We start from the raw sequence: 72,089 nt of genomic DNA, 5'->3' as shown, positions 1-72,089 counted from the left end.
ATCGACCGCTGAATAGCCAATCATCGAAATAAGGGAAGATTATTATTGATAGTTGACATAGGTGGGTGGCTATGAGTGCCATGATCTCTGAGAACACCCTTGGGGCAGAGGAGAGGCTCAAAGGGAACGCACAGTACTAGAAGTGATCATGGTCAACTGTAAAACAAAGAAATGTCTTGTGAGAGGTGAATCACAACATGAAAATATGCATCTTGAAGATTGAGAGTTTACAAACCAATCCCCATAAGTTAGGGAGGAAATTATAGCTGCAAGGGTCAATATCCTGAATTTCTGCTGTTTCACATAATTGTTTAGATGTTTGAGATTTATATTGCTCTCCATCCCCCATTCTTTAGGGGCCCAGAAAGTACTTGAAATAGAACCCCTTTCTTCTGTGCTAGACTGGAACTACTTCTATGTCCCCTTAAGCGTACAAGAGAGGCACCTTCCTGCCTCAGCAACTGATCGAGATGAGTGAGATGAGTCCCTGAAAAAGGATGGGGAAAGAGAGATTAAGTGGACTGAATAACCAGATGTTATGACCTCCAAAGCCCATTTGTCAAACATTATTTTCTCCCATTCAGGCTGAAATTGGGAGAGGCAGTATCCAAAGTGGGGAAGGAGGATGGGATAGTGCAGCTATACATTCTTGTGCAATGGTTGGTCTAGATTCTTGACTAAGCCATCAGAACGGATATTTGAATGAAATGGATGGCTTGGATAAGGTAGCTTTTTTGAGTACCTCGGGCTCTTGGCAGGAGGCTCAGGGGATCTTTTTACACTAGAGAAATGAATGGGGTGAGATCTCTGAGCTACATTGTCTTTGCAGGTATATAAAACCTGAGAGATCTAAGTGTGGCCCTTGAATCTTTTAAAGTATGAAGTAAGTCATTGGTAGACTAACCAAACAACTTGAGACCATCCAAAGGGAGGTCCTCAACAGTACTCTGCACCTCCGTGGGGAATCTGAACAACTGAAACCAAGATGGTCATCACATTACAATTGTGGTGGAAATGGATCAGGCTGCAGTATTGGCCAATTTAAGGAGGCTTGTAATTATGTTTTTGCTAAGAGTTGTCCTTCCTTTATGATGGCCTTAAACTGCTTGTGGTGCTCCTCTGGCAAATGCTCAATAAAGATGTTGAATTCATTATAAATCAGATAGGCATATTTTGACATGAGTGCTTGATGGTTAGCTATTCTGAATTGCAATGCTACAGAAGATTAATACTTATGACTGAAGAGGTTGAATCACTTCTGGTCAAAGTTGCAAGGGGTAGCCATTGTATTGTGCTGTCTCCTGCATTCATTAACTGCACAAATCAGGGAATTTGGTGTTGGGTGTGAAAATAAAAATTCTGAGTTCTTGGTTGGAACACTATAATTTTGTTGGCACGTTGACAGGAAGGAGGTACTGTAGCTAGAGTCTGCCATATGGTCTTAGCAGTCTCTAGCAAAGCTTCATTCACAGGAAGGACCACACATGCAGAAGCTGAAGTATGTAAAATGTCCAGGAGTTTTTGATAAGAGTCTTGGACTGCTTCTATAGGGATTTGAAGAGTATCAGCAATGCGCTTCATCAGCTCCTATCCGAATTGTCTGAAGTCATCTGGCAGGGAAAGTGGTAGAGGATTACAGCCTCATCTGGCAATGATGACAAAATATATGTGTGAGGTGTTACCTCTTTGTCAGCCCTTGCCTCCTGCTCCTCAAAGGTCTCCTCTAATGGTTCACGTTGACAAGGTGGAACTGAAGGCTGGGGAGAATGGGTCTGCCTATGCTCCTTATAAAAGTGACTTATGAACTGATGATATAGAACCCAGGAGTACACTGGGGGGGGGGGAAGGAGGAGGCATCCTCCATTGATCATATTAGGTAGATGGGGTCCAAGGTCATCTTTCCTCCATCCTTTTAGAATGGGGAGGAGAATGCTGTCTCACCGAATAAACAGGAGAACCCTGTACCAAAATCTACAAGTCAGAAGAGTCATTGTCAACATATTCCAGGAGAGGTGATAGTTGTTAACCCTGGATAGTTGAATTTGGTGTTTAAGGAGATCCTAATGAAAAATGTGGAGTTGGTGACCCAGAAAATCTTGGTGCAGACAGTTGCCCAGTACTGGTAAGTACTGGGGACTCTGGCTCATTAGACACAAGAAGGTCCTTTGAGTATCTAAACTCCTGCGGTACCAGTGGTACATAGGCTAGAATTAAACAAGCTTCTGGGGAGGCCAACTTTGGTGCCAATATGTGTACATCTGTGCTATAGACCCCAATGATTAGTATGAGAGTGTTCAAAGTCAAACTCCAGTGGTACCAATGTAGAGGTACGGGATGACAGTATAGGTACTGGGGATACAGAAGAGTCCAATGGCTTAGACTTTTCTGTCATAGAACTTTTACCAGTATGGATATGACCACCCAAAGCTGAAGAGGTTTTCAATACTGATTCTGTTTAGTAGTAGAATGGGTATTAGGGGAAGCCTTACCATCCTCACAACACCGGAACCACTCAGAGCCTGAGTAGAAATCACTCAGGCACCTGAGGTCTCTGGAACATTTTTCTCAGTCGATGACGGAGACTTCTTAGAAGGATATTTAGCATGTCTACTGTTCTGGTTGGTACCCAGAGACTTAGAACATGAAGCTTTCTGTACCACAGGCTCAGATGCAGGCACTGTCTCCCCTAAGGTTTTCAGAGACCTGGAGATGGATGCAGTAGCAGCGGTTGTATCCCTTGGGGCTCTAAGTGACCAGGATTCTGAAATAGATGGAGCACTAAGTGTGCTTGGAGCCCAATGTACAAGTGTTTGTCACAGCCCAGGACAGAGGCTGGTCTTAGAGCTTGCTCCATCATCAATAATTTGAATTTGATCTCCCTCTTTTTCTGAGATCTGCTTTTGAAGGAGGAACAGATCTTACACTTATGCAGTATATCAGTGCCTCCAGTGATGAGCTGCCAAAATCTTAACAACGGGTTCCCACCGCACCCCACGAGGGGGTCGTTGCCCACCCCCGCCCCCCGGGACTCCTGCCCCATCCAACCTCTCCCGTGTTCCTTGACGCCCCCCCCCCCCAGGACCCCTGCCCCATCCACCCCCCTCCCCTGTCCCCTGACTGCCCCCAGAACTGGGCAGGAGGGTCTCGTGGGCCACCATAGTGGGTGCCCACCCCACCCATAAGAGCCAGAGGCACCTGCCGGGGGGTGAGGTGGGAAGTCCCGGCAGTGCTTACCTGGGGCAGCTCCCAAGAAGCATCCGGTAGGTCCCTCTGGCTCCTAGGGGCGGGGGAGCATAGCTGGGGGGGAGCAGGGGGAGCGGCCGCTCCTCCACTGATCACATCAAAAGTGGTGCCTTAGGCGCTGACTCCCTTGGTGCTCCAGGGCTGGAGCACCCACGGGGAAAATTTGGTGGGTGCAGAGGACCCACAAGCAGCTGCCCTCCACTCTGCCTCTGCCTCCTCCCCTGAACGCACCGCCCCGCTCTGCTTCTCCACGCCCCCCTCCGGCGTCCCACGAATCAGCTGTTCGGCAGGAAGCCGGGGAAGACTGAGAAGCAGGCCGTGGCTTCCTGCCCGGGGGAAGGTGGCGGAGGTGAGCTGGGGCGGGGAGCAGTTCCCCTGCGCACCCCTCCCCCGGGTTACCTGCTGCAGCGCTGGTGGCCCTCCTCACACACCCCTCCCCGGCCCGAGCTCACCTCCGCTCTGCCTCCCTGGGTGTGAGCGGGAAGCCGCTGCTTGCTTTTCAGCCTGCCCCGGCTTCCTGCGTGAACAGCTGATTTGCGGGAAGCCTGGGGGGGGGCAGAGAGGCAGAGTGGGGCGGTGCGTTCAGGAGAGGAGGCGGAGGCGGAGCGGAGGTGATCTGGGGCCGGGGGAGGGGTGGGGAGCTGCCGGTGGGTGGTCTGCACCCACCAAATTTTCCCCTTGGGTGCTCCAGGGTTGGAGCACCCATGGAGTCGGCACCTAAGGCGCCACTTTTGGCCGGTTAAATTTAGAAGCCCTTTTAGAACCAGTTGTCCCTCGCGGAACAACCGGTTCTAAAAGGGCTTCTAAATTTAACAACCGGTTCTAGCGAACTGGTGCGAACCGGCTCCAGCTCACCACTGGGTGCCTCCCAAACAGTGGAGGCACCAAGAATGGCTGTCACTTACCAGGATAGCTTCCTGGCAGGAAAAACACCCTTAAAACCTGGGGATCCCAGCATACCCCAGAACAAGAAATCCAGAGCAACTGCTCAATTAGGGGGAAACTAACAAAAGGGGAATAACAGCAACCCCAAACTAACAACTAGCTAAACTAAACTAACAAACTATACTAAAACCTAAGCCTCAGTAAAGTGGACATACTCAATTTACCATCTCAAGCTTCAGGCAATTGACAAGGAACTGAGAGTGGTTTGCCTGAACAGCCCTATATAGCCTTGGTACAATGGATGTGTCAGGCGCACGCATGGGTCAAACAGGCACTGCTACCAAAAGTCTCCATCACACCTGCATTCACACCTGAAGTGAAGCATACATAGGGACAATACTCAAAGAAGAGCCTTTAGATCAGGAGTGGGCAAACTTTTTGGCCCGAGGGCCACATCTGGATATAGAAATTGTATGGTGGGCCATGAATGCTCATGAAATTGGGGTTGGGTGTGGGACAGGGCGAGGGCTCTGGCTGGGGGTGCGGGCTCTGGGGTCGGGTCAGAAATGAGGAGTTCAGGATGAGGGAGGGGGCTCCAGGCTGAGGCAGGGGGAGTTTATGGGGAGGTGAGGGTTCCAGCTGGGGGTGCAGGCTCTGGGATGGGGCTGAGGATGAGGAGTTTGGGATGCAGGAGCGTCCTCTGGGCTAGGACCAAGGGGTTTGGAGGGCGGGAGGAGGATCAGGGCTGGGGCAGGGGGTTGGGGCATGGGATGGTGGTTCAGGGGTGCAGGCTCCGGGCAGCACTTACTTCAATCAGCTCCCGGAAGCAGCGGTATGTCCCCACTCCAGCTCTTACATGGAGGAGCGGCCAGGCGGCTCTGCTGCATGATGCCCCATCTGCAGACACCACCCCTGCAGATCCCATGCTCCCTGCTCTCAGTTCCAGTGCCCAGCCCCACCCTGGCTTGAAGCAGTCATCACAGAGAAAGCTGGCTTCAACCTTACACCCTTTCAGGAGAATGCTCAGTCACTCTGTGGGGATAGTGCAGTGCATTAGCAGTCTGGTCAGAACTAGGAGCTATAAGAGACTTGACTATGCTCAGTGAGGACTGATTCTTTGGAGGTTTTGGTTACTAAAACCAAAGTCTACTGTGTATGTGAAACCTCTATAATTTTTCAAAGGCTTCTAACTTAGCCAAACTGGGTGGATTTTCTTGTGGATGGCAAAAGACACATCCCTGAAACAAAGGCCAACCCTTACCAAATTTCAAGTTCCTGTTTCAAATTGTGGGGGCACTAGAGCTGTTCAAAGAGAAGGTCGTTAGAAATCTTTAACATGGGCATAGTGTGTCCTGGCCTTGTTGTTGGAAATGGCAGAACTGTTTTGGCTGAAATTTTCCAAATACATTAAGCCTGCAGCAAACATCCAACCTGGAAAATGTCATCCCCAAAACAGTTAAAGTTTGACAAAGTTATAAGCAACTTGAAACAGGGTCTTGGAGTGGGACAACCTTAATAATAAGCAGAACTACAAGCCCCACCTATAGTCATCTGATAATAGAATTTTTTGAAACTATAGTTGCAATTTCCCTGAAGAATAATGCATTTGTAGTTTAACAAAAGCTTTACAAGAAAGTTTAATTTATGGTAAAGGTATGTATATATGTAGACTTCCATTTGAGGTTGCTCTATATTTGCCATTAGTGTTTCTTTTTCAGAGCGGGTTTTGTATTATGTGTTTATTTTGAGGTTACCAGTGAAAGAATACTATTTATTTTGTGTCAGAGTTAGGGTTATTGCGTTGAGATGAAATGTGCATTTTTCTCCACTTAATGTGTTTACTTTATGTCAGCAGTTTAAGATTTTTATATATTTCATATATATGATGAGTGGGTGTGATGGATAGTCTGCCCTTTTCAGGGAGTACTGTTTACTGTTCAATCCTTCCCATTACCTGGCAAGGCCCTTTTAAGAGTTTGGGGTGGTCTGATACACAAAGCCTGAGGAGATATGGGGAGATAGGAAAGGGGTGTGTGACATGCCCAGAGTACAATCTGGACCAATTAACAGCTGTGTCACTCAGCTCTCTAAGCTGGGGTGCCTTTTACACTGCTTTGCTGTGAGACCTACCACTCCGGTCTGCTCAGACACAGCCTCCAGCACGTAAATTACTCGCAGCTATAATGTGAGAGTGTTGCAGCCAGCCACTTTTGGATTACACTGCACAGTGACACCAGCACACTCCCAGTCCCAGACTTTCCCCAGAAATGTACCTCTTGTACTGGCCAGCTCTCTCCTGGATAATACAAGGTCATATTAAGTCCATCATTTTATTAATATAAAATGATAGGCACAAATACTTTTCCCAAATGGAGTTTCTCAAACACTTCCGTTCAAACATACTAGTTTAGATAAAACAATAAAACAAGTTTATTAACTACAAAGAGATAGATTTTAAGTGAATGCAAATAATGAGACATAAGTCAGAACTGGTTACAATAAAAATAAAATGCAACTAATGCCTAACTTAACCAACTAGAATGAATTCACAGGAAGGTCTCTCTCACCACGTTTCAAGCAGTATCTAGTGGCTGAACTTTTTCCAGGTAGGATCCCTCCCTCAGTCCAATGCTGCTTCCTTTGTTCTTCAGGTGTCATGAATGCCATGGGCAGACAGAAAGGGAGGAATGATTTGGAGTGTCAGCCCTTCCTTCTTATAGTCCTTTGCCTTCTTCAAGATGCATCTCCAGCTTAGGTTCAGGAGACAAAAAGTCTGTTGTGTATGGGAACCCCATGCTGTTTCTTTTTAAGATGTAGATGTTTCACCCATGTCTCTTTTCCTGCCAATTAATAGTCATTTAGCAAGCGATAGTCCATTTAACCTTATTTACACCTGGCTGAGGTGTCAGCCTGCCCTTTGTTTCTGAAAAAAGAAAAGGAGTACTTGTGGCACCTTAAAGACTAACCAATTTATTTGAGCATAAGCTTTCGTGAGCTACAGCTCAAAGCTTATGCTCAAATAAATTGGTTAGTCTCTAAGGTGCCACAAGTACTCCTTTTCTTTTTGCGAATACAGACTAACACGGCTGTTACTCTGAAACCTTTGTTTATGAGGAACTGGTCTGGCCACTCCCCAGACTTGGAAAATGTCTTAGTAACACCATATGGTGGAATCTTATAACTTTACATACAATGTTGCTACACATATTTTACCAGGACAATAATGACCAGCAAATTATGAGTTTTCAAATGATAATTCACAAGGCGTATTTCATACAAAGATGATTACAATAATGTGCAAAGGGTAAATACAGAAGTACAGACCAGGAAGAAGTAGCATTTAAAAGGGATCCTGTTACTGTATCTTTAAGAGCCTGGGACCTGAAGTCTTGCAGAGAGAGTGAGTCAAGGCTTTCTTCTCACTCAGTCAATAAGGAATGAGCTGAGGGTATGTCTACACTACGGAATTAGGTCGAATTTATAGAAGTCGTTTTTTTAGAAATCAGTTTTATATATTCGAGTGTGTGTGCCCCACAGAAAATGCTCTACGTGCATTAAGTGCATTAACTCGGCGGAGTGCTTCCACAGTACCGAGGCTAGAGTCGACTTCCGGAGTGTTGCACTGTGGGTAGCTATCCCACAGTTCCCACAGTCTCTGCTGCCCATCGGAATTCTGGGTTGAGATCCCAATGCCTGATGGGGCTAAAACATTGTCACGGGTGGTTCTGGGTACATATCGTCAGGCCCCCATTCCCTCCCTCCCTCCGTGAAAGCAAGGGCAGACAATCGTTTTGCACCTTTTTTCCTGAGTTACCTGTGCAGACGCCATACCACTGCAAGCATGGAGCCCACTCAGGTAACCGTCACCATATGTCTCCTGGGTGCTGGCAGACGCGGTACTACATTGCTACACAGTAGCAGCAACCCATTGCCTTCTGGCAGCAGACGGTGAAATACGACTGGTAGCCGTCATCGTCATGTCCGAGGTGCTCCTGGCCACGTCGGCTGGGAGCGCCTTGGCAGACATGGGCGCAGGGACTAAATGTGGAGTGACTTGACCAGGTCATTCTCTTTAGTCCTGCAGTCAGTCCTATTGAACCGTCTTATGGTGTGCAAGCAGGCGATACGGATTGCTAGCAGTCGTACTGTACCATCTTCTGCCGGGCAGGCAAGAGATGAGGATGGCCAGCAGTCATATTGTACCATCTTCTACCGGGCAGGCAAGAAATGAGGCTGGCTAGCAGTCGTACTGTACCATCTTCTGCCGAGCAGCCATGAGATGTGGATGGCCTGCAGTCCTTCTGCACCGTCTGCTGCCAGCCAAAGATGTAAAAGATAGATGGAGTGGATCAAAACAAGAAATAGACCAGATTTGTTTTGTACTCATTTGCTTCCCCCCCTCCCCTGTCAAGGGGACTCATTCCTCTAGGTCACACTGCAGTCACTCACAGAGAAGGTGCAGCGAGGTAAATCTAGCCATGTATCAATCAGAGGCCAGACTAACCTCCTTGTTCCAATAAGAACAATAACTTAGGTGCACCATTTCTTATTGGAACCCTCCGTGAAGTCCTGCCTGAAATACTCCTTGATGTAAAGCCACCCCCTTTGTTGATTTTAGCTCCCTGAAGCCAACCCTGTAAGCCGTGTCATCAGTCGCCCCTCCCTCCATCAGAGCAACGGCAGACAATCGTTCCGCGCCTTTTTTCTGTGCGGACGCCATACCAAGGCAAGCATGGAGGCCGCTCAGCTCACTTTGGCAATTAGGAGCACATTAAACACCACATGCATTATCCAGCAGCATATGCAGCACCGGAACCTGGCAGAGCAATACCGGGCGAGGAGGCGACGTCAGCGCGGTCACGTGAGTGATCAGGACATGGACACAGATTTCTCTGAAAGCATTGCCCTGCCAATGCATGCATCATGGGGCTAATGCGGTGGAACGCCGATTCTGGGCTCGGGAAACAAGCACAGACTGGTGGGACCGCATAGTGTTGCAGGTCTGGGACAATTCCCAGTGACTGCAAAACTTTCGCATGCGTAAGGGCACTTTCATGGAACTTCGTGACTTGCTTTCCCCTGCCCTGAAGCGCTTGAATACCAAGATGAGAGCAGCCCTCACAGCTGAGAAGCGAGTGGCAATAGCCCTGTGGAAGCTTGCAACGCCAGACAGCTACCGGTCAGTTGGGAATCAATTTGGAGTGGGCAAATCTACTGTGGGGACTGCTGTGATGCAAGTAGCCCACGCAATCAAAGATCTGCTGATATCAAGGGTAGTGACCCTGGGAAATGTGCAGGTCATAGTGGATGGCTTTGCTGCAATGGGATTCCCTAACTGTGGTGGGGCTATAGACGGAACCCATATCCCTATCTTGGCACTGGAGCACCAAGCCGCCGAGTACATAAACCGCAAGGGGTACTTTTCAATAGTGCTGCAAGCTCTGGTGGATCACAAGGGACGTTTCACCAACATCAACGTGGGATGGCCGGGAAAGGTACATGACGCTTGCATCTTCAGGAACTCTGGTCTGTTTCAAAAGCTGCAGGAAGGGACTTTATTCCCAGACCAGAAAATAACTGTTGGGGACGTTGAAATGCCTATATGTATCCTTGGGGACCCAGCCTACCCCTTAATGCCATGGCTCATGAAGCCGTACACAGGCAGCCCGGACAGTAGTCAGGAGCTGTTCAACTACAGGCTGAGCAAGTGCAGAATGGTGGTAGAATGTGCATTTGGATGTTTAAAGGTGCGCTGGCGCAGTTTACTGACTCGCTTAGACCTCAGCAAAACCAAAATTCCCACTGTTATTACTGCTTGCTGTGTGCTCCACAATATCTGTGAAAGTAAGGGGGAGACGTTTATGGCAGGGTGGGAGGTTGAGACAAATCGCCTGGCTGCTGGTTACGTGCAGCCAGACACCAGGGCAGTTAGAAGAGCACAGGAGGGCGCGGTACGCAACAGAGAAGCTTTGAAAACCAGTTTCATGACTGGCCAGGCTACGGTGTGAAAGTTCTCTTTGTTTCTTCTTGATGAAACCCCCCGCCCATTGGTTCACTCTACTGCCCTTTAAGCTAACCACCCTTCCCTCCTCCTTTCAATCATTGCTTTCAGAGGCAATAAAGTCATTGTTGCTTCACATTCATGCATTCTTTATTCATTCATCACACAAATAGGGGGATGACTACCAAGGTAGCCCAGGAGGGGTGGTGGAGGAAGGAAGGAAAATGCCACACAGCACTTTAAAAGTTTACAACTTTAAAATTTACTGAATGCCAGCCTTCTCTTTTTTGGGCAATCCTCTGTGGCAGTGTGGCTGGTTGGCCAGTGGCGTTCTTGGGCGTATGGGTGAGGAGGCTATGGAACTTGGGGAGGAGGGCGGTTGGTTACACAGGGGCTGTAGTGGCAGTCTGTGCTCCAGCTGCCTTTGCTGCAGCTCAACCATACACTGGAGCATATTGGTTTGGTCCTCCAGCAGCCTCAGCATTGAATCCTGCCTCCTCTCATCACGCTGCCGCCACATTTGAGCTTCAGCCCTGTCTTCAGCCTGCCACTTACTCTCTTCAGCCCGCCACTTACTCTCTTCAGCCCGCCACCTCTCCTCCCGGTCATTTTGTGCTTTCTTGCACTCTGACATTATTTGCCTCCACTCATTCGTCTGTGCTCTCTCAGTGTGGAAGGACAGCATGAGCTCAGAGAACATTTCATCACAAGTGCATTTTTTTTCTTTCTAATCTTCACTAGCCTCTGGGAAGGAGAAGATCCTGTGATCATTGAAACACATGCAGCTGGTGGAGAAAAAAAAAGGGACAGCGGTATTTAAAAAGACACATTTTATAAAACAGTGGCTACACTCTTTCAGGGTAAACCTTGCTGTTAACATTACATACATAGCACATGTGCTTTCGTTACAAGGTCGCATTTTGCCTCCCCCCACCGCGTGGCTACCCCCTCAACCCTCCCCCCACCCCGTGGCTAACAGCGGGGAACATTTCTGTTCAGTCACAGGCAAACAGCCCAGCAGAAACGGGCTCCTCTGAGTGTCCCCTGAAGAAAAGCACCCTATTTCAACCAGGTGACCATGAATGATATCTCACTCTCCTGAGGATAACACAGAGAGATAAAGAATGGATGTTGTTTGAACGCCAGCAAACATACACTGCAATGCTTTGTTGTACAATGATTCCCGAGTACGTGTTACTGGCCTGGAGTGGTAAAGTGTCCTACCATGAAGGACGCAATAAGTCTGCCCTCCCCAGAAACCTTTTGCAAAGGCTTTGGGAGTACATCCAGGAGAGCCGCGAATGCCAGGGCAAAGTAATCCTTTCACATGCGTGCTTTTAAACCATGTATAGTATTTTAAAAGGTACACTCACCGGAGGTCCCTTCTCCACCTGCCGGGTCCAGGAAGCAGCCTTGGGTGGTTTCGGGGGGTAATAGCTCCAGGTCCAGGGTGAGAAACAGTTCCTGGCTGTCGGGAAAACCGGTTTCTCCGCTTGCTTGCTGTGAGCTATCTACAACCTCCTCATCATCATCATCATCTTCTTCGTCCCCAAAACCTGCTTCCGTGTTGCCTCCATCTCCATTGAAGGAGTCAAACAACACGGCTGGGGTAGTGGTGGCTGAACCCCCTAAAATGGCATGCAGCTCATCATAGAAGCGGCATGTTTGGGGCTCTGACCCGGAGCGGCCGTTCGCCTCTCTGGTTTTCTGGTAGGCTTGCCTCAGCTCCTTAAGTTTCACGCAGCACTGCTTCAGGTCCCTGTTATGGCCTCTGTCCTTCATGCCCTGGGAGATTTTGACAAAGGTTTTGGCATTTCGAAAACTGGAACGGAGTTCTGATAGCACGGATTCCTCTCCCCATACAGCGATCAGATCCCGTACCTCCCGTTCAGTCCATGCTGGAGCTCTTTTGCGATTCTGGGACTCCATCATGGTTACCTCTGCTGATGAGCTCTGCATGGTCACCTGCAGCTTGCCACGCTGGCCAAACAGGAAATGAGATTCAAAAGTTCACGGTTCTTTTCCTGTCTACCTGGCCAGTGCATCTGAGTTGAGAGTGCTGTCCAGAGCGGTCACAATGGAGCACTCTGGGATAGCTCCCGGAGGCCAATACCGTCGAATTGTGTCCACAGTACCCCAAATTCGACCCGACAAGGCCGATTTAAGCACTAATCCACTTGTCGGGGTGGCATAAGGAAATCGATTTTAAGAGCCCTATAAGTCGAAATAAAGGGCTTCATTGTGTGGACGGGTGCAGGTTTACATCGATTTAACGCTGCTAAATTCGACCTCAAGTCCTAGTATAGACCAGGGCTGAGAGAAGGGAGCCTCCTCCTTCATAGCAGGGCAGATGCCTTCAGACACCGAAGGGAGTAAAAAGACACCTGCAGCACCCTGAATTAACAGAGAGCAGACACCAGCAGCAGAAAGCTGCCAAACCCTCTGAGCCTGAGGATGAAGTGGGATCAGCTTTGGGAGATAAAAATTGCAACCAGGAGAAGAGCTGGGGCTCCTGCCATAAGAAAAAGATACAAAGTGAGAGAGAATCCTGAGGGGAACAGAGCCGAGAGGGAAGGCTTCAGGGAAACCCAGAAAGCCAGTTTATTTGGGACTTTTTGTTGCGGTTTTTGTAATAAACAAGCTCTAAGAAGGGTGTTATTGAATCAAAGTTAAGAGTGCCTGAAGTGGAATTAGTGGCTTCCTGAGAACTGATGCAGGGAGAACATGCAGCTCATACTAATTCATCTGAGGGTGCAATAGGACAGGCACACCCCACAACAGTGGATCACAAGATTATTAAATGAATACACTGAATGGTGCTAGCCAAACTGATATTGACTGCTGCAGCTTGTTGCCTCTTTCAACAAGACAAATTATACTTATAGCATAGATCAGTGGTTCCCAAACTTGTTCTGCTGCTTGTGCAGGGAAAGCCCTTGGCCTGGTGCAGCGAACCACGGCCACTGGGAGCCGCGATCGGCTGAACCTGCGGATGCAGCAGGTAAACAAACCGGCATGGGGCTTTCCCTGCACAAGCGGCAGAACAAGTTTGGGAACCACTGACATCGATAATGAAGTTAGAAACACACACCTGTAGCGCACAGCTTTCCGTTCATAGATACCTGGTGTTTAAGGCCAGAAGGGACCATTAGATCACCTCTGACTTTCTGCATATCAGAAGCCATTAAATTTCACTCAGTTACCCCTGTATTGAGCCCAATAACTTGTATTTGACTAAAGCATATTTTCCAGAAAGGCATCTTGTGTTGATTGGTAGAGAGCAAGAGATGGAGAATACCACTTCCCTTAGTAGTTTGTTCCAATGGTTAATCACCCACACTCATAAAATATTGTGCCTAATTTCTAACTTCAATTTGTCTGGCTTCAGCTACCAGTTATTGGTTCATATTATGCCTTTCTCTGCTAGATTAAAAAGGCTTTGTTATTTTCGGCCTGTGAAGGTACTAGCACACTGTACTCAAGTCATCTCTCACTCTCCTTTTTTTTTTTTTTTTTGTAAATTAAACAGATTGAGCTTTTGAAGTCTCTCACTGGAAATTTTCAGCCCTTGAATAATTGGTGTAGCTCTTTTCTACACCTTCTCCAGCTTTTCAACAACCTTTTTACATGTGGACAATAGAACTGCATGCAATATTCCAGTATCAATCTCACTGATGCCATATACAGAAGCAAAATCACATCCCACTCATTATTCTTTTTGTACTACAGATGTAAATATCATTTTAAAAGTTAACTGTTTAAACGATTAAAATTATATTGTTTAACCAGTTAACCACTTAAAGATAGAGGGGCTGGGGCTCCTCTGCATGGCTTGGGGTTGCGGCTGCTCCGACTGGCTGGCCCAGGGCTGGGGTCGCTCTGGCCAGCCTGTGGCTGGGGTCAGCTGGCCAGCACGGCTGGGGATGCTCTGGCCAGCTCAGGGCTGGGGGTTAATGGTTAGGGTGGTTTAATAGTAAGACTAAGGCTTATTTGTAAACCATTTAACAGTTTAATATTTTACATCCCTAGTTTATACATCCAAGGACCATATTAGCCCTTTTTGCCACAGCATCCCACTAGGAGCTCAAGTTGAGTTGCCTGTCCACTATGACCCCTAAATCTTTTTCAGAGTCACTGATTTCCAGGTTTCAGAGTAGCAGCCTTGTTAGTCTGTATCCGCAAAAAGAAAAGGAGTACTTGTGGCACCTTAGAGACTAACAAATTTATTTGAGCATAAGCTTTCGTGAGCTACAGCTCACTTCATCGGATGCTCACAAAGCTTATGCTCAAATAAATTTGTTAGTCTCTAAGGTGCCACAAGTACTCCTTTTCTTTTTACTGATTTCCGGGATACAGTCCCTCATATTGTTGGTGTAGCCTGTATTCCTTGTACCTAGAAGTACAAACTTTTGTATTTGGCTATATTAAAAACATATCTTGTCTGAATGGGCAGAGCTTATCAAGTGATCCAGATCGCTCCTCTGATTGCCCTGTCTTCATTATTTACCTTTTTGCCAATCTTTGTATCTTCCACAAAGTCTGTCAGAAGTGATTCTATATTTACTTCCAAATCATTCATGGAAAATGGTGAATAGTGTCAGGCCTACTGGCGATCTCTGTAGAATCCCATTAGAACCACCCTCATTTGATGATGATTCCTCACTGATGATTACTTTTTGAGATCTGTCAGGTAGCCAGTTCTGAATCTATTTAACATGTACTCTCTTTGTATTGTATAGTGCTATTTTTTAAATCAGAATGTTGTGCAGTATTACATCAAATGCTTTCAATCCAAGTGTCGGTAAACATGCTAAAAAATCATATCAGATGCTAAATTAGAAAACAGGTCTTTTGGTTGGATAGCCATTGTCTAATTCACCAGGGCACAGTGTTCCCTAGCCATGTCACTGAGCCTCTGTAAGCTTTGGTTACTTCATCTGAAAAATTTGCATTATTGTTTTCAGGATCAGGACCCATGGCACTGGATGCCTAATCCCAGATCTAACCAGTAGACAGCACTCTGATTCTCATTCTTGTTTTATAGTATCTAAATCAGTGGTTCTCAAACTTTTGTTCTGGTGACCCCTTTCACATAGGAAGCCCCTGTGTGATCCCCCCCCCTTTTAAATTAAAAACACTTCTTTACATATTTAACATCATTATAAATGCTGGAGGCAAAGTTAGGTTTGGGGTGGAAGCTGACAGCTCGCGACCCCCCAGGTAATAACCTTGTGACCCCCTGAGAGGTCCCAAACCCCAGTTTGAGAACCCCTGATCTAAATAAAAATTAAATTATAATAACCTGCAGCGTCTCATACCTCCAAATAACTTTCAAGCACTGGTTCATTTAACTGAAAAAAACACAGTATTTTAATCATAGTTTCTCAGCATAATTCTTTTACCTAATTGCTGCATATGATGCATATATAATCTTCATGATACTGCACTTTAATGGCTGCATGGATTTAATTTTTGAATAATATGAAAAAGAAACCTGTGTCAAAATGCTCTGAATAGCTGATAATTTTATCTTGAAGAGCTATTGTCAAGGTGAGAAGGCACAGACACTGACACATCTTCCCATACTTATCTTTTGCAAAGTCCAGTAATTCAGTAAAGGCCAAATTGAGAAGATTTCATCTTTATTTAGGTAAACCTTCCATTGAAATGAAGGACATCAGGCTTTGGCCATAAATGTCTTAATGCTCTATTTAAAAAGAGTATTATTTGTATTTCACTAGCCTCTGGAAGCCCCACTGTGCTAGGCACCATACAAAAACAGAACAGAAAAATGTTCCATGCTTGAAGGGCTCTAAAAGAGTGACACATAACCCAACACTAGTGAATAACCCTACAACAACAAACCAGTGGATACATGCTATGGGGGAGGAGAGGGAGGTGTAATTAGCTCCCAAGGTGATAGAAAAAAATAATATCAATTATGTTAAGAATTAAAAGTAAAGACTGTCTTGGAATAATACATTAATGAAAATTTAGTTTGCAGCACATAATGTAAAGCCACGGTAACCTTGCGAGAAAAATTATTGTTTCTGAAGCACCTGCTCAAACCCCGACTGCATTTATATATAAAAATTGGTTTCACAAAACATTAGGATTTAGGATTAACTTTCTACTGGGAAATCTATTTCAAGTTAATTGAATTCTGTTATGACAAAGAGGAAATGCATGCAAATAATTAATTAGAAACAAATTCAGGATAGAAAATTAATACTTGATACTCAGTAACAAAGCACAAAGTAATATATGTAAAGAAGCATTATTCTGAGTCATGAATTTTTGTTAAAGAATTCTTTTCATTCCAATGAGAAAAATCACTGATAGCAAAGCCACATACTAAGGCCCTGATCCTGGAAACATTTATGCATGTGCTTAACTTTACAACAGCAAAGAGTTCTAAAGTTAAATATGCTCATACATGTTTGAAGGATTTGGGTCTTAACAGACAACTATTTTGTATATAGAAGAAATCCTGCCTAAGTACTAATAATTTTTGCTCCTAAAAAACTGAACTTTCATGAAAACAGAAGAAATAGGTATAACAATCTGAAAATAGTCTAAATGTTCTGTCTGCACAATTGTAGCCTGTGTTGTGAATGACCGTATCAAAAGGTCTTTTATGAACAGAAATTTCTCCTTGTCCCTTGTTGTGTAGATTGCCTCTACTAACAAGTGAGGAGTGCTACTGGGAGCAGAGTATGGCTTTTTAAAATCTATTTGCCTAGAATGAGTGTTTTACTTTTGCAGTTTTATGGCCCTTAGTCTTTTCCCAGCACTAATCATGCAAGTGATGTCATAAAAAGTAACTTTTGTAAGTTTTAATCACATATATTTCAAATCTCAAATAGGCTGTTCAGACAATACACTGTTTAGAAGACCCTATTATGCTATGCAGTAGTGTGTGATGAGGAAATGCTACATTTATTTTAAGAGAGAAAGAAATCTGTATTTCATTTGTTACACTGCTAACTTCACTTTAGGTAATTGCATTCAGCTTTATTATTGCCCAGAGCAATAACTGATTGTTAGTTATTGAAGTTTGAAATGATTTTCTCATTTCCCAGGGGAATCCGGAGATTTACATGGTGCACAGCAGTAACTAATAGATATAATCTGGTCATAATGTAGCTATATAATGTGTTATTTACTTGTTGAGAACATGGATGTTGAACATTTTAACATTTCCTCAAGAAGTGTTGCAGATTTTACTCATGATATGTGAGTATTAAGTGCATTACTCTTACGTTCAGGGTTATTAAAATACCAGCAGCCATCAAAAGGTATATATCAGTGGAGATAACACACTTGTACATACAAAAATTAATGTAAAATTGGTTATATTTTTCATTTAATTTGTGTACACATTAACAAAATAACCCATGATAAGTAAAATCTAATTTAAAATAAATACATATGGCTCTGCTTATTATACAAACAACGTGAAATTCACATCAGGACTTCAAAGCAGGTTTTAGGTAATGCAGAAGTTCTTGTTCAGGAGTGAATTTCACCCGCAGTGATTTTGAGAGATTTTGATTGCTTGTTTGAATGGTGTCTGGGTTCCAAACTTTCCCTAAAATAATCTGAGGAGGGGGAAATCAGTAACTGATCATATTTATTAACATGTTCAAATTATCTGCTGCTCAGTTCAATCAGATCAAGTAGAATCCTCGTAATTGGGATATACCAGTGGACAGCCTATAAACACAGTTAAGAAAAAGGGTCTTTTCTTAAAAGAAATTATATAGCTAGATAAATATAGACTTAAACTAAAATTAAGAACATGAGAAAAAATTTAAAACATTTACTTCATTTCTTTTTTATATTTACGTATTACTTCTCTTAAAAGGTTACAAAATAGATTTTCACACCTAGGTCTTGATCCTGTAAACAGTTACACATGTGCTTAATTTTACTACCCAATGGAACTCCTCATGGTAGTGGAGTTAAGGACATGTGTAAGTATTTTCAGGATCAAGGGCCTATTTAGCACCTGGTTAAATATCACTTAATAATAATGAATGAATTCCATCTAAGCAGGGGTTTTGCTAATTCTGTCCCCATTAAGCAGCAATAATTGCAATCAACTATCAGAGGGCTAAATTTATTTTTTTGACTTTTTTAAATATCCATTTTGTTCACTAGATACCTTCCAATAAGTTCTCTTGGAGCTGTCCCAATAAAGTGTCCATCCCAATTAAATTTCTTCTGATTAAATGGAGTATAGAGTCTAAGCACATCTTCCATTTATTTTTCTTTCTGATGCATTCTTTCATCTCTCCATCTCTACCCCTCACAAGCTCACTTTTTGAGGTTTTTGCCCTACTGCTGAAAATCTTTCTCCTGATACAACACCTTGATTCATGAGGTCAAGCAAACAAATTCTTCTACCATATATGCTTGTCTATTAGATGACAAATTTAAGAGGCATTCAGTGCAATTTTTCGGTGGCCATTAATTATACACAAGGTCAAGCCATTTCTGCAGAGAGGATTTAAAGATCACCCTTTAGCTGATACCAGGAATTTATTGTATCAGCCTCAAGGAAGATGCAGTCTGTGAGGATGATGAAGCTAGAAAAAGATTATGATTATAAAAAGGACAGTGATATTTATCACATACTAATGGAAAGGGATTTAGCATTGTTTGATGATTCTAACTTATCGATTGTATGAGCACACAAATGCTAGCATTTTGTATTATCAAAATTAAATTATACATAATAATATCTTGTTCAGTCAGCTTTTGTGGGCATCATCTTGTTTATACATGGATCAGTAATAGTTGTTGTTTCTAGAACATTAAATATTGGCTTATATTCAAGTATATAGAATCCTAGAATCATAAGACTGGAAGGGACCTCAAGAGGTCATCTAGTCCAGTCCCCTGCACTCATGGCAGGACTAAGTATTATTTAGACCAGTGGTCACCAACCCGTAGATTGTGATCGACTGGTCGAACCTGGAGATATTTGATTGCGATCTCCAGCTGCTAAAAGTCCAGTGGTGTAGCGGGGCAGCCGCTAAGGCAGGCTCCCTACCTGCCCTGATCCCATGCCACTCCCAAAAGCGGCCAGTACGCCTCTGTGGCCCCAGGGGGCAGGGGGCCAGGGGTCTCCACGTGCTGCTCCTGCCTGCAAGCACTGCCCCCACAGCTCCCATTGGCTGGGAATGGGGAACTGCAGCCAATGGGACCTGCAGGGATGGTGCCTGCAGAGAGGGGCTGCGCATGGAGCCATGTGCCCCCCAACCCAGGGGCCACAGGGAAGTGCTGGCCCCTTCCAGGAGTGGCGTGGGGCGGGGGCAGGCAAGGAGCCTGCCTTAGCCCCGCTGCGCTGCTGACCGGGAGCTGCCTGAGGTAAGTGCTGCCTGGCAGGAGTCTGTACCCCAGCCCCAAACCTTGAGCACCGAAGCCAGCACCCCGTACTCCCTCCTGCACCCCAACACTCTGCCCCAGCCTGGAGCCCCATCCTGCACCCAAACTCCCTCCCTGAGCTTGCACCCCTCACTCCCTCCTGCCCCCGAACCCTCTGCCCCAGGCTCAGCCTGGAGCCCCCTTCCACACGCTGAACCCCTCAGCCCCAGCCCGGAGCCCACACCCCCTCCTGAACCCTAGCCAGGTGAAAGTGAGTGAGGGTGGGGGACAGCAAGCGATGGAGGGAGGGGAGATGGAGTGAGTGGGGCAGGGCTTCAGGGAAGGGGCAGGATAGATCTTGGGTTGCACTTAAATTCAAAAAGTGATCTTGTGAGTAAAAAGGTTGGAGACCACTGATCTAGACCATTCCTGACAGATGTTTGTCTAACCTGCTCTTAAAAATCTCCAATGATAGAGATTCCACAACCTCCCTAGGGAATTTATTCCAGTGCTTACCCACCCACCAGGCAGTTGGGAAGTTTTTCCTAATGTACAACCTAAACCTCCTTTGCTGCAATTTAAGCCCATTGCTTCTTGTCCTATCCTCAGAGGTTAAGAAAAACAATTCTTCTCCTTCTTCCTTGTAACAATCTTTTATGTACTTGAAAATGGTTATCATGGCCCCCTTCAGTTTTCTCTTTTCCAGACTAAACAAACCCAATTTTTTCAATCTTCCTTCATAGGTCATGTTTTCTAGACATCTAATCATTTTTGTTGCTCTTCTCTGGACTTTCTCCAAGTTGTCTACATCTTTCCTGAAATGCGGCACCCATAACTGGACACAATAATGCAGTTGAGGCCTAATCAGCACAGAGTAAAGTGAAGGAATTACTTCTTGTGTTTTGCTTACAACACTCCTGCTAATACATCCCAGAATGATGTTCACTTTTTCTGCAATAGTGTTACACTGTTGACTCATATTAAGTTTGTGGTCCACAATGATCCCCAGATCTCTTTCGGCAGTGCTTCTTCCTAGGCAGTCATTTCCCATTTTGTATGCGTGCAACTGATTGTTCCTTCCTAAATTATGTATTTTGCATTTGTCCTTACTGAATTACATCCTATTTACTTCAGACCATTTCTCCAGTCTGTCCAGATCATTTTGAATTACAATCCTAGCCTCCAAAGCACTTGCAACCCCTCCCAGCTTGGTATCGTCCACAAACTTTATAAGTGTACTCTCTTTTCCCTTATCTAAATCATTGATGAAGATATTGAACAGAACTGGACCCAGAACTGATCCCTGCGGGACCCCATTCATTATGCCCTTCCAGCATGACTGTGAACCACTGATAACTACACTCTGGGATCGGTTTTCCAACCAGTTATGCACCCATCTTATAGTAGCTCCATCTAGGTTGCATTTCCCTAGTTTGTTTATGAGAAGGTCATGCGAGACAGTGTCAAAAGCCTTACTAAAATCAAGATATACCACGTCTACCACTTCCCCCCATCCACAAGGCTTGTTATGTGGAAGTTCCTCTTAAGGTTTTTTTCCAATAAAATTAGGTAACTTTATGGATGTGGCACTGGAAACTTATGAAAGAGAAATTTTATTTCAGTTACTCCGAATACTAACTTTACATTTTAAATAATAATAGTTTTACAAACAATTCTGTGAAAGATGGATTGGATTGTTATTTTGCCATTTACTACTAAAATGTTTATAACTGTAGTTTTGAAGTAGAGCCCTGCATAGGACTATTATTTTAAGCCCATTCCTGTTCCACCCCACAATACCCACTCCCATTCCCACCTGCTCCTGCATTGTTTCTTGCATTTTCATCCTGCTCATATCCACAAAAACCTTAGATCCCACAAATCCCACAAGAGAGACACATTCCCCCATGCTACTTTAAAAAAAAACAACCCCAACAACAGTCAGTTAATATATTAAATATATAAATGGAATTCAGACACCATTTTTATGTGGTAAATTGATGAGAGTTTTAGTGTTTTCCCGCAAATTATCTCTGTCTGGTTTTTTTGTCCACCCACCCACCACAAAGTACATTTTACCCACTCCCGCCATGATGTCAGTGTGTCCTGCGGGACCTGCAGGATCCCAGTCCCGCTGCAGGGCTCTATTTTGAAGCTCTCTGGGATAGAGACTATCATTTCTTATATGTTTGTACATTGCCTAGCACAATAGGGTCCAACTTACTTGTGGTCTTTAAGTGCTCCTGTGATATAAATGTTAAATAATAATCGTTTTGAAGTCAGAAGCATTGGTACAAATATCTGTTATCTGAAGCCAGGTTAAGAAGAATAATCCTTGAATAAGAAAGTACAAATAGTTCTTTTAACATGAGGAAAAGCTGAATCCCCAGCTTTCTTAGATAAAATATTTCTCTTCAAGTATACTGAAAAATGGGAGTTTTTTTGTTAGATAAAAAAACTAGCTATCCTGTGTAAAGTGATTGCAGTCTTACAACATGCACCAGTAATGCAAATACAGTGTACATGATACTTGAACAGACAAAATACCTACTGCTGCGTAGCATAATAGTGGGAAACATGTTTTATTACAGCAGGTTTTCCTCTCCATCTAATATGAATGTTTTATTAAGGTTTCAAAGTATTCCTCATGGAAATGTTAAGAAGTTCATTCTTCTCTCAATGTACAGTGGATTTATGCACATTATTCACACTAAACCTGTCATAAATATAAAGAGAAGGGTAAACACCTTTAAAATCCCTCCTTGCCTGAGGAAAAACCCTTTCACCTGTAAAGGGTTAAGAAGCTAGTATAACCTCGCTGGCACCTGACCAAAATGACCAATGAGGAGACAAGATACTTTCAAAAGCTGGAGTGGGGGAGAAACAAAGGCTCTCTCTGTCTGTGTGATGCTTTTGCCAGGAACAGAAAGGAATGGAGTCTTAGAACTTAGTAAGTAATCTAGCTAGATATGCGGTAGATTCTGTTTGTTTAAATGGCTGAGAAAATAAGCTGTGCTGAATGGAATGGATATTCCTGTTTTTGTGTCTTTTTGTAACTTAAGGTTCTGCCTAGAGGGATTCTCTATGTTCTGAATCTAATTACCCTGTAAGGTATTTACCATCCTGATTTTACAGAGGTGATTCTTTTACTTTTTCTTCTATTAAAATTCTTCTTTTAAGAACCTGATTGCTTTTTCATTGTTCTTAAGATCCAAGGGTTTGGGTCTGTGTTCACCTATGCAAATTGGTGAGGATTTTTATCAAGCCTTCCCCAGGAAAGGGGGTGTAGGGTTTGGGGAGGATTTTGGGGGGAAAGACTTTCCAAGCGGGCTCTTTCCCGGTTATATATCTGTTAGATGCTTGGTGGTGGCGGCAATAAAGTCCAAGGGAAAAAGGAAAACAGTTTGTAACTTGGGGAAGTTTTAACCTAAGCTGGTAAAAGTAAGCTTAGGAGGTTTTCATGGAGGTCCCCTCATCTGTACCCTAGAATTCAGAGTGGGGAAGGAACCTTGACAAAACCTAAGAAAAGCTACCCACATAAATACTTAGTGCATCAAGAGTTGACTAGACCATTAATCCTTAGGGTCTTCATTACCCTTTCAGTACAAATCCCAGCTCCTTTCCAGCTTCTGCTCCTACCATTTCTATTGTCTTCCTCCTTTCCCATCCTTCCCACCATGGCAACACATTAGATGCTGTGGAACACTCCTTCCCCACTGCCTCTTGGCTGCCTGCCCTTTGTTTGTTTCTTCTTCCCCAGCAGATACTGACCCAAGCCACAAAATTTGGATCTAGATTCTGTGTCAAAATTTGTCAATGTTCAGAATGATTTCATTCCAGGATTCTGGCTCACACCCATCTCTGCACTCTGGATTCAGCTGCTGAGCATTTACTGTGGCCTATAAGTAAGAAAGACCCACCTATCCTGGTCTGTAGTCTCCTTTGTTAAAATGAAATATACAATTAAATCAAAAGTAAAAGCCAGTATCTACTTCTCACCCAAACCAGAAAATGAGCAACCAAAATACAAGAAGTTCAAACAGTAACCTCCTCCCCTGGAAACATCTTCCTATATGGTTAACCTTCCTCCCCAAAAGCCAGGGTAAATAGTCAGGCCATGCCACGAATCCTGGAGTTCAACAGACCGGGGCTGTTTTGGACCAAATGATGGTGTATATTCATATTGGAGATCCATGTCAGCGGGTCCCTCTCTAACTGAGTGCACTTTCCCATAAGTGATGTGCTTTGTTTGTTCTGCTCATTGTATGCCAGCCTGATTTCACTACCTCATCTGCACCTGCACCAACTGTAAACAAAATCACCTGAAGCAAAATGACCAGGGCTCCAATGGATAATCTGACATATTATTTTGTGATGGATCACTGCAGATAACACACCCTAAAAATGTCACATATCACACTAAAATTATATATCATGGAACTCCTATGCTGGATCCACAGTCAAGCCATGCTTATAGTCAGTAATTAATTAGGATTGAAAAGAAAACATTAAGGATTATTGCCAAAATTAAAATGCCCCAGTCTCACCAAGGCTTGCACAGCACTGCTCTTGCCTACACTTCTTCTCTTATCCCCTCCTACTGTTCTGCTGTGCTATACACTATGCTAGTTCTTGTTTCCCCCTAGTCTCTTCCCACAAATCACTCCACATCTTCTCTCATGTTCCTTCAGTGACCTCGTGATTCTGTGTTCATGGCTACAGATCCCTCCTCCAGGCTCACTATGTTTGGTTAGCTTCTGGGGATTGCCTTCATTCCACCTCTTCAGTTCTTTTGCTAATCCTGGCTCCCTCAGACTATTTAATATTAATATGTTACCTTATTTAAACATTACATTTAAAATGCTGTAATATCCAACCCCCCCCCCCCAATATACACCACTAAAAATTTAAGCTCATGATGACTACATACAATAGCTTATCTCATTATTGTAATTGTCACTGTTTCCTATATCTTCATCTCACCCCCCCCCCCCAACACACATCTACCTGCATACACATGCACATATACTTTATTTGTCAACCCTGTGTGTGGTCTAGATTGTAAGCTCCTTAGGACAAGGACCTGTCTTATTGTCTGTAAAGGACAACATCATGGACATTCTTCTAAATCTGGCACCACAGAAATAAAAATATGATTTGCTTTTCGCTTCCCTGAAATATATGCCTCAAATTTCTGCATTCACATTTTATATAAGCAATTCATAGACTCATAGATATTAAGGTCAGAAGGGACCATTATGATTGACTAGTCTGACCTCCTGCATAATGCAGGCCACAGAATCTCACCCACCCACTCCTGCAATAAACCTCTCACCTATGTCTGAGCTATTGAAGTTCTCAAATCATGGTTTAAAGACTTCAAGGTACAGAGAATCCTCCAGCAAGTTTTTGGTGTATAGTATCACATTTCTGCTTTCCAGTCATCCAAAACTATGTAAAATTTCCCTTCTTGTCATCCTGAATACATCATTCTATTCCATTTAGTTTCTATACCTTAGCTGACAGCAAGATCAGGCCCTTTATTTTGTATTGTCACATAAATTAGAAGGTCAGATTTCATTTTGTGTTCATTGTTAGCTATGTTACTGAACAAAGGGGAAATCAAAACACATGAAGTTTTTGCTAATGTATTAAACTATTTTTCTAACGTATTAACTATTAGCTGTCTAACCTGGTTAACCTAATCTTATTGAAACTCCACAACCCATCTGATTAATATGTCCATAGGCTATACACTCTCAGACTGGTTACCATTTTAATATTTTGGACGCACAGACAAATTGTACAGATAAACTAAGTATGCATTAACCAATGATGACAGTAATGTGAATAATTTATAAACTGTATGTACATCATTTAAATAGCAATAACAATACAGAAACCAAAACCTATTAAAATCAACTTTTAAAATGAACTCCTTCAATGCTGTTTGACAAACCCAAATCATGTGCAAGGTCCTATTAGTAACTACTGCTTGTCCATTCTCCTTAAGGATACATTATTAGGATAAATTGTTATCAATCTGAGGCAGTGGAGGTTCCATCCACCGTTTTATCCATCAAAGTTCAGAGAATGAGTTGGTATCAGAAGAGCCTTGAGGTGACTGAGCTAATCTTTGCAGCTGAAGTAAAAATCTTTTGGAAGCTTCCCTCCTCTAATGCACCTACTTTGGAGTGTTAATAAGATTCCAATGATTTTTGCTGGTGTTTTGATTTCCTAGAAGCCATTTTAATAACATCAGTCATTCTCAGCCCACACCCTGTTCTCAAGAGTAAGGGAACAGATGCTCAAGTGGCTGGATATTTGCTTTTCAGTGCAGAGGACCGTGTCTAATGTTTAACTTTTCTTTAAGCCATACTTAGCCTCTGCTCAAATTTGCACTAGAGTGCAACAACCTCGTGTTTCCTGCTATGGACCCTGAAAGGGCTTGTGGGACAATAAGGCAATAAGACAAAAAGGCTTTCATATGGGACAATAATCAGTGATTTCACTAGACTTTTGAGAGGGAGGTTGCCAAACCTGAATCTGCTCACTCTTCATAAGTAATATTATCATTTATCTAAGAGCAAGATTTGTGTAGTCTTTAGTTTTAATGTAATGGAAGGTGATGTCATTAACAAAAATTTTACTAATTAAGAAAAACAAGCTATTTTTAAATGGATGTTATTGTACCCTCATTTCCAGTCATGATATTAAAAACCTCTGAAGTATACCAGCATAAAGTCTTAAACAGCATAGTATTGTTGTAAGCTTGAGTGCTTTGAGCCATCACTGTTGTATTTTTAATGAGGGAACATCACGATCCCTGGATTCACAGTGCTAAGGGTCCACACTCTTACATATGCCATTACAGTTTTCCACTCATATTCTGAATCTCTCACATAGCCCCATGTTGGTTTATAGCAAAAGATTAGAATTCTTCTAACTGTACCCTATTTAATTGCCCAATTTAAGAATAAAGCTGAACTAAATACAAATGCTGCTTTTCCAAGCTTTAGGGAACTACTACATGACCTTGTCAACTCTTGGAGGTTAACAAAAACAGCATTTTGCAGTTAAAGTGAGAATTTTTCCCTGTTGAAAATTGCCTGTTGTTTTTATTATTCTAAGAATTGGTCCACTGAACTTAGCACAGCCTCTTAGGTCTCAGTGAGAATCCTATGATTAATGAGGTAGCCATTAATGTCGGTAGATTGAACAACTGAAATCAGATTATATTAAAGTGCTTCCCAAACATTAGGGTCACATTAACAGTTTATTGAAACAAGCTGATAAAATTTAAAATGGTCATCTAATTCCCTGGGGTTCCTAATTGTTGCATGATAAATCACTCTGTAGAGAAATCTATTACAATGTTCCAAATGAGAAAATGTAATTTACTGTACCATTAGTAGGATGTTTGCAGCACTTTGGTTCTTTAGCAGGGGAGTTTTGCTAGAATAAGACAAACTTCCATACATGGGGGGAAACAAAGGGTTTTTTTAGGTCAAGATAATGCTTGTGGCTGGAGCTGTCTAAACTGTCTGAAGAATGAAGCATTTTATGAAAACAAATCACATGACACTGACTTGTAAACCTACTACTAACCATCCAGCATGAATGAGCACTCATCTATGTTTATTGTGCTACTGTCATGCTCTTGTACCATATATGGACTGGCAACAGACCTTGCCTATACACAATAGATGTGTTCATCACAAGATCCAATGCTCTGCCAGGTATGGCTGAGGTTCATTTAAATGAGGTATTTCACATACAGTGCCACCTAGTGGCTGAACAGTATGATACAGCTTAGCATTCTATTACCTCTCCCCCTTTAAGTTCTACATTCCTGCCATTTACAATATTTACAATATCACTTTGTCTTTGAAGTTCAGTATGTATCAGTGTGAATCACACTGGTATTCTAATTACACATCCCAAACGCATAACAACTTGGTCATCTGGCTGTCCATTAGTTGCAACCACTGGCTGTGGTCATTTGGGAATCTTTGAGACATCATCTTTATGTTCTGCATTTGCCATCAGTAGAGTTTGGTCTGTTGGTTGTTTTTTCTCAGGAACAAACTATAGGTGTAGATGGCTTTTGCTGAACTCTCTACTGTTGATCTTGATCACAAATGATCTGGTGCTGAATTATTTTTCTTTATGACAGCTGGAGTTGTCCATCCCTTTGCTCCATCCAATTTGACATGAACACAACTCACCAGGCTCTAGACCTGGTAGTTCTCAAACAGAGTGATGTCTGTTGTAAAACCTTCCATAAGCTTTTTGAGACTTTGTATATGATTTGGCTACTCTCTTCATGACTGCCCACTTTGGAGATAGATTATTTTCCAAAATTGGAACAGTAGTTCTGAGTTGTCTTCCCATCAAGAATTGTGCTGGACTATATCCAGTAGCCACTACTAGTGTTAATCTGTAACTCAGAAGAGCAAGGAATTCCTGCTGCAGGATTTTCTTAGTTATCTGTACATCTCTCTCAGCCTCTCCATCTGCTAGTGGATAATATGGGCTGCTAGTAATATGATCAAAATCACGTTTTGTTCAGAATGACTTAAATTCTACTGCAGTGAATTGTGGTTCATTAGCCATTACTAGTTCTAGAAAACAAAAGTGAGCAAACTTGCACTTCAGTTTCATGATATGTTATCTCTTTCAAGTATACTATTTCTATATACCTGGAAAAAAGTCCATTAGAACCAGGTACTGTTGCCCTCTGAATCTGTGTAAATTTGCAGCTTGTCTCTTCCAAGGTCTCTCTGGTAGGGGTGTTTTGTACACTATATGGTTCAGCATAAAGTTGATTTGTACTGGATCTTCTTTCAAAAGTCCAATATCATCAAATCCTCTGTCGAGTTCTTCTACCTTTCTCACAAGGCCCATCATGGCTGCCAACTGTGACTGAGAAGGTTGTTGGTCTTTGATCACATACAAAGGCAAAAGTTATGCATTCAGAGTGTAAGTTGTTTCTGGGGTGAACTGGCCCATGCAGTTCAGAAAACCTCCAGAGCTAGTCAGAGCTGTGTCAAGTGACTTCAGCCCAGGGAGGGGTTGAAGGTGATTGTAATCCCCTTCTGACATGACTGTGATGTCAGCTCCTGAGTCAATTTTAAAGTCAATAGTCTTGCTATGAATATTCAGTTTCACTCTCCAAGTAGGCTTTATGTCATAAGTGATAGATCCCAGAAACAATGACTCTTGATTGTCTGTAATATGAATCAACTCCCTGACTGCTTTGGTGTGGCAAACAGCTACAAAATATCCATATTTCGTGCATGTATTAGATCATGTACCTCTGGATGGAGATGAATCATATCTTGAGATATGAGCTTTTCCACATGTTGTGCAAGTAGCCTGGAATTTGCCCCTCTGAGCCAGAGAGTTCTCTCTCTTTGCCTCAGGGGTTTTATGGTAATGGATTTTACAATTTTTAAGCTAGTTTCAGGTTTTTTCAAGTTTGTCAAGTTTCTCTAGATTTTGCTGTTTCACCACTTCAGACAGTTTTGCATTTGAATAGCTGTGGCTAGGGTTAAATCTCTGTTGTATAGCTGTTGGGAAAGGTTTTTATCTGTTAACCCAATAACCAGGCTGTCTCTGATATTTTCATGTTTGCATTCCCAAAAATCACAATTTTCAGCCAACGTATGCAGAGCCCTTATAAAATGTTCAACATTTCAAATGTTCGTGAATTCTCTGGTGAAAAATGCTCTCTCTGAGGTATAAAGTATGCATTAAACATAGCCAGAACCCTTTCAAAGTCATCTTTGTGACTGCCTTCAGTAAAGTCAAAGGATTTAAAGATATGCTCTGCTTGCATCCCCATAGCATAAATTAAAGATGATACCTGTATATCTCCAGTTTCTTTGTGCAGCTTGATAGCAATGTGAAATCTTGCAAAATATTGTTTCCAGTCTGCCCATTCTAAAGGTTTGTCTAAGCTGAAGTTCTCTGGGGCATTGAAGAGTGTCATGTGGATGAGATCCTACAACCTTTGACATCCTCAGTGCTCTGCTGCCCCACAGCCCTCCTGAAAACCTCAACTTTGTCCCAGGACTTTACATTTCTTAATGACCGGTGAGTCAAAATGTGCCCAGGGGTTTCATCCCCACTGTGGGCTCCCATACCTGTGCAGCGGGTCTGCCCCACCTGCCCATCTCCTGTCTCCCAAACCTGTACCCATGCCAAGCCTCTCTATTGCCCTTTTCAGACCCCTCACCCAGGGATGCCTGAAATTGTTGCAAGAACTGCAAATTAGTTTGCAGCAGCTGTGAGTTCATTTCCCCACCAGTGGGGGGCACCCCCCAAATGGGACTGATATGGCTTCTGGGACTCCCACTCCTAGTACCAGCCTATTTATTATCCCACCAGACCCACTCCTGTCCCCCCTTGAGTAAATTCTCAGAGGAACAATTTGAGCCCAGACCCTGCTCCTCACTGAGGCCCCTGCAACTACCACCAGTTGCCACACTGTGTGGCAGGATATCACACTGTGCCACTTGTCCCTGCAACCTCTATCTGTTGCGATCACACTCACCCCTGGACGCTGCATCACTCCTGTCTCCTGCGTTCAGTAGAGAAGAACGTCCCAGTTCTGGGCAACCCAGTACATTTCAGAAGCCCTGTAATGTGTTCTGTGTCGACACGGAGCCATGCTGCTTAGTGTGGCTGGATCCTCTGCTCTCTGCTGCCTTGCTGGCTACCTGGAGAAAGTGCTTCTAACGCCAGGGCTTGCACCTTTAAAACCCTCTGCTCTTACATTCCTAGGGGATAAGTCCCATTTTTATAAGTTATGCCTCATATTATTACAGTACTTCTCTCTACTTTTTCAGTTTGTTTACTTTGTGTATTGTGAGTGCTCAATATATATATATATATGTGCTCAACCTTATATATATATGTTTTGTTTCAGTGGGTCTGTTCACATGTATAAAGTTAAGCATGTATGTAGTAAGAAAATGTGATTATAAAACCACTAAAATTGGCAAAGGGACTCAAGCAGGATCCCTCTAAAACAGACAGGCTAAGGGGCCCTATTGAATCAAGGCAACCTGAGGCAGGTTCTAGAGGCCATGCAGTTTGTCCAGAAAATAGAGTTTATTTAGTATTTTCACCCATTATGAATAAAAATAAGTCGAAGTCACAAAGTGTGACTCTTTACTTTTCTAAAGTTCAGAGGGACCCAGTATTTTATCTAGATATATAGATACTAGAGTGATGGGCACCTTGTAAATGCTTACAGAGTGACAAAGATCCCAGGGTCCTACACATGCCTATAACAACATGTGGTGTACCTCATTCAGTGCACTGAATGCCCTAATAATAAATATGTGGGTGAAACCAGAAAATCACTATGCTCTCAAATGAACTCAAACAGAAAAATACCATGTCACCTGTGGATGAACACTTTTCACAAAGTGATCGCTCCTTATCTGACCTCTCAGTCTTTGTCCTCAAAGGAAACCTTCAAAAGACAAGCCTGGGCAGTTTAAATTCATAACTTCACTAGACACTAAAAATCATGGTCTTAATAAAGACACTGGATTTATGACTATTTACAATAATCTGTAACCCACTAATTCTTCCTTTTTTGTCCTATGACTGCAAAGGTGTCAATGGGTCACTTCACCTTCGATGGTCTCTCTTACAATATGCTTTAACTACTTATGCTAAACAATCTGTTCCAACTTATATTTAGCTGTGACACTGATTACCTTTCCCAGACCTGAAGGAAAGATCTGTGCAGCTGGAAAGCTTGTCTCTTTCAGAAACAGAAGTTGGTCCAATAAAATATATCACCTCACCCAACTTCTCTCTACAGAGTGACAGTCAGTTAGTTTGATTCAGGAGGGGTTCTTTTGGGCTCACTACCAGTCATTATGATCATGTTAATACAGTTTTTGCCATTCCTTCCATACAAACATATCTTTCTCTTCATTAATGTTGCAATGTGTAGCAGTGTGGATTTAGTTCCCACCAAAATTATCTGAAGACAGAGAGTGGGGGAAAAAAGCTCAATTCCCTCTAATTTATAACCATAAAAATCTACTAGAAGTGATGACTTATAATGCTGATATCAGATACTGGCCTACTGCAAATATATGCCTGGTTTAAAAATGTATTGTTATAACAACCACATAATATTTGACTCACACTGTACATGCAAGGGCAGCCTGTTCATTCCATATATTCTTAGGGCCTGATAAAGGGAGAGTTTATTATTAGTAGAAGTAGTATTACTGTAGCGCCTAGGAGTCCTAGTCATGGATAAAGACCTCATGCTAGGCACTGTACAAAAATAGAACAAAAAAACTGTTCCTGCCCCAAAGAGCTTAAAATCTAGGTACAAAACAAGCGAACAGATGGATACAGACGGAGAGGGAAGCATAAGGGGCCGTGCTCCTCTTGACGTGCTGCTCACAAACAGGGAAGAATTGCTAGAGGAAGTGCAAGTGGGTGGCAACCTGGGCAGCAGTGACCAGGAGATGGTCGAATTCAGAATCCTGACAAAAAGGAAGAGAGGAAAGCAGCAGAATACAGACCCTAGACTTCAGAAAAGCAGATTTTGACTCCCTCAGGGAACTGATGGGCAGGATCCCCTGGGAGGCTAATATGCGGGGGAAAGGAGTCCAGGAGAGCTGGCTGTATTTTAAAGAAGCCTTATTGAGGACGCAGGAACAAACCATCCTGATGTGCAGAAAGAATAGCAAATATGGCAGGCAACCATCTTGGCTTAACAGAGAAATCTTCAATGAGCTTAAACACAAAAATGAAGCTTACAAGAAGTGGAAATTTGGACAGATGATCAGGGAGGAGTATAAAAATATTGCTGGAGCATGCAGGGGTGTAATCAGGAAGGCCAAAGCACAACAGGAGTTGCAGCTAGCCAGGGATGCGAAGGGTAACAAGAAGAATTTCTACAGATATGTTAGCAACAAGAAGAAGGTCAGGGAAAATGTGGGACCCTTACTGAATGTGGGAGGCAACACAGTGACAGATGATGTGGAAAAAGCTGAAGTACTCGATGTTTTTTTTGCCTCGATCTTCACAGACAAGGTCAGCTCCCAGACTGCTGCACGGGGCAGCACAATGTAGGGAGGAGGTGAGCAGCCCTGAGGGGTGAAAGAACAGGTTAAGGACTATTTAGAAAAGCTGGGCATCCACAAGTCCATGGATCTACTGTATCTGAGTATGGATCTAATGCATCTGACGGTGCTGAAGGAGTTGGCTGATGTGATTGCAGAGCCATTGGCCATTATCTTTGAAAATTCGTGGCAATTGCAGGAGGTCCCAGATGATTGTAAATCGGCAACTATAGTGCCAATATTTTAAAAAGGGAAGAAAGAGAATACGGGGAACTACACACCAGTCAGCCTGACCTCAGTCCCTGGAAAAACCATAGAGCAGATCCTCAAGGAATCCATTTTGAAGCACTTGGAGGAGAGGAAGGTGATCAGGAACAGTCAACATGGATTCACCAAGAGCAAGTCATGCCTGACCAACCCGATTGCCTTCTATGAGGAGATAACTGGCTCTGTGGATATGGGGAAAGCAGTGGATATGATATATCTTGACATTAGCAAAGCTTTTGATATGGTCTTCCACAGTATTGTTGCCAGCAAGTTAAAAAAGTATGGGGCTGGATGAATGGACTATAAGGTGGATAGAAAGCTGGCTAGATTGTTGGGCTCAACGGGTAGTGATCAATGGCTCCATGTCTAGTTGGCAGCCGGTATCAAGCAGAATGCCCTAGGGTGTCTGTCCTGGGGCCGGTTTTGTTCAACATCTTCATTAATGATCTGGATGATGGGATGGATTGTACCCTCAGCAAGTTTGCGGATGACACTAAGCTGCGGGGAGAGGTAGATACACTAGAGGGAAGGGATAGGGTCCAGAGAGACCTGGACAAATTGGAGAATTGGGCTAAAAGAAATCTGATGAGGTTCAACAAGGACAAGTGCAGAGTCCTGCACTTAGGATAGAAGAATTCCATGCACTGCTACAGGCTGGAGACCAACTGGCTAAGCGGCAGTTCTGCAGAAAAGGACCTGGGGATTACAGTGCATGAGAAGCTGGATATAAGTCAACAGTGTGCCCTTGCTTCCAAGAAGGCTAACGGAATACTGGGCTGCATTAGTAAGAGCATTGGTAACAGATTGAGGGAAGTTTAGATTGGAGGGGGGGAGGTTTAGATTGGATATTAGGAAAAACTTTTTCACTAAGAGGGTGGTGAAACACTGGAATGCGTTACCTAGGGAGGTGGTAGAATCTCCTTCCTTAGAGGTTTTTAAGGTCAGGCTTGACAAAGCCCTGGCTGGGATGATTTAACTGGGAATTGGTCCTGCTTCGAGCAGGGGGTTGGACTAGATGACCTTCTGGGGTCCCTTCCAACCCTTATATTCTATGATTCTATGATTCTAAGTGATTATTCCCGTCTTTTTGGCACTGGTGAGGCCACATCTGGAGTATTGTGTCCCGTTTTGGGCCCCACACTACAGAAAGGATGTAGACAAATTGGAGAGAGACAAAATGATTAGGGGGCTGGGGCACATGATTTATGAGGAGAGGCTGAGGGAACTGGGCTTATTTAGTCTGCAGAAGAGAAGAGTGAGGGGGGATTTGATAGCAGCCTTCAACTATCTGAAGTGGGGTTCCAAAGAGGATGGATCTAGGCTGTTCTCAGTGGTGGCAGATGACAGAACAAGGAGCAATGGTCTCAAGTTGCAGTGGGGGAGGTCTAGGTTGGATATTAGGAAAAACTATTTCACTAGGAGGGTGGTGAAGCACTGGAATATGTTACTTAGAAAGGTGGTGGAATCTCCATCCTTAGAGGTTTTTAAGGCCCGGCTTGACAAAACCCTAGCTGGGATGATTTAGTTGGTACTGGTCCTGCTTTGAGCAGGGGGTTGAACTAGATGACCTCCTGAGGTCTCTTTCAACTCTAACCTTCTATGGTTCTATAAATACAGTCAGAGATACGGTTCAGAAGAAGGGGTATAAACATCTAACACAGAGATAAGAGGTAGAGGGAGAAGAATCATAGAATCATAGAATCATAGAATATAAGGGTTGGAAGGGACCCCAGAAGGTCATCTAGTCCAACCCCCTGCTCAAAGCAGGACCAATTCCCAGTTAAATCATCCCAGCCAGGGCTTTGTCAAGCCTGACCTTAAAAACCTCTAAGGAAGGAGATTCTACCACCTCCCTAGGTAACGCATTCCAGTGTTTCACCACCCTCATAGTGAAAAAGTTTTTCCTAATATCCAATCTAAACCTCCCCCACTGTAACTTGAGACCATTACTCCTCGTTCTGTCATCTGATACCATTGAGAACAGTCTAGAGCCATCCTCTTTGGAACCCCCTTTCAGGTAGTTGAAAACAGCTATCAAATCCCCCCTCATTCTTCTCTTCTGCAGGCTAAACAATCCCAGCTCCCTCAGCCTCTCCTCATAACTCATATGTTCCAGACCCCTAATCATTTTTGTTGCCCTTCGCTGGACTCTCTCCAATTTATCTACATCCTTCTTGAAGTGTGGGGCCCAAAACTGGACACAGTACTCCAGATGAGGCCTCACCAATGTCGAATAGAGGGGAACGATCACGTCCCTCGATCTGCTCGCTATGCCCCTACTTATACATCCCAAAATGCCATTAGCCTTCTTGGCAACAAGGGCACACTGCTGACTCATATCCAGCTTCTCGTCCACTGTCACCCCTAGGTCCTTTTCCGCAGAACTGCTGCCTAGCCATTCGGTCCCTAGTCTGTAGCTGTGCATTGGGTTCTTCCGTCCTAAGTGCAGGACCCTGCACTTATCCTTATTGAACCTCATCAGATTTCTTTTGGCCCAATCCTCCAATTTGTCTAGGTCCCTCTGTATCCTATCCCTCCCCTCCAGCGTATCTACCACTCCTCCCAGTTTAGTATCATCCGCAAATTTGCTGAGAGTGCAATCCACACCATCCTCCAGATCATTTATGAAGATATTGAACAAAACCGGCCCCAGGACCGACCCTTGGGGCACACCACTTGATACCGGCTGCCAACTAGACATGGAGCCATTGATCACTACCCGTTGAGCCCGACAATCTAGCCAGCTTTCTACCCACCTTGTAGTGCATTCATCCAGCCCATACTTCCTTAACTTGCTGACAAGAATACTGTGGGAGACCGTGTCAAAAGCTTTGCTAAAGTCAAGAAACAATACATCCACTGCTTTCCCTTCATCCACAGAACCAGTAATCTCATCATAGAAGGCGATTAGATTAGTCAGGCATGACCTTCCCTTGGTGAATCCATGCTGGCTGTTCCTGATCACTTTCCTCTCATGCAAGTGCTTCAGGATTGATTCTTTGAGGACCTGCTCCATGAGAACGGGGACTGAGGACAGAGCCCTGTAGAGCCCTCAGAGAAAGTTGGAGGGCAGATAAGGAGGATCTCCTAAAGTGATTAGAGTAATCAGTGTGATTAGAGAAGGAGAAGAACTAAGAGAGGACAGAGCCAATGAAGCCAAGGGAGGGAATGACTTCAAGATGAGCATAGTTGATTGTGTCAAAGGCATGTGACAGGTCAAGTAGGATGAGTATGGAGTACTGGTTCTGAGCTTTGGCTAGGAAATGGTCATCAGAGATTTTGGGAAGAGTGGTTTCAGTGGAGTACAAGAGACAGAAGCCGGATTGGAAAGGTGTACGATGGAATTGGAGGAGAAGAACTCCAGACAGTGATTGTAGACAGCACCTTCAATAAGCTTAGAGATGAAAGGAAAAGGGAGAGGGAAGTGGGATCAAGGGTGTTTTTTTCAAGAGGGGAAAGACCAATTTTATATTACCATGGGAACAAGCCAGAGGAGAGCGAGAAATTAAGTAGTGTAAGAGTGCGGATAAGAGTGAGAGTGACTGTGAAAGAGATCAGGAGATGGGATGGGACACAATCACTGAAGCAAGTGGAAGGGTTAGAAGAGGAGAGGAGAAACTTCTGCCTCTGTGACAGGGAAGAAAGAGGAGAGAGCTATAAGAGGAGGAGAAGGGAAGGCAAGCCAATGGGAGAGGCAAGGTTACGCTGCATTTTGACAATTTTCTCTTGGAAGAAATTGGCATGATCCTGTGTAGAGAGAGAAGTGGAGCAGGAGGAAGGGAGGGTTGGAAGAGTGAATCAAAGGTGGTGAAAAGGCAGCTGGGATCATAGGCATGGGATTCAATTAAGCTGGAGAAGTAGAGTTGTTTATCTAAAAGTGCTTGCACCTCTCATTGATGGGATCCCATTGAAGACAGGACCCTTAAATTATAAGTGCCACTTAACTGGATATTTTAGGTATTGACAAAAAATTAATATGTAATTATAGAAAGCACTAAATTAGCCAAGCATGTGAAATATTTCCATGTCAGAGACTGATTTCACGGGCATACTTAGATATTTTGAATCTAGTACATAGCAATGAGTTTGGGAGGTGCAGTTTAGCGGATTACTTGCATCTGAGTCATAAAGGTTGAGTTGATTTTAAATTGAAGTCAATGTAGTTAGGCCAATTTATCCCAACTGAGGATCTGGCCCACATGCTCTGAATGACTTTTGTTGAATACATTATCGTATCGAGGGAAGGCTGCTCATGCACAGATTGACTGATAATGTCTTATTTAAAGCTGAAATAAAAACTGTTTGATTGAATCTTATAAAATGTCACTGATAACATATATACAAAAATGTCATTTATTAAATGTTGGGTTGACACAAAGCCAGGAAAAACTCCATGAATGCTGATATATTCCAATACTGTTAGTGTTGGGAATAAAACAGTAACTTGGGCTAAAGAAAGATCTGCATCTTATGTTATCTGTGAATTTCATATCTTTGGCTGTGTGATCCTGCATGGAACAATACACTCACTGGGGCGCCATGTGTGTGTGAGCTGGTCTGCCTGCACAGAACAATTTCCAGGATTGCAGCTTTGAAATGGTTTGCAACAGAGATTTTGTGGCACTATTTGTATAAAATTATCTTCCAGGTTCTGGTGAAACCCCACTGAAGACAATAATATTACTGTAGGGATGAATTTGTACCTTGATGTTTTGTTTATTCTTAAAAAAAAAGAAAAGAAAAGAAATTGCTTTTATGGAATAAGGAAACACACACAGTATTTACCTGAAGGCCCTGAAAGACTCTTTCAGAAATATGTGCAGAATTTGTGTTCTTCTGAATGCGTATGTGTGTCTTTACAAAAAACCTACTTATTAGTAACACAGTTAAATAAGTATTTTGGTATGTGAAGAAGGAAGTTCTTGGTAGAAGCATTATTTACCTTATAGGCTATAATGACTCTAGTTGGATAAATGCATAATTGGCTGTAGCTACAGCATTTTAAAAATGCATATTATTAATATTTTTATAATACTTTATATGGTACTTTTCGTCCTAAATAACATAGAGTATTATTCATGGGAGTAATCCCATTGAACTCACGTGAATAGTCCATTGAGTACTCATGTTAGTAAAGACTATTCACATGAATTAGAATTGTGGGGTCTGGCCTTTATTCTATACAGTAAATTTGTTTTCCACAAATCTGACACTCAGCATCCACGTTAGTTTTAAATAAATTAATTGGAGAGGAGATGAAGTTGTAAATGCTGCTCCTTTCAATATAGTTCCAGTATTCTGAATTTATGAATATGAGCAGGAGGCCAAATAATTTAATCTCTTTCTCTAAGGAGCCTATTACTGTGGTATCTTACTGCTGATTTAAAGATGAGAAGATGCTTCCTCTTAATGATGCATCTTAAAACAACTTACTACAAATAGGGGATTAGATCCTGAGAACTTTTACTCAGGCAAGTAGTCCTAAATTACAGGAGGCATGTCACTGAACTCAGTGGAACTACACACCAGAATTCAAGTTTCCAGGCTCAGGATCTCAGATAAACCAATTGCTTGTATACCCATGTAAGATAGACATTTTATACTAAACATTCCACTTGCTGAATCAGAGTTTGTTGATAAAATCGTTCTGTATTGTAAACACAGGTGTCAATGAAACTTTTCATTTTTCTAAGGGGTGGAAATAATAAGGAGGCACCCCTAGAAACTATTTATGTGCTGGCAATACCTAAACTATGGGGTTTCCCTCTGAAGATTTCAGTCCTCTCTTCTCTAAATATGTGGGTGTTTAGATGCAGGATTTGGTTTAGCCTATTATATAAATCGGGCCATCTATGGAATTCAAGTCCAGACCCAGATCCAAGTTTCTCTAAGATTCAGGGGTGTTCACACCCTGGGTTTGATCTTTACCCAGGCCCATCTCTACTAGAAAAAGTGACTTTCCCCACCATTTCAATGAGAAATTAAGCTTCAGACATTCACTTAGTTTCAAAATAGAGGTGGTACCACAGCAGAAATGGATGGTGTTTTAAAACACAGAGAGTTCGGCTGTACAGATGCTGTTCCCATTGAACTTAGTAGGAGTTGTACCTGAGTGAGCAAAGGCTGAATTGAGCTCAAAAGGGCTAAAAGTGCCTGATTCTGGTGAATCTGAAACATTTTGGTCGGTCCTGGGGCCGGTTTTGTTCAATATCTTCATAAATGATCTGGAGGATGGTGTGGATTGCACTCTCAGCAAATTTGCAGATGATACTAAACCGGGAGGAGTGGTTGATACGCTGGAGGGCAGGGATAGGATACAGAGGGACCTAGACAAATTGGAGGATTGGGCCAAAAGAAATCTGATGAGGTTCAATAAGGATAAGTGCAGGGTCCTGCACTTAGGACGGAAGAACCCAATGCACAGCTACAGACTAGGGACCGAATGGCTAGGCAGCAGTTCTGCGGAAAAGGACCTAGGGGTGACAGTGGACGAAAAGCTGGATATAAGTCAGCAGTGTGCCCTTGTTGCCAAGAAGGCCAATGGCATTTTGGGATGTATAAGTAGGGGCATAGCGAGCAGATCGAGGGATGTGATCGTTCCCCTCTATTCGACATTGGTGAGGCCTCATCTGGAGTACTGTGTCCAGTTTTGGGCCCCACACTACAAGAAGGATGTGGATAAATTGAAGAGAGTCCAGCGAAGGGCAACAAAAATGATTAGGGGTCTGGAACACATGACTTATGAGGAGAGGCTGAGGGAACTGGGATTGTTTAGTCTGCAGAAGAGAAGAATGAGAGGGGATTTGATAGCTGCTTTCAACTACCTGAGAGGTGGTTCAAGAGAGGATGGTTCTAGACTATTCTCAGTGGTAGAAGAGGACAGGACAAGGAGTAATGGGCTCAAGTTGCAGTGGGGGAGGTTTAGGTTGGATATTAGGAAAAACTTCTTCACTAGCAGGGTGGTGAAACACTGGAATGCATTACCTAGGGAGGTGGTAGAATCTTCTTCCTTAGAAGTTTTTAAGGTCAGGCTTGACAAAGCCCTGGCTGGGATGATTTAATTGGGGATTGGTCCTGCTTTGAGCAGGGGGTTGGACTAGATGACCTCCTGAGGTCCCTTCCAACCCTGATATTCTATAATTCTATGATTTTAAAGCAATCCCTTTAACCAGGGCTGACCACCACGAAAGAGCATTATAAATTATACTAATATAAATCGAGCTATCAAGTGATCCAAAGCCCATTGAGGTCAATGGGAATCTTCCCACTGACTTCACTGAGCATTGGATCAAGCCTGAAGTAAGTAATCACATTAATGTGTTGTGCCCTTGTCCTTCCTCAACCTGTCCCCTTCCTATCAGCTGTTACCTACACTCATCACATCACACTTAAATTAGTTTTCAAGCTCTTTGTGGCAATGGTATTTGATCTGTAATTACCTCACTCACTGTTACAGTGCTGTGAAAACATCAATCAGTAATAATAATTATTGTTATCTGCAAAACGGGCTGTCAAGATGTAAGAAGTGCAAAGGGCTAAAATGCATTTCCATGCTTGGAGAAGGGGTCACAGCTTTATAAGAGGCATGAGCACAAAAACTCCATGTCTTATCACCACATTCACTGTGTAGAGTCTTCTATTAGCTGTCTGAACCATCACAATGCCACAATGACCCCTGTTCTTCTCTCAGAAGGAAAGTATCCCCTCAAGGGCATTTAAGAATCTTTGATTTAAGGTATGAAATGAAATGGGGCAAATAATTCTTCAGGGAAAAAAAGCATATTTAATTCTTTGTTTGCCTAAATATTTATTTCAAACACTGCAGATTCACAATGCTTTTAATACTAATGTCATACTTAAAATAAATCACTGTGTACTTCCTGTGATCTTTTCAGAATGCAATAAAACAGATTGTTTTTAATGGCTGTTCCAGCAATGAAAAATATCTTTGTTAGGTGAAAACAACAAATTGATGCTTTTTCAATTCCTTTTAATGGCATGAGGATCTTTGCAACATGCTGTGAAAAATATTCTCTTAATGATAGGCCTGTGGCACAACTTAAGGAGTCATCAAGAAATAAATGCTCTGCTGTCTGGCTGGCAGCTTGGTGTCCCTTAATTGAAGTATTATAAGATTCTGTGCAGAGTAAAGCCTCCAGGGTTTTGTAGCTAAATGGCACGGACACCTCTGATGAGACATGCAGATGAAGATGTGTCAATACAATCTTCACCAATTTGCTGTAATAGCAGGGACTGATTAATTTTATAACCACGGGTGCTTCTATTAGCTAACCTAAGGAATGATTTAGACTTTATTAAGCGACTTATTTCTATCTTTTTCGAGAGACTTCTGCAACATAGTTTATCTCCAAGAGCTAGACAGCCACACATTTTTCTAATAAGGATTCTAGATGTATTATTAAAGGAAGGATCATGAGCCTGACTCAGTTTATATGCAGCTCAGCAGCAGCAGCTCTTTGTGACTCTCGGCAACTCGACTGTTCTTCAGTTGACTTGATATTTCTCAGAAAATAAAGTAGCTGCAGATCCTATGCAATTGAGATAGCCGCTCTTATATACATTTTTAATGTACAAAAAAGGAATTTGAAGCAACTAAATCAAAACTATATGGCTGTATATTTTTATCTTTTTTTCGAGACTATAAAACTGCTTTAATATTTTATTATAATTGCCCATGGATATCTAACATAATTTGGTTACACATAATCAACTAACACTGTATATTTTAGTTCAATAAAACATGAATTACCGTATGTGAGTGGGCAATGTGTTCCGAGATTTTTCTGCACCGTTTGGCTTTTTCAATCATGCTGCATTTTATATACTGACCACAAACCCAGAAATGACCGTTGTAAATTCCCTGTGTGGGAAGCTAGGAGGAGAGCTTTTTTCTTCCCTGGAAAGAACGAACGTCAATTGATTCAACTTCCAATCCATTCTACATTCCTTTCAACTGGAAGACTGGTGACCACCGCCTGTCCCTGTAGTTGGTCAGCACAGAGAACTCCCACTGAAGTCTGTGGGGAATTTTACCTACTAACGGGCTGAGTGATTTGCTGCTGTTTCCCTTGTGGGACTCACGTTGTCACTGCCAATCTAGAGCTTCTTCCAGCAAACTAGAACCAGGACTTCACCATCATGAATATTAAGGGAATTCTTTACTAAGGTTATTGGACACTTTCAGATCTTGTAATGCTCCCTGGATATTCAAGCTCTCAGACAAACCAATAAAGCATGAACTGCTCCCTGTCACCATACAGATACACCATCAAACATGGCCTGGATTAGACAGGCATGGAATGGAATGTGGATTACACCCCAGACCTTAGTTCCATTCCCACACAAATGCTTACTTGAACTAGACCTTACCAACAACACAAGGTTTGGACCACCTGAAACGCTGAGGAAATTTTGATCTGGATCTGAACTTCAGAACATGGGCTCACCTATTATGTACTAGATGGGCTGCACACACAAGCTGAGGCTCATGATCAAAGCTCAAATCAGCAAAATAAAGATGAATGTTGTTTCTGTCTTTTGAATTTAACTCTTTATTCCCCTTCCTGAATTACCATTTTTACAAATTTTATTTATTTATTTTGTATTTTGTGACTGGCTAACAGACAGATTTTTGTGAAAAAAATTCAGCCTTTTGTTTGTAAGATGTTCACTTTGGCTGTTCTGTATTGTTTCTGTTCCCTGATTGGCTAAAGAAACTTTTTAAACAGGACACTAATAAGTGATGAATAGTGAATAACACGTATTCTTGTTTGTACATGAAAACTTAATCATTTTTATAACACGACTACCCGGAGTTATAATAATTAATGCTAACAAACATTTGGCAGGGATATGAAAGTGCATATTTCAGGACTTGAGTCAATCACTGCTAAAGACTAGTAGGATAATCTGGCCCTCATGAAGGTATCATCCCTCTGCCTATGTCAGGGTTCCTTGCACCTGCCTCTGTAGCACCTTATGCTGTTCTCTGTCAGAGACTAGATACCAGACCAGATGGACAGAGGTCTGATCCAGTCTGGCGATTCCCATGTTCCTACTTGTGATTATGGACATTTGTACAAAGAACCATTTTCCAAGCGTCCATACAAACGGTTCACAGGAATGTTTGTGAGTAACAGAAAGAAGCCCTGTCATGTTCTAAACAAACAGCTGCTTGGAATTCAAATTAATGTTTGTGAACCCTGTTTTTGCCACATTTGATCTGCTCTCTCTCTCTCTCTAATCTATCTAATTTTCATTTTTTCCCCCTAACCACACACCCCCAATCCCCAGAGTTTTAGACCTGTGATCATGCTGAATGATCATGTCAGCACTGTGCCAGAATGCAAACTGGAAAGATTGCTTTTTCTCAATTGCTTTTCTCTCAGTATTTCAAGTGTATTCACACTGAATATTTCTGCTAATTCAGATCACATTCCTGTTAAAGTGCATAGGAACCTGACTTGATGTTTAGGTATTCCATTAAATGCAGTTGTGGTATCTCTCTGTTATCCAGCCCATCAATTAGTTTTGCTTTCTCAGATCTTCACAAGGAAACTAGTCTGATGATGCTAAGGGGATTACAGTATGAAATACTCTGTTAGTGGGAAATGGTTCTCTTATACATGATCTAAACACATGTGCAGTGCACCCGGATACTTGAGTGATGGATGCATTATGCATTTTTGTAATAGTATATTAATTGCTACAAATATTCATAAAAGTAAGCCACAAGTGGCCAGATCATATTTGAGTTCAAATATAGTGCATGAGCTAACAAAGTACTTGTAATTCATGGATCTCAGCTTTCAGTGGACCTATCGCCCCTTATTGTGAATCTTCACAAAAAGAAAACTGAGCTCAGACGGACTCATCAGCATTGTTATCATTACAACCAGGAGCCCTAACCTTTGGAACAGTTTTGCACCTTACACTGATTGAACCACTAAGCGCTATTGATTTCAGCTTTCTAGAGGAAGACACTTACAAAACCTACAGAATATTAGGGCTTCTGTTCTCCTTGAACATGATTCACATGTGTAACCAGCATAAATGTCAATGGGAGTTACGTGAGCATATTAAGAAGAGATGTGCATTGCACATATATCGCATGTATATGCATAGAGCTAAATAATGATATTCATATTTGGGGCCAAATTCTGGAACTACAGCAAAATGGTGCAGATATACACACTGCACAACATACACCTGTACTCTAGTGGACAGCTCCATACACAGCCCCAGTCCACAGACATACCCAGGCAGGTAAATCCTGTGTATAAGATCACTTCAAGTTTAAAGAATATGTATCCATAACCTCGGACCACATTCCCTAATCACTTGGTGCCTCCCAGGAAAACCTCTCTGAGGGACCTGCGGAGGGATCTTTGCATGGGTTTTTAGGATGACTACAACAGGTGATCAGACTGTAGGCACAAAGCTTGCCAGCTTTTGACCTGTGAATGTGTGTTTCTGTAATGAGTTTTTCTGTTTTTTCGCTGCCTGGAATTATAAATTGAATAAACTCTAAATGAAATACTAGAGTAAAATCCCTTTGAATTGTTGATGCCCAGACTAGACCTACATACCCCTCAGTGGGCCAAATTCTGCATTCACTTGCTGCAATGTAAATGAGCACAGAACTTGACCCATTCAATCTAATTTTTCCACCCTAGTTTAGCTAATAATTAGTTCATGAAAATAAACAACAACATACATTTTCCTAAAGAGAGTCCCTTTCATTTTCAGTGGGTTGTATTGGCTAGATCTTATTTGTACACCCCGTCAGGAACTCGACGTAGTGGCATTTCTTTAAAAATAAAAGCCAGACATTTTACTAATACTTTTCTGTTTTATGAAGAAAGACTGAAAAATCCACATGGACTGAAATATAACTTTCAGTCATATAATAACAGATTGCTAAATAAGAACATAAAATCGGCCATACTGGGTCAAACCAATGGTCCATCTAGCCCAGTACCCTGTCTTCCAACAGCAGCCAGTGCCAGATGCTTCAGGGGGAATGAACAGAACAGGGCAATTATCAAGAGATCCATCCCCTGGCATCCAGTCCCAGCTTCTGGTAGTCAGAGGCTTAGGGACATCCAGAGCATGGGATTGCATCCCTGATCATCTTGGCTAATAACTATTGATGGACCTATCTTCCATGAACTTATCTAATTCTTTTTTGAACCCAGTTATGCTTGTGGCCTTCACAATCCTCTGTGGTAGCCATCTACCTCATAGCAAGGGGGGGCATGTTGTTGTACTGTTTCTGGGCTCCTCATGTTGCCGTGTATGCTCCCTGAAGCATGGGCATATCTATGTCACCAAATCTGTTGAGGGGGCAGAGTCAAGGCTCTACCCACTCCATGCATCCTCCCCTTCCTCACAGTGGAGGAGATGGAACGGCCCTGCAGACCCTGCTTCCTCCCATATGCTGGAAGTGGTGGTATGGCACACTATCACAAGAGAAAAAGGGGGTGCGCCCTTGTGCTTGTGCATTGTACAGACTATGATCTGCCCCAGCATTTCCCGATCTTTTAATTCACTTGTTAGTTTACGCCCAGTTTGCAGATGAAGCAGAGAACAGGGGTGCTGGAACAATTTTTATAGTTGGGGTGCTTAGAGCCATTGAACCAAACTGTAAACCCTGGATATAATGGAATCCACTTCAAGCCAGGAGGTGTGAAAGCACTCCCAGCATCCCTAGTTCCAGCACCTATGGCAGAGAATGCACGCTGCCGTGCCAGATCAAAACATCTGATGTTACTGGTTTAGAGTCTGATCCAAAATTCACTGAAGTCACTGGCAGTTTTTCCCTTGACTTCAGTGGGCTTTGGATCAGACCCATGCTGAGGTATAAATAAAATAAAAAACTCTGATGGTTATTATATACTGTTTGCATGGCAAATAGATTTTATATCCCCTGCTTTAAACCCTTATACAAAACACAACATGAAGTAGGAAGCAGGCCATTGCTCAGTTTGCATTGTGAAAAAGGAGAATAAAAATATCTACCCTAAAAATGAACATGATTTTTTTATATTATGTTTTAAGGCATGACAGCCAACCAAACAGCTATTTAGTATGTTACATGGTTTAATAAAAATAACTTGCCTGGCAGTCTCTGAAAGCTTTTGCAGCTGCAGGGGTACTTCTTGGAAATAAATTTGTGTTTACACAGGTGCAGCCATATTTAACAATTTTTTTATGTGCAATGCAAACAGCTGCCTATCTGTTTTCTTTGGCAGAGCGCTTTCCAGTTGAAACAATTTGTATCAAACATATCTCTCTGTGATACCTATATAAACAATACAAAAAATTCCTGTACAAGGAAGAGTTTTCTCATAATGTATCTTTTAGATAAACTATCAAGCAGAAGCAGCTTGGTGAGCGTCTCCTTAGTAAAGCCTGGCCCATCATGAAACATTTTACATTTGAAATGATCTGGGGAGGCTTCTGAGGAAGTATTAAGCACTCAGTGTGATAACTCCCAGGATTTTATCCTGTTATAATCGAGGTGAAGGCTATTACAGCTGGCAAAGGAAGTTTGGCAAATTAGGTATTTTCCTTAACACAACAGTATATGCTGTAGGGCAGTATGTTATTCTACTTTTGGCATATTTTTACACAGGCTGAAATATTTGCCAAAATATTTAGCCTCAAGTCAACTATCCACTTTTTATTACATCATAAATGTCGTGTTATATTTTTCATGTATCCATTGGTATGAAATTCTAACTCATTCAAAATCCCTATGATTTACATGAAGCTAGTACTACAGTGATTTTCAAATACTTTGCAAATATTTACATTTTGAAGAGCTCTCCTATCACCAGATTTACACTCATGACGTACAGTAGAAAGCTAACATATTTTAAATTAATGTATGTAGTCTGGGTTTTTAAAATACCCGTCCTACACCTTCCCCCAAATAAATACTATTAATAGGGAAGAAATAAAAATTAGGCGGAGAAATCTACCTTTTTATTCCTTCACCTATTTTTCATATATGAAGATTGCCTGACTCTCATTTGCAAAGAACAATGTTGAAGTTAATATGTGAATGGATTAATTCAAGCTGTATAAAAAGATGGTTGTCCATATATAAAATACAGCTGTAAAAATTAAATACTCCTTCATAAATAAAAAGAGTAAGTTAAAATGGTAATGCTTGTGCCTACAGAAGAAGAGTTTACACTGTTCTAGTGTTATCATCTTACTCATCTTGTTCTCTGTTTTAATGGCACAGGGCCCCATGTATTCAATACATGGGACCAATTTCATATCCAATTTAATATGATTTAATTTTATCCAACTTCACTGACACTAAAATAGACAAGACTCGAGCATGCTGAAGGTGGGGGGAAAAGAAATGAGACTTCTCCTTCCACCGTTGCTGCAAATTCATGTGTCTAGCAGAATAATTTAATGGACTAAACTTTTTCCGGTGTAACACCACTGACTTCAGTGGAGGATCCAGTACCCTCCTCTTGGGCTATACTTCCCCTCACCTGGAGTCATGCAGTTATTGGTTCTGCATAATAATAAATAACCTGCCTATTCACTGGCCTGGCCCATAACTCATCTCTATAGCTCTGTGCAAAGAGACTGCATGAAATTAAACTCTGTGCACAGTATAATGTGTGGGTTCCTCAAATCCTGTTCCAGCTCACCTAGTGGAAAAACATCATTTGATCTGTGGCCAGGTTTTTCGGTGGATTTGTCCCTGAGTAATCACAGTAAAATAAATGCCCTTTCCTTAGTCCTGTTTAACAGATGACATGGTCAGCTTTCTCCACAATGTATATACACAAGTAACTCATTAAATTAATTGGATTTTAGCTCACAAACAAAGTACTAGCCCATAAGGCTGTAAGTTTTTTTAGGCGCTCTGAAACATGTTGGCCCTTGAGCCAGATCCTTGTTTAGGAGAACTAAGTACATAAAAGGTATACCTATATGTTAAATAAAGTTGTGCTGTGTGTAGGACTGCATGAAGCAATTAGAAGATAAAAGTCTTTGCAGGTATTTGTCTACTTTTTCTAATCTAAATTGTATTTAAAGTTTTAAACATATTTTGATTATTTGTTGCTAGATTTAAGAGACATGCTCCTATCATCAGGCATGCCAACATTCTCTGCTGTATTCAATTGTATAAGCTTTGTGGTTTCAACAGGGATGGATTTACTAAGTGAATGAGAAATCCACATACACTTAAACCTTTTACATTTTTGAAGTGGAAAATCTCGCTCAATCATTTTCAGTCCAACTGAACCCAGGTCTAAATTAGCACACTGCTAATTGAGAAACAGGGGGAAACTAGCACATTTGGTGTACAAGTGTTTCTGATAGCAGCTCTTTTCCTAATAAAGGGTCAATTATGCAACCGGTTTAGATAAGAGAGAAAAGACAGTGAAATGAAAGAGGAAAAGAAACATCACCGGGAGGGCTCATTTCTGTATTAGCTTGGAACCATATTATCCAGGGCTGTAATCTCATCAGATTTCACAAGTTGAACAGAGTTGATCTTCAGAGATCTGACCACCAAGGAAAAGCAAGGTACTGTAGAAAATATCACATCTTTATTTCAGTTAATACTTAACCAATACTCGTTAGAACTGCTGGAGGTGCCCTTTTTCAAGCAAAATGCTAAATGGAGGTATTGATGTCTGCACTTTGATAGGGTACCTATCCCCAGTAACTTCAAATTCCATTTTGGTTAATGACTTTGGGCTAGATCCACAAAGAGACTTGAGCATTATTTATGTTGGGCTTAGGCACATGGCCCTAGCCCTGTCTGCCTACCTAAATTCCCCCTGCAGTTTCAACTGGATACACTCTTTCTTTCCGGTTCTAATCAACAATACAGTGTTGTTGTGCCCTGGCTGTCATAATTTTCATGTTCCAGTAAGTGAAATGATGCCGGAACTATATATATATATATATATATATATATATATATATAAAGTTTGCAAAGCACAATGGCATTCTTTCAGATAAAAGGTGCTTTATAAAGGTAATTTATTACTGTTAAACACCTTAATATTTTCATATTTTCTCATGGAGTCTTTCCCCAGATGTCTCATTATCATCTCCTTTATGGACTCCTTCATATGCCATAGCCTGAACCTCTGGGACACCGAAGACTGAATTGCAGTGACATGAGGGCCAGATCTTCAGCTCCTGTTCCAGCCATAGAGGAAGAACAAAGCACCAAGAAATCTGGCCCTGAAGTGGTGGCTGGGGACTATCCTGAAGTAGGAGAATCCTCTAGTGACATAAAGTCCTTGGAAAGTTGCTTCCTTAAATATGGTGCACCGAATGAGGCTTATATTGATGATATTTGTGTGTGGGCTCCTAAGTGCTATCACTATGCAAATCAAATAATAAATAATAACAAGAACAACGCTATTTACAAGGCCAAAATTACACCAGACAGGAAACATGACAATATGAAGAAAAGGGCAATATTCAGAACAATCTAGTAGATCAGTTCATGCTATCTGAAAGTTGTGTTACAGAAAAATATGATGGTCTAATAAAACTTCATAGCATTCTTTGGTAGAAAGTATAGCCTGAGTTGTGTCCCAAGAGCTGAGAGTCTCACCACCCATTGTGGATAGTTGTCTGATAGCACACTCATTCCTTTCTTTGTTCCTGGCTTATAAAACAAGCTTCTTTCTGTTTACTTACACTCACTTCGCCTCACAGGAGATCTGACATTAACTTAGGTTGTGCTCCTGTCTCATCACCCTGGTAGACTTACTATAACTCAGCCATTTAACACATATATTGGACATTTCTACCAAAGAAGCCAGCAGTCTTAAGATGGCTTAAGACTGCCTGCAGAAGTCAGTCTTAAGATGGCTGCCAGCACTTTTCATCTGTAAATTTCAAGCCCTTTATAAATGTAAGTATTATTATGCCCATTTTATAGATAGGGAGACCAAGCCACAGAGAGGCAAAGTGACTTGCTCAAGGTAACATAGCCAGTCAATGGCAGAGTTGTATTCATTACTTCTTTTGCTTCGATCTTTTTGGGAAACTTCAGAGCCAACACATATGCAGTTATACTAAGCTGCTTATGACAAAGCTAGGTATGGTAATTAAGACCTGTATAGTTCCTCCCATAGTTTCACTTGGTCAAAGACATTAAGGAGGTGGTATTGAAATATGTTATCCTCCCTGAGTTTAGAGCTTAAATATCTCCTAAAAGTCAGGCTGGGCCCTTTAATGGTGGGGATAGCTAATGAAATGACTATCCCCACCATATTCTTTGTTAACAGCCTCCCAGTATTTTGGGGGAACAGTTCTATCACATCACATAATTAGTGAAGAAGTTAAAATAAATCTAATAAAATATTAAGGCTTTCCCCACATCAGTAGTGACCAGCATCATCTTGCGTTCAATGTTTCACCCTAGGAAATGGTTATCTTCTAAAAAAAAAGAGGCAATGGAATCTGCCACCCTTTCAGAGCTCTGAATGTTTCTGGATGTTTTACTAGTCACAGAAAAAAGAATCCTATTTGGTGCCTGGCACTGTCAAATTGATGGTGAAAAGGGGGTGTTTATACTAGAACTGGAAACTGAAGAAGTGCACAACAACCTTTTATAGTGGGGATAAGGTTCATTGGTTAGACTATACAATTTCTTTTCTCAAGTGATTATTTGTTTTTAGAAAGCTTTTGAGGAATTTACTGTCTTTGATCTTTAGAAGATGTGCGGGACAGAGTTAGTGGAGTTTGTGATCAACTCTGTAGCAGGTGCCAGAGTAAAAGCAACCCTTTTAGGGTGCATTTGAAACTGGTCATATTTTGTCTTTACTCTGGATGGAGTTACACAGCTACCCTACAAACAGAATTCTCTGACCACTCTTCTGATTTTAGAAAACAGACTTGTAAAGTTAGTTATGAGTGTCTCTTGACATCAAACTGTTCTTTACAATTTTTATTATGCAACATGAGTTCTGATATTATTGTGTCAATCTGACTGTGATCCCAGGAACACTGCATTGTTCGGGTCTGTTTTTAAAAAGAAAATGTACATTTGAAAAAACAGAGTTGACAAGTTAAAAAAATGTGTTTAAAAACATTTGAATAAGATATTTTAGTTTGGAGACATCTTGTCACCATCCGGAAAATTTACAACAGTCAGCAATATAAACATATATTTAACAAACTCCAGCAGCTTGTACACTGCAGAGTTCATCCACTCATTTCAGTGAGGCAGATGTTTCATTTTAATACTCTTCATACTATAGATTAGGATTATGTTTTTTTCTGTCTTTTTCTTTTTTTTTTTGAAAAGGGAATAAACCTGACATGCTACTAATGTCATTTCACACTGCAGGCCAGATGGTGAAAAATGCAAGGGCTGCAACTCTGTTTATGTATGGGGAAAAAAGGAATTTTGTTTCTGAAAGACTTCCAGCTCGATCATTTGTTACTTTTATCTAAACACTAGATGATGAATAAAGTAGGACTATCTGAACTTCAAAAAGGTCCTTGAGATTAAGTGCTTAACAATGTAATGCATCTGGCAGAAGAATATTACATTATTCCTGCTTGCCACATCGCAAAGATGTTGAGAACATATTCACTAGTGTGGCTGTCTTAATGCAGGGTACTTTGAGCAGACATTTGGCAACAACTTGGAAACTGCTTGTAAGATAAATCATGTTTCCATCACTTTTTATTATTATTACCAAAAGACGGTAATTAAGCACTGCACCAACAGACAGTCCATCTTAAAACAGAGTTCAATGTAACTGTCTATTTCAGACTACAGAACAGTAAATCTAGAAGAAGCAATACAAAATGTTTGCAAGGAAATCATACATTACACCAAGAATGAGTGAATTCATTACCGATCTAAAACTTGGGAGAGCAACAAAAAGTTTTTTCTAAGGTTCAAAATTAAGCCTAGACTGATTTATCACATAGCTCATGTAAAATTTTGTAATGTACAGTGGCCAAGGATGGCTAGGGGGCAGACCACAGCAGTAGCCAAGTGGGTGCAGGTGGTTGGGTAGCCAGCAGGTCAGTCTGTTTCAGAGGCAGTCGAGGACAAAAGTCAAGTTCTCACAGGGATCAGTACTGGAAGATCCAATCCAAGGAGCTGGATCAGTGGGTTGGGCACGGGAGGTTGGACAAGGCAGCAACGCAGGGTCAGGTAAAGCGGCAAGGTGGTCTGGTGAGCAACCAGAAGGCACTGATCTATTGCTCAGACAACTTCTTCCTGGTGGGGCCTTTATACAGTCCAGGTACCCAATGAGAGTGCTGCCTGTCCATCCAATCAGGGGTTTGGGGCATGGCAGCTCAGGGCTCATAGGCCTTTAGTACTAAGGGTGTTGGTCAGGGGTGTCTATTTAGTGCATTGCTGTGGTACAGAAGCTAAGGATGCTGCTTAAGAACCTGGCAGGTTTGGGTGCAATACCACAATCCTGGCATCACTCCCTTCCCTGGGGATGACCTCAAGGCATCAAAAGACTGGATTTATACAGATGTGCCCTGTGGAAGGCCCTGAATTTTTCAGGAATGTGCACAGAATGGGCTGGTTCCCAGGGCCACCCTTCCAGCCCATATCCTTCCCAGTCAACAAGGTACCATATCTTCCCTCTTTGTATCTGGGAGTCTAGGATCTCATGGACCAGGTACTCTTCTTGGCTTTGGACTTGCACTGATGGAGGGGGAGGTTGCTTTTATTCAGGAAAGGGATTGTTGGAGAAAGGTTTAAGAAAGGAGTCATGGTATACAGGGTGCACCTTGAGGTAACTGGGAAGTTGAAGTTCAAAGATTACAGGATTGATTTGCCTGCAGATCTGGTAGGGTCCCAGTACTGGTGGTCTAGTTTCTGTATGGGTCTGCCTGTCTTGAGGTGTTTTGCCAACAGCCTTATCTTTTGTATTACTGCAAATGTAGGACCCTTCTGCTGATGATGGGCAGCATGATGTTTGTATGTTGTCTTGCATGTATCTAGGTTTTGTTTCAATTCTTTCTGTGTCTGATGGATTTAGTGAACCAGGTCTCAGGCTGTGGGGACTATGGGTACTATATGGGGAAAACTGAGATGGAAGCCGTAATTTGCACACAAAAAAGGGGGAGTCATCTTGATTGAGGCATCATCTGTGTTAGAGTATGTGAATTCTGGACATAGAAGCAATAAGGCCCAGTCATTTTGGTTGTAGTTGGTGATGCATAGCATGTATTGTTGTAATACCTGGTTCACTCTTTCTGATTGGTCATAGATTTGTGAATAGTAGGTTGTTGATGCATGGAGATGCATCTCTAGGAGGCAGAACACCTCCCACCAAAACTGAGACATGAACTGAGAATCCTGGTCTGAGATGATTTGGACCAGGAGACCATGGAGGCAGAACATGTGTGTGATAAGAAGACAAGCAGTATCCTTAGTGGTGGGAAGATGTGCATAGGGAATGAAGTATGCTATAGTTGTCAGGTGATCCACTATGTCAGTATGGTATCCCTCAAATTCAACCATGAAGTCCATTATAATGTTAGCCCAACGCCTCAAGGGGGTCTCAGCAGGTATTAACATCCCAAAAAGTTTAGTTTGGGGATCTTTGATATGGCCATAGGTGTTGCAAGATCTGAATGTCAGACTGCAGTTTTGGCCACCAAAATGACCAATGGGCCATGTAAATGGTCTTTGACTAGTCAAAGTGTCCATTCCAAAGGACATCAAGGCAAATATATAGGGTCTCCAAAGGGGAGGATGCACCCATGAATGAGGAGGAATCCATTCTTTTGTGTCAACTTTCCTTGGAGCTCGGGGTTGGAGTTTGGAGGGTCTGGGCGAAGGGATCATTTGTTAGCATGAAACACATGACTGTGAACAAATGAAATAGTGAGGGTCCTCGAAAGAAGCGATGTCATTTCAGGATGCAGGGAGTCTCTTCTTCGGGTCCCTTAGTATCATTGGCATATTCCCCTTTGCAGGACAGAACATCTGCCTTATCATTGAAGGAGCCAGAGATGTAGGTGATAGTAAAATCAACTCAAGAGAAAAAAAGAGCTCAGCATAGCTGTTGTTGGGCTAGGGCTTTAGCAGAATATGGGTGTTCTAGATTTCTGACAGTTCTAATAAATATGATAGTGGCTGCAATGCAACTCAATCAATAAAAAACAGTCAAATAATTTAAGTAAATACAAGCAATAAAGGTGGAACATCATCTCATGGGGGAGGGGGAACAAGTACAGATTTAGAGTGGATATTTTCTAGTAATATGAACCATTACAAGGTATTTTGTGGATGTTGTCCTGAAGGAGAAGAATGTAATAAAACTATCATAAGGTACTGACATCCATCTGTATAAAAATAGCATAGAGATGTTCATACTGAAAACTAACCAAGATGTTGTCTATGCTCTCCTTTTATTCAAAACACAAAACTAAGATTCCCAAGAGTAAAAATTATAGCACAGATTGGGTATGGACCAAACCTGATAATTTGATTATGAACCTCTTCAAGTTTCTGAAGAGCTTGGATTCATATCTCTGGATCTAAAGACTTCCCATGTTTTTGATTCCTGGTAAAATCCTAAAGCAGAAGGGGACTATTTCCCATTTCTCATGCAGCTGTAATCTCATGATATCAAATAACCTCATGAGCTATCCAACATTCATACTGGTGAAAATCTCACAAGAACAGAAGAACACACTTGATTTTCACCATTCTGGGCCACCAAATCCAAACTCAAATGCTAACCTGAATTCAGTCTCCAGTCCAAGCACCAAACCCTACTACACACTTAATCCAGACCCAAACACAATTAACTGAATTTAATATCTTTCAGGAATGTGAGAAGTGGCTACTGGGGTGTGAAATAAATTTATTCCCAATTTCCCTCTGTCTCTTTTGGTGAGTTTAACAGAAATGAAATGGAAGTATTTTATATTGTACAGTGTTTTATATTGTATTTATAGTACAAGCATACAATGACTGTGAAGTGTGACTATAAAAAAATCCTTCTAAATCCCTCAGTATTACTTAATAAAAAGATAATGGACAAAGGGGATAATAGGTTGTTTTTCAAATTTAAATGAATTTTTCATAATTGTGATTATCAAATGTCTATATTTGTAAAAGAACAGCAATTCATACATATTAAATTTGTACTATTATTAACATACAGTATGTGCCAGCTTTTTATCAGTAAAGAAATCTGGTAATTATCACTAGAACTATTAATTAAAATTAAGAAATAGCTAAATTAGGAATAGGAATGCCACTTATTTCTTAACATTCTAAAAGCAAAAATATCTACCTATTTTCCTTTACAAGAATCTGACACTATGACAATAGAATAGAAGGTTGTCACAGTATAATAGTCCCCAGCTGCTAGATAAATGCTGAGCTGAAGCAGAGGCATTTATCAAAAATAAACATTGAAGAAAAGCGGGGAGACATTGATCCTGTGATAATGTTCTGTTAAAATGACTTTATTTCTGTTATACCGAGTGACTGATGGAGATGCAATCATTTTGTCTGATGGATGTCAATGTAATAAAATGAAAGTTGCTCACTGTACCATTCCTGAGTAGTTGTATTGTGATTGGCTTTAGAGAACAGGCTATTGTATGAATCAGCCAACCATAGAAGAACTAATCCACAGACCCCATAGGGTTTTCAAAAGCATGCTGTATTTTATGAATAACTTGCTTTCTGATTGGCTACATTTTTATTAAATTGTTATCCGCTCAGTCAGTTAGTAAAGTAGCATATTTGGTAAAATGGTAACATGAGTATTACACCTAATTCTAGAGATGGCCTTGAGGAGCCACAAAGTCCGGATCCAGACCTGAACTTGCCTACAGTGTTTACATTTGGGAGTTCATTTTAGTCTGTTATCAAGATAGACCCAACCATGAAGACGGAGTTAGGATTCAGGTTTCTGATTCAGGCCCACCCCTACATAAATCATGTGATTCTTTCCCAGTAAAACTAAGAGAAGTGCATGCAAGGGGATATATTATCCAACTCCATCCTGGTTGGTTGGGTCTCGGATCCAACTGGACAGCCCCAGCACAACCTCATGTTTCTCCATAGACTCCACAGGGAAGTAGATGCAGGCCACTGCTTCCCTCAGCAGAGTTTATCCCCATGTTTTTAAAAAGAGGCTCACGTAGGCTTATCTCCATCTTTCTCCTGGTCTCTTCTCTACCAACCACCACTCTTTGTTTCCTTCTTTTATAGCCAGCAGCTGAAAGTACCATGGACTGTTATTACATTGTGGCAAAGGGAAGGATTTTTTCATTAGACTGTTTATTATACAAAGGGTCTATAAACCCCTATAGAGGTGTCCATCTGGCAATTCCCCTGCTCTATGCCACTTGCTCCTCTTTGTGGCCCTGATGGAGTGGGTTTGACTGGAGAAAAGGGGAATTGACTCAAATGTCTACAATCAGTATATTTCCAGTAGCCAGAATGCCTTTGGTGAAGTTATCAAACATGTATAGGTCAGAGGCTCCCCATTGAAGTCAATGGGACTTACACACATTAGCATGAATTTAAGTGCTTTTCTAAATGAGGGTGGACTTAAGCATTTACTTAGAGCTTTCCTGAGTCAGAGCCCTATTGTGTTATTAGACTGTTATTAGGTTTTGAGTGTCACTGTAAAATACTGTAATCATTTTCACAGGAATATTCCTAACAGTCAGCAAGGCTGGATTGCTTTGAGTTCTAAAGATTGTGCGACATACCTAACATCGAAAATATATATGTTGCCTTCCACCTGAGGGTGGAATAGGTAGAGAGGGACCATGTGTAATTCTGCAGAGCAAACACCAATTCTCTCTGCCTTGTAAAAGGGCCTTCTGCTTTTGTGGCATGGTGTTATACATCTTGAGCCTCATTCACTGCCCCCTTCTGTGTAAAATTTACACAAGCATTGAAAGATCATGGAATACCCAAGGAAATCATTTTTCAGTCGATTGAGCTCTTAATGGAAAAAGCTCTCTCAATGCTATCTTACAAATTAGAAGATCCCCTGCTTCTAAATAATTCAATTGAAATCAGCTTTTGTATTTATCCTTCAGATCATTCAAGCTCAAATGCTGTTAGCTCTGAGTCAAAAAGTCAGATTTTTAAAGGGAAAATGTCAAGTCCTTTTAGGCTTCAACTGACCTTTTAAACTACATTAGGGATTTGAAGCATTACACATGGATTTCTACATTTTATATCACAGTATTTAACAAATGATCAAACACAACTCCCAAGAATACTATTTTTACAAGCTTGACATTTTAGGCCTTAAAGGATGTTGTTAGTCTTTCTTTTACATAAAATTACCCTTGAGAAATTCAGTGTGTTTTCTGCACTTTCATTTCTCTTTCACAACAGGAAAATTTTATGCATTTTATTTCATGCTGTAGTTTTGCAAGCTGGTATTGCAAGTAGAACAGTATAATTGCAAAGAGGCAAATACTAGAGATGTACATGAAGTAATTACTAGACTGTAAATTCACTCAACAGGCTCAGTTGGTGTCATGCACTGATAGAGTGCAGCTAAAGTAGTTTATGGATGGCAACAAAGCCTTAGAAATAAATGCAAACCTGCGTTCACTCCTGGACTATCTAATGCTGCTGTCAATAATATCACATATTTTTAAGCTGACTGAACTTCCCATCTGTGCACTCTCAAAGATCACCAAGCCTGACCTAGAGGGATCACATCAAGGAAGGAGAGTGTAGTCCAATCTGTGTCCATTCCATCATTAGGCCTATCTGCTAAGATTGACAGTAAGGGTACCAAACAGTGCTAACCGTGACAGTGTGCGAAGCAGTGAAGAGTTACAAAGGGATCTCACAAACTGGGTGACTGGCAGTAACAAAATGGCAGATGAAATTCAATGTTGACAAACACAAAATAATGCAGATTATAAAACAGAATCCCAACTATACATATAAAATGATGGGATCTGATTTAGCAGTTACCACTCAAGAAAGAGATCTTGGAATGGATAGTTCTCTGAAAACATCCACTCAATATGCAGCAGCAGTCAAAAAAGCTAACAGAATGTTCGGAATCATTAAGAAAGGGATAGATTATAAGACAGTAAATATCATATTGCCGCTATATAAATCCTTGATACACCCACATCTTCAATACCGTGTGCAGATGTGGTGGCCCCATCTCAAAAAAAGATATATTGGAATTGGAAAAGGTACAGAAAAGGGCAACAAAAATGTTTAGGGGTATGGAACTGCTTTCATATCAGGAGAGATTAATTAGACTGGGACTTTTCAGCTTGGAAAAGGAACGACTAAGGGAGGATATGATAGATGTCTATAAAATCATTAGTGGGGTAGAGAAAGTAAATAAGGAAGTGTATTCACTTTGTCTCACAACACAGGAACTAGGGATCACCAAATGAAATTAATAGGCAGCAGGTTTAAAGCAAAGAAAAGGAAGTATTTCTTCACACAATGCATAGTCAACCTGTGGAACTCTTTGCCGGAGGATGTTGTGAAGGCCAAGACTATAACAGGGTTTAAAAAAGAACTAGATACATTCATGGAGGATAGGTCCATCAGTGGCTATTAGCCAGGATGGGCAGGGATGATGTCCCTAGCCTCTGTTTGCCAGAAGCTGTGAATGGGAAACAGGGGATGGATCACTTGATGATTACTTGTTCTGTTCAATTCCTCTGAAGCATCTGGCATTGGCCATTGTCAGAAGACAGGATACTGGGCGAGATGGACCTTTGGTCTGATGCAGTACGGCCGTTCTTATGTGGTCTGTACTGTGGCCACTTGTCAACTACTAATTGGAGAGAGACCAGCAAATCATTTTTTCATTCTTAGACAACAAAACAGCATCAAATGCCAATGATTTTTGGCCACTATAACCTAGAAGTGGACAGGCAACCTAGACATAAAAGGCTCAGTCCTCTGAACCATCCAGCCCACTCTAAAATTACAGTTTCATTTAATTTATATTTTAAAAGTAGGACTGTCAAGCAATAAAAAAAATCACAAATAATCGTGCTGTTAAACAATAATAGAATACCATTTAAATATTTTTGAATATTTTCTACATTTTCAAATATATTGATTTAAATTACAACACAGAATACAAAGTGTACAGTGCTAATTTTATATTTATTTTATTATAAATATTTGCACTGTAAAAAACAAACAATTCACCTCATACAAGTACTGTAGTGCAATCTCTTTATCATGAAAGATGAACTTACAAAAATAGAATTATGTACAAGAAATAACGGCATTCAAAAATAAAGCAATGTAATTTTAGTGCCTACAAGTCCACTCAGTCCTACTTCTTGTTCAGCCAATCATTCAGACAAACAAGTTTTTTTATATTTGCAGGAGATAATGTTGCCTGTTTCTTGCTTACAATGTCACCAGAAAGTCAGAACAGGTGTTCGCATGACATTTTTGTAGCCAGAACTGCAAGGTATTTACATGTCAAATTTGCTAAACATTTGTATGTTCCTACACCATTCCAGAGGACATGCTTCCATGCTAATGACACTTGTTAAAAAAATGTGTTAATTAAATATGAGACTGAACTCCCTGGGGGAGAATTGTATGTCTCCTGCTCTGTTTTACCAGCATTTGTCATATATTTCATGTTATAGCAGTCTCTGATAATGACCCAGCACATGTTCATTTTAAGAACACTTTCACTGCAGATTTGACAAAACACAAAGAGGGTACCAATGTGAGATTTCTAAAAATAGCTACAGCACTCAACCCAAGGTTTAAGATTCTGAAGTGCCTTCCAAAATCTGAGGGACAAGGTGTGTAACATGCTTTCAGAAATCTTAAAAGAGTAACACTCCGATGTGGAAACTACAAAACCCGAACCACGAAAAAAGAAAATCAACCTTCTGCTGGTGGCATCTGACTCAGAAGATGAAAATGAACATGTGTTGGTCCGTACAGCTTTGGATTATTATCGAGCAGAACCCATCATCAGCATGGACGCATGTCCTCTTGAGTGTTAGTTGAGCATGAAAGGACATATGAATCTTTAGCGCATCTGGCATGTAAATATCTTTCAATATTGTAAACAAGAAGTGGGCAGCATTATCTTCTGCAAATGTAAACAAACTTGTTTGTCTGAGTGATTGGCTGAACAAGAAGTAGGACTGAGTGGATTTCTGGGCTCTAAAGTTTTACATTGTTTTGTTTTTGAGTGCAGTTATGTAATAAACAAATCTACATTTGTAAGTTGAACTTCATGATAAAGAGATGGCACTACAGTACTTGAACAAGGTGAACTGCAAAATACTATTTCTTTTATTATTTTTACAATGCAAATATTTGTAATAAAAATAATATAAAGGGAGCACCGTACATTTTGTATTCTGTGGTGTGATTGAAATCAATATACTTGAAAATGTAGAAAAACATCCAAAAATATTTAATAAATTTCAATCAGTGTTCTATTGTTTAACAGTGCAATTAAAACTGCAATTAATTGTGATTAATTTTTTAATCGTGATTTTTTTTAGTTAATCACGTGAGTTAACTGCGATTAATCGACAGCCCTTTTTTACATTTTAAACAAATGGAATTGTAGAAATATCTTTAAATAGTTCTGCGAACATGACTTTTTTTCTTACCAAACTAAGGTCTTCCTATACACAGAAAATCTGTCCTTTTGATTTTATGGCCACTCTGATGATTATATAGAGAGAGTATATTATGGAGACAGAACACTTTCTGATGGGACAGCTGCCATCAAACTCCAGCAGCCCCTTCTAGTCTACAGAAAGCACAGTTATGGTGGGCTGCTTGAAGGAAAGGTCATTACACAACAAGGGGTTAATGACAGTTGTTCATTCCACTCTCTTTGACAAATACATTTTATAAAAAGAAAGCGGAGATCCATTTGCAGTTACACATCTACGTTTCTGCATGCATTTAACACAAATTCTCATGCATTTTATTTGTCTAAATATTATTTGTGCATTCACAAATGCAGTAACTGTGTGTTTTTAAATCCAGGTTTGCAATTGCACATACATTTTTAAGTATGCAACTTGAAGCTCCTTTTCTGAAACATAACCCTAAAAGATTAAATTTAAATAAGCTACCATTGTGCTGAAAGGGACTTTTTGAGTTAATGCTGGAGGTCTCATTATACCTGGCAATAAAGCTGATTCTGAGTCACATCTGGTCATTCCTAATAATAAAGCTCACAATGTGCTTCTGATACTACATGTACCCTGGTGTCCACTTTGCTCCTGTCTGCAGCATGACACTAAAGCCGTCCCCATCTCTAGTAACTCCCCATCTCTTAAAAGAAAAATACAAAAACGGAATTGGCAGCTCTGAGACTAGAACACAGTATTGTGCGTCAGGCCACTGTGCGTCACACACTGTGAGTGGTACCAAGCTGAAACTAGTGCGTCAGAATTGTTGAGAGCATCATGTTCACACTACTGATTATTAAGTAGCTTTGCTGATTACTTCATTGTTCCGCGATCTTGTAATATATGGTTTTAAAAATCAATTCTAAGTTATTCAAGATAATCTTCATAACTAGAAGAAAAATATGAGCTTCCTAAAACCAGACAGAGAAAGTCATGACAACACATAATAGTAAATTATCAAAGTAACCATTTTCTGATGCCTTTGTTTGCTCTAAAATAAGATTCTGTGCAGCTGTTTTAAAGTCTTTGTCAGACCTTATCAAAATCCTTTACCTTTCACCATATAGCTGTTACTCTTAATGGAAAATACCTGTAGTATGACAAGAAGATTAGGTAAACTGAAGCAAGTCATCATGATAGTTTTCCATTACTGGAACTCAAAACAGGATTGTCAACAAGCTGTGACCCAGAATAATGATCCTACTGCCATAATACGAACAGGCATGTATAAGAACATATAATATTTTGATGTATATAGTTCTTATTTGGATAAGTTATAACACCTAAGTTAGCCAGCTCGATTAAATTTAATGAAGGAAAGCCAGCTAAGGCTTTCTGGATGAATTAACTCCTCTGAAATGACACACTTTTCTCAAAGTTTGAGCTTTGTCTGAGAGTTTTTCATCTCCTGCCACACAAGAGAGGCCCAGATTGCTTTAATGGTTATGGGGAAGAGAGAATTACAAAGAGCTCAAGATAAAGCACTTGTGTTCTCCAGGTGTTCTAGTATTAGGGGGCAGTAGTGATCTTTGATACATGAAGATATGACTGCTTAATTTGTAAATCATATGAAGTAGATCTCATGATCATTTTATATCTCTTTGGAAGCAATTAGATAAGAGGGCTTGTTGGACCCTCCACTGGGACTATCGTCACTGTCTTTTATCTCAGCCAGCTCTGTGCATTAACAATTAGACTCTTGTTTGAGTTATGCTGAAGTGCTCACAGGATAAAGCTTAGGAAAAAATGATATTGCCCCCTTAGCTCCCATTGTCAACAATCCTGACTTCCTTCTTCCATTAACAAGACCTGGCAAGGAAAGGACATCACAAAATTGAAATAGCTAATAACTAACGATAACTTAATGGATACAGCAAATCTCTTCTGATGGTGCCTGGGCTCAATTTGGGGAGGGAGGGGGGTTATTTTCTGTCACAAATAAGGAGTTCTGTACCAGGTGACAAAGGTCTAAGAACTTTCTGAAGCAAATGGGAGTAGATTTTTTGAAGGTGTCGCTCAGGAACTGCTGTGATGGAAACAACATGTCTGGGGTGGAAAGAATGTTTAGTAACACTGAAAAAGCACACACAATTTGGAGAAATTTGGATTTCTTTGTACTTTTGAAAAGGCAGGAGCACATCTCTTGTTCTGAGGAAAGTGAGTTTTTCCCCTAATCACAGTATAGGAATAATTTCCAAAGCGTTAGTCAGGGGAAAGCCCTGATCAGCAGGGAATTCAGTTTGACTTTTAAAAGTCCTTAATCTGTTAGTTTCCTACAGCTTTAAGTCTACAGTTCAGTGATCAATGCTCTCTACTTGCTTTTTTAGGTTGCCTCCTTGTTTTAGCCAGTATCCCATCGTACACTTTATCTAACCATCGAAGGGGGGTTTTGAGTCCAAGGCTAGCAGTACCATCTAGTGGTGATACTCCAGACTGTGTTGCCCAGTGGCAAGAATCAGTGGCTGCTTTGCCTAGCAGCTGGAGTCAGTTGCCCAGAATAGGGCAAGCCGGGCCATTTCTGCTCCACAAGGTTCCAACCCAGAGCCCAAAGAAACAATAATTCAAAATGTGCAGCCAACTGAACTTACCTACCCCATCTTCCATTCCTACATTGGTGCCACCAGTCTGTTTTGGGGTTCCACTTGGCTTTTGCTTGAGTCACTCTGTGGAGGGCCAACCTCTATCTGCAGCAGCTCATCAATCTCGGCCTCTGTGCTTGAAGGGCCTGTAGCAGCTTGACTGTAAGGCCTGGTCTCATCGCTTGGAGCCTTGGCAGCTTCTTTGGAGGAGGCTGCAACACCCAACTGCTTTCCTGCTCTGTCCACCCAGACAGAGCTGAGCTGCCCCCTTTTGAACTCTGCCTCCACTGGGAGTATGCCCAGTCGGGCACTGGGGTGGGGCCTTCTGCGTCCAGAGCAATTCCTTAACCCTCTCTTCACCAGTGTGAGCTTTGCACACCCCATCACACTGAGTATGTGACAGTGTAGGGTGCCCTTCTGGGGAGACTACAACTGTTTGAAGGAACCATTCCTATTGATTAAAAGTACAAGTTTATTAGACAACAAAACAAATATAAAACTGACCAAAATAGAAAAGGCCACGTAATCTGAAAGCATTTATCAGGACAAGCTTAAGACAAAACCAGCAAAAGCATGGTTCTTGGTGGAGCCTCCTCTTACTCCTTACTGATTTCCTCACTCCTTGCTCAGGATTTTATAACAATTGCAACTTCCCCTTCTCCCGTCTGTCACTGCATCAGTTAGAAAGAAGAAGAAGATAAACTTTGGGTATGTCTACACTGCAATTAGACACCCGTGGTTGGCCAGTGCCAGCTGAGTCAGGCTTGCAGGGCAAAGTCTAAGGGAATGTTTAATTGTGGTGTAGACGTTCAGACTCAGGGTGGAGGCCAGTCTTTAGGACCCTATATATACCTATACATACTCCGAGAGATCTGATGCATCTGAGATAGTACTGCAGTGCAGAACTTTCTGCATGCATCTTTCTCTTTGTGTATAAGTACTCCCTGGGAATCATATTCCAGGCCAGAACAGCTAGATAGCTAGGATTTTATAAATGCCTAGAGAAGAGTCGGATAAAATAAAATTAGAATTAAATTTGTTTCTTTGTAAACTAGGGAAGGTTTTAAGGGCTTGAGTTTTTAAAGGTATGTAGGTGCTGAAAGGTGCAAATAGCTACAGGGTGGGATTTTCAAAAGCACCTAGAAACCTGACATTTAAAGTCCTTTAAAATTCTGGTCCTTAACTGTTTTATACATATTCAAAATGGGTAAGTATGGCAACCTTTCCCCTCCCTTTGTAATGATGCTCCACTCTGACTGACAGCTCAGCTGTATTGCACAGCTCCTCACCTTTACATAAGAACATAAGAACGACCATACTGAGTCAGACCCATGGTCCATCTAGCCCAATATCCTGTCTTCTGACAGTGGCCAGTGCCTGATGCTTCAGAGGGAATGAACAGAAAAGAGCAATTTATTGAGTAACCCATCCCCTGTCGTCCAGTCCTAGCTTCTAGCAGTCACAGGTCTAGGGACACCCACAGCATGGGGTTGCATCCTTGACCATCTTGGCTAAGAGCCATTGATGGGCCTTTCATCCATGACCTTATCTAATTCTTTTTTTAACCAAGTTATCCTTTCAGCCTTCACAACATACCCTGGCAATCAGTTCCATAGGTTGACTGTTCACTTGTGAAGTATTTTCTTTCTTTTTTTTTAAACCTGCTGCCTATAAATTTCATTGGGTGATCCTGGGTTCTTGTGTTATGTGAAGGGGTAAATAACACTTCCCTGTTCACTTTCTCCACTCCATTCATGATTTTATAGACCTCTGTCATATACCCCCATATGTGTCTGTTTTCTCGGCTGAAAAGTCCTAGTCTTTTTAATCTCTCCTTGTATGGAAGGTTCTTCATCCCCCAATCATTTTTGTTGTCCTTTTCTGTACTTTTTCCAGTTCTGATACATCCTTTTTGCAATGGGGTGACCAGAACTTCACACAATATCTAAGGTGTGGACGTATCATGGATTTATATATTAGTCCCTTCCCTCTGAGTGGCTCTTCAATCCCGGGACTCTGCTCTGCCCCAAGTCTTCCCTATACCCCTAAGGCAGCTCACTTCCTTCTGGTCCACTCCCATTCAACCCACACGCTCTGACTGGTAGCTCAGTGCTGCTGTGCCTGATGTCACCCAGCCTCTCCCTTGTCTAGTGGGAAGGGAGCCTGACACTTCTACTTGCCAAGTTAGCCCTTTTACTTGCCCTTGACTTTTGTACGCCATAAGGTTTTTCCTTGCCTGCTAATACCTTACATTTACACAGGGCTACTCTTCCCAATGTACCCACAACACTTTACATATTTGTGATGGGGTGTGCACATCACACTAGTCTGGATAGGGTTAACGAGGGCCGGAGAGGCCAGTTAAGTTATCTGGTGTCACCTGAGAGAGGGAAGGCCAGGTTAAACAAGAGTGAGGACCATCTGGACAAGGCTGGGATATCATCATAAAGCCACTAAGCTGAGAGTAGAAGGGAGCTTCAGGGAAAGGAGTCTGCAGTCACTCCCTAAGAGGAAAGAGGTCATCCAGGACAAGGAGGAAGTCCAGGAGAAAAGTGAGCCCTGGGATCCTGTTCTGAAGCAAGGAGTCTGGCAAGAGGCTAGGAGGGGGTGAAGTGGCCACAGGAAGTAAAGTAAGTTTCTGTGGTAAATGCAGAATCAGGCAAGAAAACATAGTAAGCCTTGGTAGGAAGGTGACTAGGGAAACAGCAACAGGGACAGGAACTGAGGACCTGGCTTTCTGGTTATAGGGTCCCTGGGCTGGAATTCGGTGTAGTGTGTGGACCCGGGTTCCCCACCCGGGTTCCCCACCAGCCACTGATGTAGTGGCATAGAGCCCTGGAGTAGGACTCAACACAGTCTGGAGATGGCATTTGTACAGCTGTCCTTTGTAACCTGGGAAGGGCCAAGTTACTAAAAGAAAGGCTATTGCAGAGGATGAGCAGCAAGGGACCACCCAATGCAGCAAGAGCAACTTTACCAGACCTAGATGCAAGGAGGTGCACTAGCGGTGAATGTGAACCCCGGTACAATACCATATGCAGGACTCAACTGAGAGGTGTCTGCCTTGGGGCTGTCCTGTTATCTCTATATTCTAAGGTACTGCACTCAGTGTCATGGAAACTGACTCAGTGACTGGCAAGGTAAAGTCTGCATTGCCTAACAGTTTTCAATATAAAGTATTATAAAAATAAACAGTTTTACTGCTTATCATTTTGGAGGGAATATTGAGCACCCATTTAGCACTGTTGTAATTCTCGTACAGGGAACTCTGTGAGATTCATAGTTTACAGAGGTGGTCATTTATAATAGATTTCTCAAAGGTGTTTGATTTGGTACCTCATAACATTTTGATTAAAAAGCTAGAATGATATAAAATTAGCATAGCACACATTAAGTGGATTATACACCAGCTAATGGATAAATCTCAAAATGTAATGGTAAATGGGGAATCATCACCACGTGGGAGTGTTTCCAATGGGGTCCTGCAGGGACAGGTTCTTGGTCCTTCTCTATTTAACATTTTGATCAGTGACCCGAAAAAAACCCATAAAATCATTACTGATGAAGTTTGCAGATGACACAAAAATGTGAGGAGTAGTAAATAATGAAGGGGGACCAGCTCACTGATTCAGAGTGATCTGGATTGCTTGGTAAACTGGGTACAAACAAACAACAGTCATTTTAATTCTGTTAAATTCAAATATATACATCTGGGAACAAAACATGTAAGCCATACTTACAGGAGGGGGGACTCTATTCTGGGAAGCAGTGACTCGGAAAAAGATTTGGGGTTGTGGTGGATAGTCAACTGAACAGGAGCTCCCAGTGTGATACTGTGATCAAAAGAGCTAATGTGATCCTGGGATGCCCAAACAGCTAAATCTTAAGCAGGAGAAGACAGGTTATTTTACCTTTGTATTTGGCACTGGTGCAACCACTGCTGGAATACTGCGTCCAGTTCTGGTGTCCACAGTTCAACAAGGATGTTGATAAAGAGAGAGTTCAGAGAAGAGCCACAAGAATGATTAAAGGATTAGAAAACATGCCTACTAGTGATAGACTCAAAGAGCTCAATCCATTTAGCTAAACAAAGAGAGGGTGAAGAGGTGACTTGATTACAGTCTATAAGTACCTAATGGGATACAAATATTGAATAATGATCTTTTCAATCTAGCAACAAAAGGTATAACATGATCCAATGGCTGGAAGTTGAAGCTTAGGCTAGAGTCTGCTTGTTTCTTCTCCTTCGAGATAGTTATACTGACATAAGTCTGTAGTGTAAACCTGGCCCAAGTTGCAGCAAACTAAGGGAGTCTACACTGCCCTGCAGTTCAGACTATAGGGGTATGAATAGCAGTGCTCATCAAATTGTTGTCCTGTAAGTCATAGAATCATAGAATATAAGGGTTGGAAGGGACCCCAGAAGGTCATCTAGTCCAACCCCCTGCTCGAAGCAGGACCAATTCCCAGTTAAATCATCCCAGCCAGGGCTTTGTCAAGCCTGACCTTAAAAACCTCTAAGGAAGGAGATTCTACCACCTCCCTAGGTAACGCATTCCAGTGTTTCACCACCCTCTTAGTGAAAAAGTTTTTCCTAATATACAATCTAAACCTCCCCCACTGCAGCTTGAGACCATTACTCCTCGTTCTGTCATCTGATACCATTGAGAACAGTCTAGAGCCATCCTCTTTGGAACCCCCTTTCAGGTAGTTGAAAGCAGCTATCAAATCCCCCCTCATTCTTCTCTTCTGCAGGCTAAACAATCCCAGCTCCCTCAGCCTCTCCTCATAACTCATGTGTTCCAGACCCCTAATCATTTTTGTTGCCCTTCGCTGGACTCTCTCCAATTTATCCACATCCTTCTTGAAGTGTGGGGCCCAAAACTGGACACAGTACTCCAGATGAGGCCTCACTAATGTCGAATAGAGGGGAACGATCACGTCCCTCGATCTGCTCGCTATGCCCCTACTTATACATCCCAAAATGCCATTGGCCTTCTTGGCAACAAGGGCACACTGCTGACTCATATCCAGCTTCTCGTCCACTGTCACCCCTAGGTCCTTTTCCGCAGAACTGCTGCCTAGCCATTCGGTCCCTAGTCTGTAGCTGTGCATTGGGTTCTTCCGTCCTAAGTGCAGGACCCTGCACTTATCCTTATTGAACCTCATCAGATTTCTTTTGGCCCAATCCTCCAATTTGTCTAGGTCCTTCTGTATCCTATCCCTCCCCTCCAGCGTATCTACCACTCCTCCCAGTTTAGTATCATCCGCAAATTTGCTGAGAGTGCAATCCACACCATCCTCCAGATCATTTATGAAGATATTGAACAAAACCGGCCCCAGGACCAACCCTTGGGGCACTCCACTTGATACCGGCTGCCAACTAGACATGGAGCCATTGATAACTACCCGTTGAGCCCGACAATCTAGCCAACTTTCTATCCCCATGTGGACCCTGCAGGCATGAGCTAAAAGGTTCCAACTTTCCATTAACACAGTCCTCTTCAAACAGGACTACATTAATGTGAACCAGAAACCTTTTAGCCAACACATGCTTCCACATGGGAGAGTTACAGCCCAGCACTTTGGTGTGCACAGCTATTCACACCCCTGTAGTCTGAACTGCGAGGCAGAGTAGACAAGCCTTAAGACCACTTTACTCCTGAATGAGAATATCCACACAGGGGGTTAAATGTGCTTTAATTTATCTCCATTGACTTCTTTCCTTTAGTTGATTCACGCATATAGACAATCCTAAGAAAGGGAGACCATTCCACTGCCAGAAGCAAGATGGTCAGGCCAAGAAGGCCAGAAGAGTTGCCTGGCCTAAAGAGTCAGACCAAACCCAAGCCCAAGTGGTGAGATCAGACTGAAGGGGTCTGCAGTTAGGAGTTTGTTGTTTTGTGTAGATCTGTAAATTTCATGTACTTTTAAAGAGTAAAGTGGGTGTGGAAAGGAATTCCTTTGCTAAGCCTTGTTTTCTTGCTTTACTACCATGTTGTTCCTGAAGAGATTATTTAAGAAACCAAAGTTCCCACAACTAGGTGGATTCTGAGGGGAATCTGTGTAAGCAGGAGAGCTGTGACACTGGTACCAGGGTCTGGGCAGACTGTCCACGAAGGATGTCAGACATGGGGTCTGCACCTGGACGTGCACCTTAGCGAGCTAGAGCTTGGATCAGTCAGAGTTCTTAGAGTCATGTGGGATTCAGGGGTTGGATCCAATCACAACAGAAGGTTGTCTGTCCAGAAAGGAGGACTGGGGCTGGCTTGCAACAAATGTGTTCAGGAAACCAGACGTCTCATGCCTGATTCTGTTCAAACCCTGAGGATTTTTTGCCCTGGCCATTCTTGAAACAAGTAAAACACCTTTTTCAGCCAATGGTACTAAAATTGAATTTAGTGGTGCCCTTAACATTGCAGAATCTCTAACAGTTCCCAAATTTATGACATTGGAATTACTAACAGACTATATATCTAAAGTACTGATGTGGCCCCTATCACTACAGTATCTGAGCACCTCACAAGCAAGTATCTGAGCACCTCACAAGCATTTATCCTCACAGCAGCCGTGGGAGGTAGGGAAATACTGGCTTCCTCATTTTACAGATAGGGAACTGAGGCACAGAAAGATTATATGACTTGCCCAAGGTCACACAAAGTCTAAACAATGAAATGAACCCAAATCTCCCAAGTCCCAAACCAACGTCCTAATTACTGGGCCATCCTTATTCCCATCAAATACATATCTGTAGAGTTCATTTGGGCATACTAGGCAAAATCCTGCACTTGCTTAAACCTGCATAATCCCAATTAATTTAACCAGGTTTTGCATATGTAACTGTGAGCAGAATCTGTCTGGCCTATGGTGTGCATCCACTGAAAGGGCTGCCCTAAGATTTGTTGATCTATATGAATTATCAAAAGTAATCTCTTCTAGACATAGACCTTGTCTATACTACCGGCGTAAAGCAACCTAAATTAAGTTACTCCAGCTATGTGAATAATGTAGCAGGAGTTGACATAGGTCGACTTACTGTGGTGTTTACACCATGCTGCATTGATGGGAGATGCTCTTCCATCCATTTACCTTACTCCTCTCATTCTGATGGAGTACCAGAGTCGACCAGAGAGTGCTCTGCAGCCAATTTAGTGGGTCTTTCCTACACCCGCTAAATTGACCCTTGCTGCAGCGATGGCAGCAGCGTTGATCCCCAGTAAATGTAGACATGGCCATAGAGAAAGCCAGGCAATGGAGTGATCTTGAAGTTGCATCTTGCATGACACTACGAGAGGTTTTTTTTAAAAATTGTTTGCCACAAGCTATATGTGGAACGTCTGTTAGTTTAAAGGGAGAGTTCATTCTTCACCGTCTCTTTTGGTTTCTTATAGGACAGATTTTATCCACTCAACCATCCAAAGAGATGTTACCATCTAAGTAAAAAGAAATAGAAATTTGACAGATGAGATTCTACACTGCTAAATACTAATGTGCAGTGAAGCCAACTGTCATGGTTGCAGGACTAGCTGCACCTGTGTCCCCTTTCTGATCTCTGAGGCACCCACTCAGGTGTTCAGCTTCATGTCTTTACTCTGCTGAGGTAGAATTCGCAATTCTTCACTTCTTAACGGGTCCCTGGGCTACATTCTTACACAGCATGTCCAGCTGGGTTCAGTACTTGTGGTTCTTTCTTTTGGGAGTCTGTGATGAGTGACCTGTGATCTTACCCAAAGTTTTATCCCCTGATGGCATCCCAAGGAGGTCTAACTTCTTCACAGCCGCTAGCAGGTCCTTTGCATCTGTCTGTCCCATTGACCAACTTCCCAACAACAGCCCACAACTTGAGTGTGTTCTTTCTTAAACTGACATGGTTCTTTTGATCTCTTGGTTCCCAATAATGAAGTCAATGTACAGCATTCCTAAATTATTACAGAGCAGCTCCACTTCCATCACACCAATTCTCACAATTTTATCCTGAGTCTTATAATATTTGGCATTTTTTTCTTAAAGCCCCAGCCCCTGGAGGGTTGTGATTAGAAAAGAATGTCAGTTTTCATTCAAAAAAAAAAAAAAAAAGCAGATTTCATGGTTATTGAGAAAAGCTTGAAAACATGAACCCTAAAGGCTCAAAAATCAGAAGGCAAATAAAAAGGCGATTTAAAAGCTCATGATTTTTAAACCAGTCTCATGAGTTTTGAACACTTGTGGTTGGCAGTGCTGAATTTGTGTGAGGGTTTGCATAGGAAGAACTGTTAATCTAAAAAGACCTAATAATGCTGTAGTATTTCTAACACTATACAGTTTTGTTTTGCTTGCATGGGCATCCTGTATACAGCAACTCTGCATTTAAGATAATGATCCTGACTACTTTTGTAAAGCACTTTGAGATCTACTGACTAAAAGTGCTATGGAAGAGTAAGGTATTATTTAATTATTATTAATAATTATTATGTAATATTTCAGTCAGACTTAGGCAATGAAACATTTTATGCAATGATATGCGCAGTTGCTATGTAGAACTACATTACAATTAACAATACTCCGGAGCCACGGGTTGGCCACCCCTGATCTAGTTACTTCCAATAATATTACAAATATTAACTTTCTTAACATTGTTCAACTCTTTGGTTCCTGCAGGCAAATTTTTGTGATGCAAAACACTAATGGTTTTCACTACAGTTTAATAATCTATGTTCATATAGTACAGAGATGGGCATGCTAGAAATACCTTGATAATGACTGACATGTACATCGTATCTTTATTCAAAGATCCCAAAGCTTTTTAAAAAAGCTCTACAAAGAGATTATTCCTCCCACCCTAGAAATACAGCCACTTTTGGGTCACAAAGAGATAGTTGCTCTTCAAATGTGAGGACAGAAATCTAAGATTGACTTATCTAGTTAAGTAAGGGAATTGTAAGTAGGTAGGATGTAAGAGCTCTTTGAATGAAAGTCCTCTCAAGA

This window comes from Caretta caretta, chromosome 2 (genome assembly GCF_965140235.1).
Source record: "Caretta caretta isolate rCarCar2 chromosome 2, rCarCar1.hap1, whole genome shotgun sequence".
NCBI classification, from domain to species: domain Eukaryota; kingdom Metazoa; phylum Chordata; order Testudines; family Cheloniidae; genus Caretta; species Caretta caretta.
This window is presented reverse-complemented; position numbering follows the sequence as displayed.